The 72,089-nt window shown below is 34.4% G+C and overlaps 3 protein-coding genes and 2 non-coding genes across 6 annotated transcripts; 3 read left to right on the forward strand and 2 right to left on the reverse strand.

Moving 5' to 3' along the window:
- Window positions 1-22,091: 22,091 nt before the first annotated feature.
- LOC142977216 (protein FAM177A1) lies at window positions 22,092-24,115 on the reverse strand. The gene is made up of 2 exons (XM_076120977.1): window positions 23,899-24,115; window positions 22,092-23,324 (listed from the first exon to the last, which is right to left on the reverse strand). The coding sequence occupies exons 1-2, from the start codon at window positions 24,037-24,039 to the stop codon at window positions 23,049-23,051; spliced, it is 417 nt and encodes a 138-aa protein (XP_075977092.1). The 5' UTR covers window positions 24,040-24,115; the 3' UTR covers window positions 22,092-23,048.
- A 264-nt stretch (window positions 24,116-24,379) lies between these two features.
- LOC142977005 (uncharacterized) lies at window positions 24,380-31,028 on the forward strand. Its single transcript, XM_076120666.1, has 10 exons — window positions 24,380-24,602; window positions 24,890-25,083; window positions 25,257-25,315; window positions 25,611-25,797; window positions 26,098-27,227; window positions 28,009-28,505; window positions 28,857-28,985; window positions 29,281-29,426; window positions 30,457-30,551; window positions 30,769-31,028. Exons 1-10 carry the CDS (start codon window positions 24,495-24,497, stop codon window positions 30,993-30,995), a joined length of 2,772 nt encoding a protein of 923 aa, XP_075976781.1. The 5' UTR covers window positions 24,380-24,494; the 3' UTR covers window positions 30,996-31,028.
- On the forward strand, window positions 28,674-28,745 carry TRNAE-CUC (transfer RNA glutamic acid (anticodon CUC)). The gene has a single exon. It is a non-coding gene; the product is annotated as a tRNA-Glu (tRNA).
- TRNAE-CUC (transfer RNA glutamic acid (anticodon CUC)) lies at window positions 30,264-30,335 on the forward strand. Its single transcript has one exon. It is a non-coding gene; the product is annotated as a tRNA-Glu (tRNA).
- Window positions 31,029-35,919: 4,891 nt separating the features above from the next.
- LOC142977006 (upstream stimulatory factor 1-like) lies at window positions 35,920-41,435 on the reverse strand. Of its 2 annotated transcripts, none has more exons than XM_076120667.1 (7): window positions 41,299-41,435; window positions 41,086-41,129; window positions 40,813-40,899; window positions 40,107-40,184; window positions 39,696-39,817; window positions 38,862-39,046; window positions 35,920-37,800 (listed from the first exon to the last, which is right to left on the reverse strand). In XM_076120667.1, the coding sequence occupies exons 1-7, from the start codon at window positions 41,352-41,354 to the stop codon at window positions 37,641-37,643; spliced, it is 732 nt and encodes a 243-aa protein (XP_075976782.1). In that variant the 5' UTR covers window positions 41,355-41,435; the 3' UTR covers window positions 35,920-37,640. The 2 variants fall into 2 exon arrangements, with proteins under 2 accessions (XP_075976782.1, XP_075976784.1); XM_076120669.1 differs by having other exon boundaries at window positions 41,086-41,124; window positions 41,299-41,423.
- Between the last annotated feature and the right edge of the window lie 30,654 nt (window positions 41,436-72,089).

Genomic DNA, 72,089 nt, shown 5'->3' on the forward strand with positions numbered 1-72,089 from the left:
ATATTGAATTTCCCTTGGGACAAACCCGTTTCGCTTTGTCCCTTCGGTCGGGGTCGTGTGGGCCGTGAGATGCCCGGGCTACAGCCTACCTACGCACACGTACGCACACAGACGGCGGTGCGTGAGTGTAGCTTCGTGCGTAAGTGTTGGATAATAACATTGCGAGGCCACCAGGCATACGTGACTTTCAGGGCGTTTGACGGGCCCCCAGGCTATATGCTCTCACATACATACGTATAATAATATCTATGCGTGTGTTTGAGTGGGCGTTTTACCCTATATGTGATATAGAGGCCTCCCTACGCTTCAAAGCCTTTAAATTGGGTCTCTTTAAATAAAATGCTGTACGCACGCGTTTTTGTCAAAAGAGAACACTTTGTATAGAATACTAGGTTTTATTAAGTTTTTTAATATAAAATGTTTAAGATTTACTGTGAACATAAAATATGGTTGAGCATTTGAATTAAAGTAAATGCAAAGAGCGCTTTTATTTCACACATAACGTCTAACATTTTCACGACACTCGTAGACGTATGGATACGCGTTGAAGTTTTACCTTGCATCGGTTTCTACGAGAATTGCATTACCTTGCTAATGGTCCTGAAAGTCTTCAAACATTGTCCATCATTATTGTATTATCAAGGCAAATACATACCACCCTATATAAAAATAGCCTCCATACAAGATAGCTTATTTCCGCTCAATCTAAAACAAAATCAGTACCCGTATCAGCGATCAAATATTGACGACAACCGAACACATATTTACTCTACACATTCAGTTACTTCATTTAAACGTGTACCCCAATACAAACAAGACATTAATCTTGCAACTATACCCCCTTACCCATTACCCATGGCTATAAACCCCCCTTTTACCCATACATTTGGCTGTTTCGACCCCATAACTGTTTGGCCGCTTCATTTACTAGTCATACGTCGTGCCCTTTATTTTATGTTGCGTAAAATTAACTAAGCTTTTACTTGTTGGAGACAAATGTTGGAAGGTACTTGGCTATTTGGATCAAATATTAAAGTTTTATGAAACAATATTTATTAGAATGTAATGAAAAGTGGGTAACCCAAATAAAGCCTATGTCCTAATGTCCAATGTATGTGTGTGTAAATTAATAAACGCCCAAACTTCTTCATACATTGGCGGCCATTAGAAAACAAATAGGAAATTTAAGAAAAAGGCCTTATTGTGACATAGGCTTTATTTGGGTTACCCACCTTAGAATATTTTTCATATTTTCTTCAACGGTTAAGGCAAGTCTCACTTCTTATGGATCAGTGATTTTCTGAACTCTTCAATTATACTTAGAAACCAAAGTGTACGTAACAATGCATACCTAATATGTAAATCGCTAGCACAAGCATTAATCCGAAACAAAATATATGAATCAAGTAGCGTACCTAGCCGTCGGTAGAGCTTCAACGATCGTGATCGTTTCCACGACGTTATAACTCCACGTCACAGTAAGTGAGAGACCAATTCTTTAGCTCAATACATTTCGATACCTTTTCGATAGAAATATTGAGCTGCTAATGTATACTGATTTGTTCGGACATAATTGGTCATAATTCCTTTATTTCATAAAGAATAATCTCTAGGTACTCATACCTCAACAAGGAGTTCAGTATTTGGATAACACTGCTGTTTTTGCCACTTTTAAGTAAATGCATATGAAACCACATTTATCCTACACTGGTCCATGATAAAAAAATAAATGTAAAGTAGTAAAGTAAAGTAACAAATTAAAAGTCCTTTTCACGTAATCACCTAGATGAATGCACATAACTTTTGGACAACTAAACTAAATAAAATATTTTTTCTATATATTTGTACCTACAAATATATAGAAAAAATATTTAATTTAGTTTTTGTTTAATTTAGTTGTCTAGACCTTGTAGTTAATTCTTGTTCCTGGCAGGTGCCAGGACAAGGTTTGTATATATCAATGGGGATAGCCTTACAGAATACCCTTTATGTAATCAGATGACACGAAAAAAGATACTGTAACATTTTCTTAAAAGAAACGAACAAAATTAAACTTCTTGCTTTAATTCCAAGCAACAAACAAATCTTTGTTCTTACAAAGATTTCTCACACATCTAGAACATTAAGCCTAATACAGTAGCGCAGCAACGTTCGGATTTTCAATCAGTCCCCACCTTTGTCGTCGTGAACTATTGGCGAGGTGACGTCACAGACATATGGGCATATCCGTACCTCGCTTTAATCCCGCCAGAACTATCGAAACTATCGGGATTGCTTCCCGAGGCGCTAGACCTTGTATGGACGTGTACAGAATTGGGATGTTCTGTATTTATTGTTTTATTTTCCCGACCATCAAGATAAAAACGAGTGTAAAATATAATATGCCTATTCATGTCATTTATAATTATATCAATCAAATGTGAATATGCCTTTAATATTATTTTGTAACGGTTAAACTAACGTAATTTGCTGCATCAAAACTACTTTTATGAAGTAACAATGACTTACATAGGTAGAGAAACTGGTTAAAAGCGTTTTAATCCATCTGCTAGTGATAGTAATGCTAATGATTTTAAATACAATTGAGTAATTGTTTTGTTTTCAGTAATTATTTAGAACTTGCTGTTATAGTTGTTAAAACTTGCCCTTAGTATTGCTGTATACCAAACAACTTTTAGTTATTTAATTTTCTGAGAACATCTAATAATATGCATATGTTCATGTGTTTTATTATTACTAGTACGAATACGAGATACAATATTAATATTCTATTGCCACTAATGTTTCTGATTAGTATTTGTGGCTTGCATATATTCATAGTTGAATTATTCACGAGGGAGGACTCTCACACGATGACACGTGATGACGTCATAAGATGAGCACATAATATAATGTTGTAACCCATTTTAGTGCTTAAGGTTATGCGAGAATGTCATTATTAATTTACATCTCTTTATTTCTAAAAGCCCGATAAATTTTCGAACATAACAACCTCAATACACTTCATAAATCCCTACAATCGCATACTTAGTCATTTTCTTTCGTAGATCCCTTTATCTTACACGACAACACCACAAAGCACTGCAATTTATTCCAAAATCAGCTTCGTAAATGAAATGTGCTCACAGAAACATGAGAGAAAACTTTAAGCACGCGTTGCATAAAATACAGGGCCCACACAATCCTTCAAATAAAATTGTAATTCTTAAAAATATATTGTCGAGTTTCCCCCGAGTCACCCGGGGGCGGACTTGTTAGAGCATCGGTCGAGAATCACGTTCTCTTTGAAAAACGTCCTTTGATGCGCTCGCCTTGTTACGACCGTAACAACTAGCGTTCTCACAGTCACGTGTATTAAACCTTTAACTCTTTGTCGACATCGCCCCATACAACTCTCAACCTTACTACCCTAGCAACAAGAACTAACTACCTCTGCGCACAAATAAAATAATTTCGAGTAGGCTTACGTGCCTGGGAACTGAAAGTTTTTTCCCTTGATGAGAAAATGTGTTTTTCATGACATGTAATACACTTTCTTTTTCCATCAAAATATTCATTTTTTGCCAACAGATAAAAAATATTATAGTAGGTATTATCTTCAATCAAAGTTACCTATGTTCTTATTTTCTCGTAAAAATCTCATACAAGGTACGCCTGTGATATTTGAACCATAACGTATAATGCCTCCCTCTGATTACCATTTGACGAACTGAATATTCCGCTCTGATAGACTTTTTGAAGCCACGCCGAAGTCTGCAATTCAGCGGCAGAGAAAAAAAGAAAGAAAATTGCCGCCGTTTTTGAAATCATGTCTAGTTAGTATTTATTTTTTTATTCGTGTACAGCAGCTGTTTATTGGAATTTTGATTGATTGGAGTCGGTTACTTTGGTGGATGTATTTTTATTCACCTCTAAGAGTTATATCACAGTTTGATTTATTATGCGGGAGCTTTGAATGCTATTATATTATAAAGCTGCTGTTAGTCGTATATCTATTGCGTTTATATTTTCTTACATAACTACATTTTAAATAGGAGTTGTTATTTTCGAAAGTAATTATTTAGACCTAAATCTAGTAACAACTACTAACAACTTGTCAATTGCAAAATACTTCGGCAAACAAAATAAAACCAATCTCAATTCAAATACAATCACAGCTTTGTAAAATGCGTTCGAAAACCGAAAATAAAAAATAGAACACACAATGCATCGAATTAATTTTCTAGCATTGTTTTCGTTTCACAAACGTTAAAACAATAAGTTTTGAAGTCACATGCAGAGTTATAGACTAAACTCCATTTGGCCTTTGTCGTAACCCTTTGTTAGGGCGAGATCCTTCATTGTTTTCACAGGGCGCGAATTAATCTCAGTTTATTTCTTTGATCGCGATATTTGGAATAAAGGCTGTCAACTCACCGTGATGGATATGTAAATGGAACGTTTTTGTTGTGTGTTTGAATGTGGAATGCGTATTCAATGTGGAGGTCAAACTGTTGAATGACGTTGACATTTTTTTAAATCGTTATTGTTTAATGGTGACTAAAATAATATTAACAGGCAGTATTGTTTTAAGATGTTAAAAGCAAAGTTTTTCTATTCATTAAAAAGTCTGTTCTCAAATCAAATTCATAGTTTAGATACGCCATACCAGTCTCTTTCTATAGCTTTTATGGCGAGCGTATTTCGATCATCCTTCATAAACACACCTAAAGATGTACAACATGAACGTATGTGAGCGTATGTATATTATATTAAGAAAATCCATGTCGGCTACATAAGTTATTATGGAGGCTGTGTAGGCCGAGGCAATATCCGGCCGGTATCGTAGCGTGTCTGTCAGTTTATTTATGTGGAAACATGTTGAGATTGTGGAGGGAACGTCAAACGGTACAGATAAAATATCACTACGTTATTTTGTATCGTGAGTTTCACTGGAATAGGTTTAGAACTTACATTACATGGTTTTAGTAACTGTAGGCCAACTATAACTTTCATTGTATTATAATTTGGTGATTGCAAGATTTTTTTTCCTAAAAATGGCATCACAAAAAAGGTATAAATTACTAGAGCATAATTATTATCCATTTTATACATAGTTTTAATTCAGGCCTTGGTTATGTTGAACCAATGAATATGGTTCGCAAAACTGTGGTTTTGGACCCACACTCCTTTTTATCCCCACAGGAACACAATTACCAGATTGAATTAAGTACTGATTTATCAATTTTTAAACAACTAATAAACATTAACTCTACCAAGAAATATTTGCTACTCATGTCCACCAAAAGCACAACACCAAAACAGAATACCATTACATAATCGAGGTACATAAAACAGCAATCTACAAACTAATTTGTTACTTCTAATTCGAACCTTAACAAGACTGTATCCGAACTACAGTACATACTCACACACACACATAAACACCATATATATTCAGTTAAGCCTTCCGAAAGTAGCTTCAACACTGAGACGTGCACGCACACATACATAGTAAAGCCGCAAGGCACGTAACATAAGGAGCTTTGAAATTAATTTAGCTCGGAACTAGCTGGCAAATGGATAGACGTGTGAGCTCGGGAAAAGGGGGGGCACCTAAACCGCTCCCCCTTAGGGGGTGGGAGGGGGAGTGTGTCGGGAAAATTCGGCGTTTAGGCGAGCCTTTGTGGTGAGACCGGTTGTGCTTAGCAGTAATTGTGTTCCGTTGTATATGGCGTTCCCTGTTTGATTATAATTGATATTGTTATGTGAACTTGCCAATTATAGTACCTGAGGGGTTTGCTTACCCTTTGTTTGCCGTGCGTGCTAGTTTTTGTGAAACAAATTATGGAGTAGAAGGATTAATTAAAATTCGTTATCGAAGATTTACTCCACATAAAGTAGAACCTAAAAACAAATATAAAATTGAAACCGTTTGTCCTTAAAAACAGTTACTATACTTCGAATGGTTTTGCAAAAAGTTGGTTAACCTTTTTCAAATTAAAAAATGTCTGGTTCTTTATATATAGGAACAGGATTTCAAAAGTTTCGGATAAACGAAAACATATCAAATAATTACCGTTTTTTTAAACAAGTCAACGTTATCTCAAACTTCAATCTAAGAGATCTATACCTCTACTTCCATACCTACTAAAGTAAATAACATAGTCAACCGTTCTATATAATACACCCACTCACACATGCATAAATGTAATGAAACACACGTCAATATCAAAGGCCCGACAATATCCGCGCGCGTCACGTATATGACGTCAGCAAGGTACCCGGGCATACCCCGGGCGATTGCCGGATAACCAGCTTATTAATATCCGGTTATGTCTCCGCCCGTGTGTGCCGAACATTTGATTTATATGTATTGATTTTAGTTGAGACTTAGGTAGACGTGTTTGTATGAAAATTCAAGAACATGTGTGATTTTCAAAGGAATTTAGTAATTGATATTTGTTCCTGACTTTACTTCTAAGAAGTCTAAATAAGAATAGCTTACGATTCAGAACCAAATTGCTTAGTGAGGTATAATTCAGATTTTTTTAAATTCAATTGATAGAGCAGCAAAGGTTTTATTTTGTTGTCGGACATCGGACCGCTTCTTTTAAAGAAATCCTGTATTTCCAAATCAAATAATGTTTCGCCCCTTTCGTACGCTGAGTACGTGTTTCTAACACCAGCATTTAGGCGACTTCTAAACAATTTCCGAAAATAATTTCTAGTCACCCAAAAGTACTCGAGAAAGAAGAATAAAAAAACCAACTTTAAAGAGACTCTTTTCAAAGTTTTAGTACACTATACGTGCATTCTCTGTGCACATTTCATGACCTTAGCTCGCAAGACTTTATGAGCAGGCTATTCACAATAAAAGATTGATGGCAGCACAGACACTGAAAGTACACTGAGAGAGTTATGCCACTTAAGAAAAAAACTTTGACTTGAATTATACATTATCCCTAAGTTTAGAATATTATTGTTATTATGATTGTAGTTCAAACCCTTTGGACTAGATATGGCCAGTACTTTTTGAATCAATGCACGTAATCTTCCAAGACAATTGAAAAGTATAGTAAATTGTGAAGCTACGTTTCAACCAGAGAAAATAATGGTTATCTTGTAAAAAACTGCTGTTATACCTTTTGATTCGAATTAACACGACAGTTAGCAGGATTTTGTCCAGTAGTATGATTTTAGCACTGTAGTTGGATTAAGCTAACTAACCATTTTGATAGTTTGTTAATTAATTTAACTGATGGTAAGTAACCAAGTATTTTTTTCACAGGTATCTATCTGGTCCTTGATTGAGATTCCTTCACCATTTTTCTAACGAAGACTTTTAAACTATCCATAAAAGAATCGTTATAATTTCAATCCATTGTGTAAGCTTTCATTTTAAATTATAATAACATAGGTATTTCATTTAAACAAGTAAAAACGTTAAACTGAAATTTCAACTAACGAAAAGTAATAACACTATTACTATCTTTAACATCGAAAAACAATCAATTTTAAACACACACCTACACGACAGATACATTCTATCTCCACTTCGCAGAAAGTAAGTGTTCTTGAGAGTTTATTCATCATTTTTCCTCCGTCCACGGCACCTTCGCGTCCCACACGGTGATAAAACACTTTATGTTGTATACATTGTATGATTTACAAGCACATCAAGAAACCATGCAAATTTTATCACTGTACTTCTACACTGAATACTCTCTCATATGTATGTTTATTGATAATAAATGTATTTTGCAAGTTCGAGCGTTTTATTTTTATTTACCTGTTTGTGAATCATGTGTGTCAAAGTCAAAGAGAAGCAAAGATGTTTTAACTTTTATTTTATTAGTGAATTGAATTTACAATGTACTCGTAGCAACTATGTTAATCTAAGGTAAAGGTAGAGTTAATAAAAAAATGAGTTTTATTTCAAATTATTTAGGAGCTCTGAAATACGCCTGTACGTAATTTCCGTCCACTTGTTTACTTTACAAATTCTTATTATGCAAATCCAATTGACAATACCTAAGTACTTTTTGTAAAACGTATGACTTAAAAAATCCAAAACCAGGCACTACGAACCTTTTAAAATCTATCTATATCTCTTAAAAATATGTTAGGAACAAAATTCTCTAAGAAAAAACATGTCTACGTAGTTTTGCTACGAGTATATCAGTAAAATCAGTTCATTCGGATGACCCACCGTCGTCCCCGAGGTGTTTAAGTTGATGAGCATTAGATAGAAGAGCGCTCGCTACACTTATCTAAGGAACTCTTATTAAATCCTCCTTAACTAATCCTTCAGGCGAGGTACTGCGCGCAGGCAAATGGATTTCTTGAAAAGAAAACTGAGAATTTCGTTACACATAGTTAAGATTGTAATATATTGAAAATATTGTATTGCTTCCATGTGTCTGATGTAAAAACATCACAAAATTAGTGAAAATACTGTTATTATCAATTTATTACAATCTTAACTTTGTCTAAAGAAATTCTCAGTATTCGTTTCAAGAATACTTCGTATTTTTAAATAAAGCTCTGAGGTAAAATAACATGGGTTGCAATCATAGCTTAAATGGATCCAATTTCAAATAACATGATTTGTCAACAACCAACGAGCACTTATTTCGTAGCTAATATCAAATCAATTTACACTGCAATATGAAAATACAAATCTGCTACAGAGTATTTCGAACCAGTATCATTTAATTTACTTATTAAGTGTTAGACTTTTCTGTGATATTAATTGCAGTGTTCAGAAAATCATAGCTAATCATTGTGTTTACTCAAATATGGTACAAAAATTAAATAATAAAACCTCATTCTTTTGTTTATCAATTCAGTGGTTTTAGAGAGTTTTCTTAGCTTACAGTCTTTTATGGCTTTCAGTTGAGATTTTCTTAAAACATACGTCAATTATATTTAGCTGTAAAGGGTATCCAAAAAGGAATCTGCAAACGGTACCAGTAATTAGTGGGACCGTGGTATATAGCCGGGGGTACATAATGTAATTATGCACGTTCGTACATATACGCCGCTCTAAAATACTCTTGGAACAATTTGGAACTAGAGGCGAAGTTTGAGACCGCAGTAGACGGCGGCCATATTGCCGTAGCCATGGCAACCGGCCGCGAATTGTCTGCTACACACCTGAATTGTAAATACCTGTCTTGTTTATGAGTATTGCATGTGTTTTACAGGGTAATGAGTACTTGGGGTTTTGGGTATTGTGACATTCTATACGCTTGTTAATTGTCTGTCGTTAAGGTTGATATTTTCAAGTAGATTAAGACGACTGAAGTATATCTTATTACTCTTACTGTTAAAGCAAATATGTTACCTAAATGTAGCCTACTCTACTAATCCGTATATTTCGAATAATATCTCTCGGATCAATCAGGTATCAGGTACAACTTCTTTGATAGTTATTTCACTACTACTAATAGTTTTACAGCCACCATCACAGCAAACAACTTTTATAATTATTCATCAGCTTTAGACTACTATTGAATAATTTCAAGTCATACAAGATTATTATCTTTCTTTAGTGCTTTCATTTCTTATTTCTTCTACATACGGTACCCAACATTAGTTTGATTCATCTTTCCCCATTCTCTCACAAGCAAGCCATAAACAAAAGGCCCTAGTATTACCAAAAGGGGGGTGCATCGTCCTCATCATAGGATTCCAGTAGTGGTATAACAATTCGATGGAGTATTTCAATATAAACGTTGGTCGCCATTAACAGGCGGGAGTCGTGGCCTCAGATATGAGTGTGCTACCCTTGTATGTACCGATAGTATGGAAATGGACTACTCTTGAAGATGGTTGGCTACGATTTCATATTGATACCAGAGATATGTTCATTGTTTTTTTCTTCGTGGACAACTGTCTACTAGTCATTCTTGATATTTACCATCATCTAATACAAACTATAGGTGACTAGCTGACCCGCGCAACTTCCCTTGCGTCACATAAGAGAATGGGTCAAACTTTTCTCCGTTTTTGTAACATTTTTTACTGGGATTCTGCTATCGGTCGTAGCGTGATGATATATAGCATAGCCTTCCTCGATAAATGAGCTATCTAACATTTACAGAATTTTTCAAATCGGACCAGTAGTTCCTGAGATTAATTAGCGCGTTCAAAAAACAAACTCTTCAGCTTTATAATATTAGTATAGATGCCCTTCAGAATTTCTTTAAGAAACTCTCTTTGTAGCGGAGCGGTACAGTAACCGAATCTCCATAAGAATGCACATTAGGACAACTAATTGTCATTGCACCATCACAGTCAGATTAATGTTGAATGTAGATTGCAGTAACTGTAGCACTACTAACGGTGATGGTGAACAATAGATCATTACAAAACAACAATACATATTATTTGTAAGTATAATAATAAAGACACCAACAATATCTTCTACTTATTTCCAGACAATCTATTTATAACTTTTCAGTCTAATATCTACTTCTTTGTGTACACATATCTAACACGACACCTACTCAGAAAATACTACGTAAATATAGACAAAGGAACAAAGATAGCATCATTTCTAAGAATCCACAGGATCTCGAAGTGTTTTCCACACAATAAGACAACGGAGGGCAGACGAGGTAGTTGTGGAGCACTCTTCATTTCGAATGCCTGTCCACGCGCCGCCCCCCGCGCCCCGACGTGTGTACACGCCCTATCGGGACCGAACACACTGATGTACCAACTATAACGATTGTTGGGTAAGCTTTTTGTGCATAGGTTTGTGTGTATTTAAGAACATTTCTGCTGTTTGCATATTGAAGCTGCTAATAAAATTATAAGTTGGATACAGAATAACCAAATACGGTTATTTTTAGAAACAAAACCATTTTAAATAACCGAAATGTTACTACTACTGTTAATGATAGCAAAACTGTTCGTTTCGTGACGTTTTTTATTACTTTCCAAAAATGGTTACAGAATTAAATATATACTTTATGGTGTCGGACTTATCTTGATAGATAGAATGAGGCGAGATATAATATACGACACAATTTAGTTTAAAGTCTTTCGAGTTAGACACAATAAATTGTTGGAGCAGGCTGAATCAATTACAATCCTAATATTGAACACTTTTTTTAAAGGCAACTAACGCACTAAGAATTGCTTTTGTGACGCGGGGACACAAAGCACGACCAGACCCGATACAATTATTTGTGGATCACACAAATATAATTGTTCTGTGTGGGAATCGAACCCACTCCCTCCCGACACAATGTAGTAGTAGTAGCCGTAGCGGCGTGGTGACCTAAACCAGTGCGCCATGAAGGCCTTCAAAAAGTGCTAAATATTGTATCAACAGAATCATACCGAAAAATCATCGAACATTTTTTTTCTAATCATGTCTTAAACAGACATCATGCCACATCCACACCCTCGTACCTCAACACACGCATGCCCTTCGCTCCTTGGCAAGTGATGAAAGGACGTGTGATGCGTGCCTCCATTGTGGTTCGTCTCCCAGCAACCAACCTTCGAGGGAGAGACTCCATGGGAACCCTCACCTGTGCCTTTGTTTTTAATTTAAAAAGTAGGTGCGGATTGATCAATGTGTACCTATTGTACGTAATGTATGGTGAGAACAAAAGAAATGCATTATTCTTGGATGTATTAAACAAGAAAATTGTACTGTAAAAAGGTGATGTTGTGTTGTTTCTCTACTTACTGTAGACGCTAGTGTTTCAGATTTCTTTACGTGTTACTGTTGTTCCAATGAGCTCAAAGAAGCCTTCCTGTCTATTTTATTGTATGAAGATTTAAGTCACGCGTATTCACTTGTAAATTGAATCATTGACAATATCTTGGCTATGTGAAGGACTTTTTGAGAGGCATTGACCAAGGAAATCATTTAATTTGATATTCTTTTGTTACCGTAGCCAGTTTAGTTAACTTTCTATTCTTTCAGCAAACGGTATATTATTTGTTGTCGAGTGCAATATTTGACTCGAGCAAAACTTTCAGCAGAGCACCATGATAATAGGCTGATTTAATTTATCATTCCCAAAAAAAAATACTTACCTACTGTAAGAAAAGTTCTTTGTCATATCTATTTTTACACATAACGACAAGATTCTAACCTCACGTAAAAAAGTTTTCTTGTTCCCAAGTTATCAACTACTTGAGCAAATAATGCTTCTACCAAAGAAGCCTTTGACAAATCCAATCATTCAATCTCCACAAACTTTAATCAAATACATTTCTCATACACAAAAGCTGCACTTCATTTTCGTGACGAAAGCACCTACGTAATTACGAGCTGTTTCAAAAAGCAATCACATCTAAGCGCAAAGGCATCGACTATCCGAGATTGAATTGCGAATCCACGTAATATATCAAAGGTAATCCGTTTAAGTTTAAGGGGCACTATATATCATGCGACGGTACATAGACCGCCCCACTGTTTGGTCGCCTAAGCAGGGTGGCTCTGTAACGCATGTTTAGTTCTGTGGGACAAGGTAGCGGCTTTTTGTGGGATCATTAGCGACTAATGTGGTCATTAGACGTTATTAAGACTTTGGCAAAGTTTACTTTGAACCTACACTGTTACTGACTTCGCATACATGTTATTACGTAATATGATACACTTTAGTAAAAATGATCTGACCACGGTAAAACCGTGCTGACCACGGTGAACAAAAGAAAAGAACAATTGTTTTAGATTATGGCGTGTCTTGCTGTTAGTATTAGAATATATCTAGGTATTTTTACAGATTCACGTCAGAAATCATAGTGAAAATTAAGTTGGTAGGTTGATAATAATTGTTTGAGGAGAAATGAAAAGTTTCAGTCCCTGTACACTAGGTAGGAACACACATTTCCTAAACACGAGTGGAAGGGATATTTTTATATAAAGGTTTACAAAATCTACATCAATACCCAATGCCCGCTCTCCGTTCATCACTTAACCCGCACTTTATTCGTCAACTAAGCAGGGTGGGGGGTGTTTCAACGGGTGTATGGGGGGTAACGTTTTCCTGTTTGAAGGCACACGTCGCAAAGGGAAATCCTGTACAGGACAGAGCTCTAAAATTGCCCACCCCGCGACGCTACGCAGGTATCTACCGGATTATGAGGTAGATTATTCGAGAAAATATTTCACTGCATAGTTTATTTATAAAGGCTCTTTGATCTTACGTTTAGGCTATGAATAAAGAGTTTCTATATATTATGTCTACATGATGAGTATGTTTGAAGTATTTGTTCTTTGACTCGTACTCATTCGTACACAATGAGCTATATTTGTGTGATGAACTTATTATATTTAATGGTAATAAGTGATATTAGATGAAGTTCAAAACCATCAGAGCTACGAAAGTTTGGAATCAGAAAGCCTAAAATAGTTAATAGTAGCATGTTTCTGTACTATCGAGTCGATATTTAGACGGCCATTATCGACGTCAAAATATCAAATTTTGGTAAGTAATTGGACGAGACCAGCTCAAGACTACTGGTGCTAAGTGACAAATTCTTGTGATTACATTAATAACGCCAGCAATTTGTCACAAAATTTATCAAATGAGATAAAAAGAGTGAAGACATATTTCGATACCCAGTGTTCATAAGTGAGAGGATCAAATAACTTCAATTACAAGATGCCTTCAATACGTTTGAAGCCGATTCTAAGAACATAACTTTCTTGGAATACCTTTTCCGATCGTATACGAAGAATCGTATCAATACTATAATTATCAGACTTTCAACTAGAAGTTATTGCTTCATGATACACACACTTGAGATTTTCGTGAACGAAATGTATCCTAATTTATAGAAACGCTGAAGTGAAGAAGAAGAAGAAATTGCTGATGTGTTATTAGATATTGCAAATATATTTGGACTGCCTCTGTGGCGCAGTGGTTTAGGTCACCACGCCAATACCACTGCATCGGGAGGTCGTGGGTTCGATTCCCACACGGAGCAATTATTTGTGCGATCCACAAATAATTGTTTCGGGTCTGGTTGTGCTTTGTGTCCGTTGTTTGTATGTTTGTAAAAAAAAAAAAAAACTTCTAATTCAGTTGGGTGGGTAAACCGTCGTGGAAATCGATCATACTATTTGTTGAAAAAGCACATTGCATCGTCAGACCCTGGACTAAGAAGATTTTTATAAGTTTTTTCAACACGTAAATTTTTCAAACTAATTAGAATTGAATTTAGGCATTAGTCATACACCAATCTTTTAGCAACACCTGACGTTTGGACCAAATAAGTGGCCAAAATTTATGCGGTGCTACAATTAATACACGAAGCGATTCCACTATACACGTCGAATTAATACACGAACGTACACCACATACACTTAGCAGTCTACATTGAAATCCTTATTGATTGATCACCAGTAATGGCAGTGTTAATAATATAAGACCCCATGAATAGGTAATCCCGCGAGACCGAGCACTGTACATAGATAATTAGGTAAATGGGATCTTAATGTAGCCACCTTACACGTGCCTGTTTGCTACGGTATCGGTTTAGAACCGAATTTCAGTGAGAATTGCAATCAATAGAAACTGAATAGCCTGAGAAATAAATAGAAACCGCCAACCTCAATAGGTTGGCGGTTTCTATTTATTTCTCAGGCTATTTTTGTAAAAAAGATGTGGCTTGAGACCTCAAAAAGTAATTAATAAGAAATGATCCATGAATATGTTTGTAAATTCAAATAAAACTTTACGATAGTACCCAAAAATGCGTGCTACTTTTGCAGGTCAAATGAAAAAATATAATTTATCTGCACTTGGCCAGTGATGCCGTGATGGACTTAAGGCCTAACTCCTCCCTCATTCGGGCAGAAGTAGACATGAATATGTTAAATTTATTTTAATTTCTTGATCTTACGTCCAATACCGCGTTGTTAAGTAAGGAGACTTGAATATAGACTTATAATTGCAATTATTATTTGAGATGCGCCATGACGTCAGACGAAAGGTACTGTCTTAGTTTCCCATCCGATATCCATTCAATGAGCGAACAAAGCTAAACCGTTTCTAAACAGATCATGAGAAAGTATAGGTCAACATTAACTCGATCGACATCAACGTCAAACACCATAACATCTTTTGTCATATCTATGGGAAAAAATAACCGGGAACCATAACCCATACACTTTTTTTCTATAGAACTCATTTAAATCTCTCGATGCACCCTACTTTGCCTATGCACCTTGTTGCAAATTAAGGATTCAACCCTATAAAAAACGCGACCCCAAAGATCCGTGGGTAAAAGAGTTTTATCATATTTTTTATAACATTTTATTGAAATGAGACACCGGGTACGCATATAAAATTGGTCTTTTTGTGAGCAGTGAAAGGGTTAGACACGTTGGTAGTGCATTGAATTTTTTTTTTTAATGTGACGTACAATGAGTTAACCCTGTGGATGCGGTTCGTGACGGTTCGTTATATCGGTGTTAAAGTTGAATTTGCGTTTGCCATCACGGATTTTTTTTTTTCGTCGATATTTTTTTGTGTGACGGTTTAGATGTAAATACTCTTAAGCTTCTATTCATACTGTTTAATAACAAAGCTAATTATAGTATTTTAGGTTATTTCTAATACAGAATTAAGGACTTGATTGATCTTTAAATTTAATTTACAGAATTCGCGACACAAAAAATATATTTTCGCTTTTTAACATATTAAAAGCGCATACCGTAAAAGGTAAATGTAACGAACCAATGAAAAATGTCCGTTAGTTTCTAATGAAACAAAACTATATTTCGGAGTTTGAAACATAGAGAATATACAACTGATTTATCCGTCTCATAATTTTCTAAAAAGTATTATCAAAAACTTCTATCCCATCATCTAATAAAATTATCTCATAAACTGTACCACTAACCCTTTTATTCCACAGGTCTATTGTACCCCATCAAATCTATGACAAAAGTTCTATAAGATACCATCAACAATTTCACACTTGGCACTATTGACGTTACAGCTTTTTTTTTCAATTTGACATAAGAGTGCTTTATTTAGAGCAATGGAATATCTCTATGATTCCATCTGATGATATTATAGTGAAGTAACTCGTTGACTCTCGCGATTTTATAATTAAGATAAGTAACACATTTTATTTAGTAGTACATTTTGATTTGTAACTTCTTTTTGCAGTTACTATAATTATTGTGTGTCTATATTCTGGTTACTTAAATTGTACTTATTTTCTTGCTATTTAGTATATTGTTCAGTGAAAACATCATGGTTGTTTATAAAAAAAAAATGTTTTATTAGCTTTTCATGTAAAATAACTTGGATGTATGTTCATATTTACTTGAAAAGTGAAATTATTTATGTATTGTGTTTATAACTGTACATTTTTAAATAGATCGTATGTGAGCCGAATTATTGTTGGTATATGTTGCCAATCCTTACATTTTAAATGTATGAATTATTTCTAAGTACTTAAATATAAAATAAAATAGAAAGAAAAATTAATGTGTTATAAAAATATATTTGTTTTATTAGACACACACCTTCCTTTTAAATAGCAATAGACTACAAAAGATGTAAAACTCAATCAAAACGCTGTACATTTCCACCAAAAACGTGAAGTACAAACCAAACACGAGAACACATAAATTTCCAACCCTTCGGCGGCGACATGTTGCATAACTTGGCCGCCGCGTCACTCCCTCGGCATTCGGCATACGCTCCTATTTACCAATAACCCTTACTGACCCTTAACCCTTCTACCTAAATATGACCTCTGGGCCTAGCCCCTGGTCATTGTGTACCGAATTAATCGGCTAGTATGCCCATTGTATGGACACTGCCCACCCGTTATTCGTCCGTCGGTCATTGTGTTTATATTAAAAGTTTTTAAGTGTCCCCTTTGCAGTTTAGGGTTTGCGAAACTGGTTTGCGAATTTTTTTTGTCGGACAGCGGTCAAAACTGGTTTCAATTCAATTTTAGTTATCAGTTTATCTATTTTGGATGCGCTAAATATTATTATGTTGCGCTTGCATTTTGTAACGCAGTTTGTTGTACGTTGCTTTATTATTTTTATTTTCTTTTCCAATGAGAAAAAAATTGTTCTTAATTTTAAAATAACATACGTAAATGTTTGGACTCTGTAGCTTAGTTTGAGGATATTGTAAAAACCGTTTCATCCTACAAATCTAATCAAAAGATTTTTAGAGACAGATAAAGAGAACATATTGCGGCCCGATTTGAAGTAGATATGCAGAGTACGTTCTAGTAGGTAGTACATATTGTTAATTGTTCGATTGAAATATTAGGCATTGTCTTCGGGTATTTCTTTGTGTTACCTTTTAACGAACTCAACAAAATACAAGTATATTGATCTAACCAAAAAATTCCAATCCACCTTTCCGATAACCCTATAATAAAACGCACCCTGTTTCACTACAACACACATTGCAAAAACTCTAAACTCAACTATTTTGCATACACACACCCCTCTAATGGTTAACAATTTATTGTTATCATTTATGTACAGGAAATGTTCCCCTAGTGCGTCACTAGCGTTACTACAGATGTGCATCTTGCATGAACTGTGGGCCAAAGTTACCCGACTCAAGGACCCACTCATTATTTAGGAAGACTGAACGCTGGTTTAATTTGTGGCTGGCTGGCTAGAAGTTGGAAGTTTGGTTTAAAATGGTAAAGCGTAGACCTGCAATTGTTTATGCCCAATAATGAGCAACGCATCTGTTTTATAGCTAGTACCTAATGCGTTAATTGGTAGGTATATGCCAAAAGATATGAAGTGTGTAAAAGTATAGCACTCAACGCTTGAATGCGACGATTGTAGTCCATACTCAAAGATAGACATACTTAGTTAATTAAATTTCAATATTTGCTTTAAATACAACCTTCTTTCTCAAAGTAGGTATACTTTTCGGATAGGGTAGGTAGGGTATTTAAGTTTTCTATGTACCGGTCCACCGTTAGCAACTGCAATGGGTGCCAGCTTAATGCATTTAATCGGAAGTACATAACACTACTATGTAAAATTCTAATAATATCGCTATTCAATGAAAACTGTCAGTCAAAATGCATAAAAAGGATCAACGGGAAAGGTGTGCGTCGTTTATGCAAATTTCTTTCCTAATCACTGACATGCAATTCAATTTCAACCTTCTCCAGTTGTCATAGGGTTTATAATATTGGATCAGACAAGTTCGATAAAAGTATTACGGTGTGCAAATCAAATTGAAAGCTTTTTCGCATTAATACAGTCGAAAGTTGCAAATCAATTCATTTGTTATTCGTCCTTACGCGTCATGTTACTTTCTAATTTGCATGAGGTATTGTATTCCAAGCTTTATTTTTTAAATGGCCACAAAAGATTTTTTTTAATAAACAACACTGCGAATGCATGCAAAGTTAAAAGTAGAACATCTGCTCGGGGGTTGAAGACCGCGTGCAAAAATTTGAATATCGAAAGAATTAGAGTTGCATTATATTGTACCTGCATCGATTCAATAAAATATTATTCGATTTTTTAGGGCTCTGAGGACAATCATATTTTATTAACATTGTATCGATCATTATTGTCGTCCTCGTGGAGAATAATGCATTTCTAGTTTTTCACGTATTTGTACGCCCAATTGTTTTTTGCATAGTTTGCACGAAAATAGTCTACTTAACAATTTACAATATTATGGCTCTACATTTTATTTTTCTTTGTGTCGTTAGTGGCCTCTTGCCCACTATGAAGATGTTAAGGTATTAATTCGATAGAACAATTTTCCTAATTTTAAAACTAAAAGAATAAACCCAACCTTATGAACTTTTTACAGTTTTACATAATTTTCGAGTAGGATCAAGTGACAAACTATTTATTACACAAATCTATAACATTGCTTTACTAATACATATTGAGTTTTTGCGTAAAAACGCGAAACTATTCCTATAATAGTCCCTAAATATTGAACTTCCAAAATACCCGGCTGTTATCACACAACAGCTCATCGTTACTTTAAAGTTGTGTCGTAAAAATAATGCCGCCATAACTTGGAACGTCGCTCGCTTATCGATGTCTCTATATGATACTTTTATGTACCACTCGATAGCGTTATATCGACAATACATGAATACATACTTCAACTATCTTTCTTACTATAAAAATGCGAAAGTTTTGGTTCTGGGTAGATATTTGTTACTCAATTATGGTAAACTATTGAACGGATTTTGATGAATCTTTCCAGTGTTTAATAACGCACCAGAATGACGAGTTACGACTGTCAGTCATTATGAGTAGTCAGAAGCTTGAAAGTTTAACAACCAATCTTACAGAGGGGTATCGTGTACCTATAATAACCCAGGTAACTGGGTTGTGGAGGTCCGATAGTCAGTCGCTCCAAATAAAATACTGGTAATCAACAACATCCGATGAGACTGGAAACCGACTCCAACACAGTTGGAAGAAAGGCTAGGCTGATGATGAAAAAAAAAGAACGACAATTATTAATAATGAGGATCATTTTAATAATTGTCTTTCTATTTTTTTAAAAGTAAAGTACCTACCATATATACCTACTACTATTACCATAGTAATAGTAATAATATAATATTCTTGTAAGTTATAGGTAAAAATATATCAGATCTAGACCAGACCTTTATACACGCAGTTTGACCCCTTCTTGCATTTTCGTCACCTTTTTTAGGTAGGTACTGTGTATAGGTAAGAATCTTGAAGGAAACAACATTTGTGATGCTCGTGACAAATTGACTAGGTTTGTTCTCTTCTCTTACTTACCTACTAGATGTAATAACAGAAATAATAACAGTAAAGGATAGAATGACCGCATTGGTGCATTATTTCGCAACATACGCGTGCTAAACCAGCTGGCATTAATTTTCAATACCATCCCCGATCGTTACGGATTAATAAAAAAAAATACACAAATAGCGAAAACTAGTTCAAATCAAAGTCCATTGCATACAAAATCATTATGTTTGGCAAATTCACGCAAAAATTTCACACAATAGACGCACGGGCTTTTAAAACCAGAAATTCTAGTTTCCACCCGTTCAACGGGTTTGACCACGCGCCTTTTTTAATTTGCAATATTTTTTTGCTCTGACAACCTTGGTGCGTGTCTTTTGTGCCAGCCATATTGTCCGGAATGACCTGCGCTGTTAACGAATTATTGAATTAGTTAATAATTATACGCGTTTGTCGTAAATTTAACTTCTAATTGTATGACATGATCATATTTCATGTTAGGCATTGTCGATGGCCACAGCATTGATGTTATGTTTTTGTGATGTTATATACCTATGTATTGAACATCTAGTTTAGATCTATAGGTAGGTACCTACCTACGTAGGTACCTAAAGTCCCTTTTACCATAGACACTTAAGCTTAAGTTAGATGATACCTACTCAAAAATAACGTCTTTGTTTAACTTCACCTTGGTGAAAACGACAAAAATAATAAGTACTATTATTTTGTATTTATATAAGTAGGTAGGTATACCGACTTACTTACTAATGACAATCAACCAAAATAGCTATAGCCTCTAAGCTCAACAGTTACCTTCTTACAACAAATTGTGGAACCATAACGGCATACCTACCTATTTTCATAAATAAATAAATGTAACACAGCTATAAAACCCAAATAAAAATCATTAAAGGCTTGTCTCTGATAAAACAAAGTTCTTAATAGCTCCCTGAGCACTCATTTTGAGTCGGATCATAGACCATAAAATTCAAAAAGTATTGCCCTAGTCTACGACCTTAGCTTATCTTAGTGGCCTGTATAGGCCGTATTCGCGAAACTCGAAAATGGAATGCCTATTGCCCAATTTGGCGCCAAAACGGCGCGTAGCGTGCGAGAACGCGCGCCGCCTCACACACGGTCGCCCCGCCCCACACATGCTGGCCAATCGCATGGGGCGAACACCCTCACGGCCCGCGCAACACGCATATTGATCTGCGGACACCGCTCGAACCGTTTACATTTCGACATATCACATGCTAAACACCGACAAACAATAACATATGGTTGAATGACAATGTAAATTCATCCTTATCCAGAGTGTAATATGGTTGAATTTGGCCTGTGTTTTTTGATAAGACATAGTACCTTTTAGAACTTAAAAAGGGTGTAATTTATAATGTGAGAGCTTGACAAACCAAAATGATCCATAATGCTCTTGTAATAAGATATATTTTGGTCTGATTTTAAAAGCTTTTATAATTATTATAGATAATTAAAATCATGTTCTTTTTTATAAAGAAAAGCCAAAAATTATTGAGCGCAATAAAAATGGTCTTCCTAACTTTTCTTTTCGTAAAGTTATCAACCAAATTATAGGACTTAATCCAGTTTTAATATAAAAAAATAAAATAATAAAAATAAATAACCAATTTGCGATGCAATTTGTGCAAATCTACGAGATAATATTTAAAGTAAAAATTCTATAAAACAATATTTTATGTTGCAGCGACCTCTAGTGCACAAAACAGTAAGCCCTGCTAGTGTGCATTCTGAAATTAGTATTAGCTATTACATAATAGATGTCGCTACTAAAAACATTTCTTATAGGGTTTTTCATAAGGCCCAGCGCAGACAGACCGGAATAATCCTCGCGCGGTCTCGAGCATTTTCTTTACGGCTCGCGGATGCTCGAGCATGCTCGCGACTGCTCGAGCCTGCGCGAGGAAAACTTTCTAGGTTACCATTCTTCATTAAACAGGCCAGTTTTCGTGAAAATTCGTCAACGATGGTAGACTGGGCCATGATTATAATTGCTCTTTTGACTGAAGAAGAATAAAAATTACGTTCTCTCTCTTTAAACTCAGTAACAACATTGAAATTTTTCGTACAATGCTCGCGCGTCCTCGAGTATGCGCGGGGATACCCGCGCATCCTCGAGGACGCGCGAGCATTTTTTGTCAGGTTCAAGCAATTATGCACTTTATTTTAATTAATTTAAAGTTGATTTTCAAGTGCGTTAAAAAAATCCTCTCCGCTGCGCTCCTCTTGGTCTGCGCTGACCCTAAGAATGATAATAATATGATGTCTATTTTTAATAGGTATCCATGAATGAAATCCATTACTGATTACCAATTTCAAATAAAAAATTTAATGAAAGTCAATATTTATTACGAAATATTAAAGTTACAAACAAAAGTTGAACACATTTGTAATAAAATCATGCTTTTAACATAAATAAATACATTTTCAAAGCAACAATGTTTAGCTTTTAGCTATTATAATGTTTAACTTTCCAAATAATTTAAACAATGAAGAATACAACCTAATTTAAAACAAATAAAGCTCATTTCAGTTCTCTAATAGTTAGCACAGTCGATATTTCATTAGAAATGCTTATTAAATGTTAGTACAAGATTATAAAAATACCCTTTCACCTTCCATGATTAATGACGAAAGTATAAACAGATGATTGAAGTAATGTGTGAATAACTATAGCCTAGAGTATACATGATTTAGAGCTGTATTCATGAGCTACTTGTTGCTAACAATATCAATAGGAAAGATGTATTAATATTTTAATATAATATAGTGTTTTACCTGTTTTATTTTACTGCTTATCAGATTAGTTACCTGTTGTCAAATGGACTAAACAGTTCAGAACACTCTTAAATTTAGATTACAGTTTATAGGGTCATAAAATCTATTATTATATACGGCACTATACAGTCATGCCAATACTGAAATATTTAAAAGTGTAGTATTGTATGTACTATGCTAAATCAAGTGTACAGACAATGAAGGACAACACTCCAATACTATTGTAATGTACATTTAAGTACAGATTTGTGCAATCAGACAAAGTAGACTATTCATAATTCTACTGCAAATTTACTTATTACTGGTTATTCACAATTAGTATTTTAAAGTTTACTTTTCTTAATTGGTTTCCATAAGTTTTGGGACAAATAAAGCTGGTACTGTATACCTTAATATACTAATTGAGTGTATATGACCCATTCTCATTACAATAATGTGTACAAGTTGTGATAGTATAAAATTATTAGAGGACTAGTATTATAATGAGATTGTTATAGAAACCAATCTGCAAGCTCTACACATCATCTTTGCCGATAACTTTAACAGGCTCATTTAGAACTAACGGTATATCTCCACCACCATTCTTAGGAGTCCATCCAGCTGATTCTTCATCCATTTTCCTCTTCTCTTCCTGAACCCTTTCATATTCACTGATTTCTATCTGGTATTTGGGTGTTGTGATGCCAAAGAAACCAGCAAGAGATTCTCCAGCGACATCAACTGCGTTTAAAACCTTCGTTCCCGATTTCCAGGCGTAATGGGAGAACCAGGGACCCCATGTTAATGTTTTCTGAAAATTGAAAGCATATTATTACATTTTATGAACGACTAGCTGACCCGCGCAACTTCGCTTGCGTCACCTAAGAGAATGGGTCAAAATATTCCCCGTTTTTGTAACATTTTCGTTGCTACTCCGCTCCTAGTGACCGTAGCGTGATGTTATATAGCCTATAGCCTTCATCGATAAATGTGCTATCTAACACTGAAAGAATTTTTCAAATCGGACCAGTAGTTCCTGAGATTAGCGCGTTCAAACAAACAAACAAACAAACAAACAAACAAACAAACTCTTCAGCTTTATAATATTAGTATAGATAACGGCAAATAGATTCAAAGGGAAACTCATAGAAACTATTACAAGGCCGTAACTATAGTCGCTGTCACGGCGCAAATTCTTTGTTACGGAATGTGAATGTGAAACAAAACAATGGACTTCAGAAGTAAGATATCATAAATAGTAAAGCCGAAACTTAATACAAATACAGGAAGATTATCGTCATCGTTATTAATAGCACTGACTTAACCAAGCAAGGCTTTAACTACAGGTCATAAAAGAGAAACAAACTAAATGCTGCTTTACTCACCGGATCTACATCGGGTTCCGGGGGCTTGCTCTGCAGTTCACTGACATTTTCTTCTTCTATTTCTTCGTCTACTCCATCGCTAAAGTGCAAAACTCGTGCCGGTTTGTTGATTGTCACATGAGTGTCCGCGCTGTTCTCCATTTTTATTTGTATGTAAATATTGACGACGATTTCGCAGTGTTTATATCTCCCGTAAATGACGTAATGTCAAATTGTAAATCTATGACTCACGTCAGAAAAGCGTTCCGGAATAAGTGACTGTGCGTTAAGAAGCGTTATCATACACTCGGCTTACATTCCGATCAACGTTTTTTACATAGTAATTTCCTTTACATTTTAACAATTACATCAAAGTCATTCTAAATAAACAAAATATTATATCCATAAGCTTTTTTAATATAACTGTTGGACAATATGGAAAAAACACACACTTTTTTCCGCGGGCTACAATGGGGTGAAACGTCAAATATGTCATCAATCATCAAAATCAAACCAAACTGAAACATCAAAATATAAACACAAGATATTATCAGTCGATTCGAGTTTTATTTGTATTCATATCATTTCATTTCAATAATTAGACTAATAGCGATAAAATGGAAGGATTCTGTAGAGGTTGTCTAATACGATATGATGAGCCTATGGAATTAATTCATTACACAGAGAAAAATCGGAGACTATTTGTGTATTCTACAGGATTACAGGTAAGTAAACAATTTTAAACTTTATTTTTTATTCATGCTTCATAATTATATCCTGATAATAATAATATATACAAGAAAATGCACTTATTAAAAGCAGAAAGCGACTTTAAACCGTAACATTTTTTTTAATACCTACCACCTGTTGTTAAACTTTTTAGTTCTCAGCCTCTCATCTATTTGGTCGTAAAATGTATTATTCATAAAATATTCTCATCTATTATATCAGTTTCGTATTTACTATTATTTATTATAATAACTTCATAATATCTCTAATGTAAATGTTCCAGGTGAAAAGAACTGACACAATCACATTCCAACTATGTAAAGACTGCTTCCTGAATATGAAAATATCATGTAAGTTTAAGAAACAATGTCGGGCGTCAGACAAAAAGCTCAAGAGTTACCAAACTCTGAAGGATTTTGGAGAAGGTGTGGACTTTGGTACATTTCTCAAAAATAGTGAAGACCCTATGACATTCCGGTGAGAGAAAAATATTTTAAAAGAGAGTTCTAGTCTCAGTATGATATTTGTGTTATGCTTAGTTAGGTTTTTATAATATATAGGGAACATTACTGACACATATAATGGTTTATGCAATATTATAAATAAATGTCAATTCAGTTTTTTCAACACACCTTTGTGCATTATTTCAGGTTGCCTATGCAAGGAAGCAGTACACCAGCTCACCAAAAGACTAGAGATGATGATAATGGTAATTAATAATTTAGATTTTTTTTTCTTTTTTCATTATTATAACTACAGTTTAAAAAAATTATTGTATATAATGTATGTTTCATTTCCTTCCTTATATCATTGGTCAACTAAATACAGAAGACATGAATCACTAATTATCAATTAAGAATAGCTAAGAAAATCTTGAAGATGGAAGGCATTTCCAGCGTTCTTTCAAACTTAGAAGCATAGCTTAGGCTCAAGACCTTCTAACTAATAACTAAGTAACTAAGTTTAATATAACAAAAATCATCATAAATAATTAAAATTTCCAGATTCAACATGCACAAGTATCCGCAACTTCATGACGGATATCCTACAGGGTGAAGAGATGCCAGACACAGAGGCACGGATCATTCGCGAGGTCATTGAAGAGGAAGCTGATGTGTTGGACGACTCACTGGACTCCCACTGGCTTCAAGATGATGCTTCTATTGATAGCAACTTTAGATTAGAATTTAGGTAAGGAGTGGCTTGAAATTTGTTGGAATTTAAAGTAATAGGTACAGCTAATAATAAACATTTTAATGGCTGGTACATTTGATGGCATTGCTAAATCAATGGTTTAGCGATGCCATCAAATGTGAGCAATTGATGATCAACTGTTCAATTCTTGTTGAGAAAGTAAACAATGGGTGTAATGACACCTTGAATTGTTAACAAGACACTTACTTATCTCCCTTAACTGTATTATTTTATATTGATTGTAGTCCAGTGTATCTATAAATATTATACTTTATGTTAATGAGTTTTTTATAACAGTTTCAGCCCCTTCGCAACACCACGCTCTGTACAAAATGACCACTGCTACACACCAAAAAGATTATCAGATCAGAGAGAAGAACAAAATTTGCAAAAATATTTTACCTCAATCAGTCCAGCCAGGACTTATCATAGTGTGAATGACTTTACAGATATTATTAAAAACAATCTTGGTGAAAAGGAACTATGTATATTTGGCACTGATGAAATAGACAATCCAAAGACTGAGACAAGAGACAATGTTGAAATAACGGGTGCTTTAGATATGCCAGCTATAGAAAATGAAAAAACTATGGATAATTTTGATATACCAATTGATAAAGGACTTATAAATACTCTTGATATGCCTGTTTTAGGAAATGAAAAAGTGATAGACAACTTTAATTTAATACAAGAAAAACCTATAAAAACATCAGATATGCCATTAATTGAGGATGATAAAGCCATGAGTAACTTCGATTTACCGATAATGGAGACTGCAAAAACTATAACAGATTTACATTTACCAGTAATAAACGAGAAGTCTTTAGACTTACCAAGCTTAGGAAGTCAACAATCAATCAATCAATTGGATTTATCAAACATTGATAGTGAACAATTGATAAACAACTTCAATATACCCAGTATTGAGAGTGGACCATCAGTCAATGATGTGGGATTCCCTGTAATTGAAGAAAAAGAAAAGAAATCAATGCTCAATTTTGATGTTCCGAATATTGACAATCAAACAGTCAACAATGAATCATTGATAGAACATCTAGATCTGCCTAGTCAAAAAGAACATTTGTTAAGTGAATTTAATATACCAAGTGTTGATGACAAGAAATCAATAGATTTAGATTTACGCAGCATTGAAAATGTGCCATCACTAGGTAGTTTCGATACATCAATGTTTAGTAATGACAAATCGACAAACAATTTTGATGTATCTATGGATGGTCCGATTAATAATGTAAGTGAGGCCAAGGAAGGTACTAATTACAATACAACTAGTAATGAAATTGAGAGTTTAATTGATAAAAAAGTGATTAGAGAAAAACCGTGCACTATAGATACGAATTTGGAAATGGCATTGAAAGATGAAAATAAAACGGAATATTTCTTGGAAGAATTACTTGTTTCGCCTAGAGGTAGGTTACTGTTTTTGATATGGAACAGTATTGGCTTAAGTGATTTGTGAATAAGTCTGGTCCAAAACTAGCTTACATATTAATTAAAGAATGATGTGCTTTAGATTTTAGTAGCCCTGTGCCAAAGACTGCCATGTTGCTTACACATCTTAAGCCCTTCTCCCATTACGATACGCCCGCGCGACTCTAGTCTCGGAGACCAGTCGCCACGAAGTATCTCACATACATTTGTATGGAGACTCTCACATTACGATACTGGTATTCTACGCGTTCGCGACTAGTCTCGCGATACCCGCCGTGTTGGTCGCTTGTGCGTCGCGTCTCGCGTAGACATGCGCTTAACATGTTCGGGAGCGGATTGAACATGGAATCATTCCTTTCCTAATTGGAACTATGTTCAGGAAACATGTTCGCGGAACTATATAGTTCCACCACGTTTCAAGTTTGACAGAATCTAACATTTGATAATATAGGTAGTTCCTCAGTTCCTCACAGCTCCTAGGTGCTATAGAAACTGTGAGAAATTGAGAACAAAAAAACTGCAAGAGCTTCATCGTCACTGGAGTCGCTCGACATAACGTCAGTCTACAAAAAACGAGTTTGCACAAATGATGAATTTAGTAACTTTTAAGTTGCATAATATGCGAGCATCGGGTAGCGAACATGTATCCAACTAGTATTATACTCGAGTATCGTACCCTACAAGTATCGTAATGGGAGAAGGGCCTAAAATTGTGTTTCTCCTGTAAGTATAAACATTTTGTGTTTAATTTATTTACAGTTGGGCAGGCAACATCAGCTGCATCCACGCCGACAATAACAAACATATTATTCGGTGGACTAAATGAAAGTAGCCCTAAAATCTACAAACACAAATATGTTAAAAAAATGGAGGATATGAAGATTGAAATTGATAATATTGAAGAATTCTCTGAAAGTGAATCTGAAAAGTCTTATTCAGGGGGTAAAAAACTTATTGATAACGATGGCTTTAAAGTGCCCATGGATGTAAATGTTCCGAAAGCAAAGAGAAACCTAATAACCATAAAACCTGATCAAAGTAAAGGGAAATTTGATATGGAAAGCTTTTTCTGTTATTTATGTGACAAGAAGTTTAAGAATTCGAGAGCGTTATCTTTACATTCCGTAAAACTGCATAATATCCAAATAATAAAACAGAAAAGCAAGGGTTATGTGAATAAACTAAGAGTATGTAGTACTTGTGGACTTGAATTTAATAATGCTGCAAACTTTTATAGACATTTGAAGATACACAAGGTACATTCCGATGTTTCTTTAAAGTAATTTCATAATGCTATAGACAAGAAATGTTTTTTATGTACTTATTATCAACAAATAAATAGCCATATACTTATGTTGTTTGAAATACGTCATGGTTTCTACAGATGTTGAAAATAAACGCGTATTTTGACAGAATGAATAACATCCGATATGGTCTAGTGGCTAGGATACCTGGCTCTCACCCAGGAGGCTCGGGTTCGATTCCCGGTATCGGAATATCTTTTTGTTGTTTAAAACGAGGAGTTATATTATTATGATGTATATTACTGTATGGATATTTAATATTTTGCCATTTTAGGCCTTTATAAAATATTTTTATCTACTTAGTTGCAGAAAGAACGTCAATCGGAGACATACGAGTGCAAAATCTGTTTTCAAGAATTTTCTACGCAATCTAAATTAAATACGCATGCAGCTAGTCACTATCGAAGTAACATTAAGAAACAACCCGGAAAGGTCAGTAAACATAATAATCTACAGAAGTTTTTTATTTTTATATAAATGCACAATGCAGCTTTCTCGACATTCATTGAAGAACATATAATTATTTTTGAATTTATTGATATGTAGACTGTAAAAAAATGTAGAAGTCCCAGTTTCACGGTTTATAGATAACTGTCGGATAGTCTATCCTACAGATAAAATTTCATATGATAAGTACGCTATCCGATGACTTCAAATTGCAGGTTTGCAATTCAAAAGTTTATTCATAAAAAATACCTACTGTAATTTTTATTTTCTTCCTTTTCAGTTCGTTTGTACAGACTGCGGTGCTACCAGTACGACAATTGGTAATTTACGACTGCATCAAAGAAGGCATACGAAAAATTATAAGGAAAAATGCGAAGAGTGTGGAAAAGAGTTCTATAGGAAATCAGATTTGGTTGTACACATGAGGTAATATCTTATTTTGATAGTCTGTAATTATTATGAGAGGTTTAATAACATACTAGCTTGTTTCCGCTACTTCCCCCGCGTGACATTTTCCGGGGTCAAAACTGGCTTGTGTTGATCCAGGTAATAAACTGTTCCGTGGACTAAATGTAATAAATCCGTTCAGTAGTTGCGCGATTAAGTATCAAAATAATAATAACTAAATTTGCGCATTAATGGTATTGGTGAAATGACATCAAATGTTTACACAGTTATACTCACCATACTTATAAAGCCCTTCTCCCATTACGATACGCCCGCGCGACTCTAGTTTCGGAGACTAGTCGCCACGAAGTATCTCACATACATTTGTATGGAGACCAGTATCGTATCGCGACGCAGAAGCGACCAACACGGCGGGTATCGCGAGACTAGTCGCGAACGCGTAGAATACCAGTATCGTAATGTGAGAGTCTCCATACAAATATATGTGAGATACTTCGTGGCGACTAGTCTCCGAGACTAGAGTCGCGCGGGCGTATCGTAATGGGAGAAGGGCTTTAACTGTAATCATTGTTAACCGCCTTATTATAATATCTTGCAAAATAAAGTAGTTAAAATTATACTTTTTAGAGAGACTAGTAGAAGAGGGTAAGACTTTTGATGCTCTAAATCAGGGTTTTCCAACCTTTTCTTAGTCCGGGACCACTTTTACATTATTCTTGTTAGCAGGGACCACTACGTAAGTATATTAAAAATAAAGTGTAACAATCACCTTAAAATCTTAAATTTTTAAACCTTTCGCGGACCAATGGTTGGGAACCACTGCTCTAAATAAGTATTTTCACGTACCATTCACTATCCGATATGGTCTAGTGGCTAGGATACCTGGCTCTCACCCAGGAGGCTCGGGTTCGATTCCCGGTATCGGAATATTTGTTATTATTTGAATTTGTTAATGAAAGTGGATAGATAATTATATGACTTGTACTTGTACATTGTTTTTAATAAAATGAATATTACATAAACACTATAAATATCCAATCTTATACAGGCGTCACACTGGCGAAAGGCCGTTCGGGTGCGATTTCTGCAGGCTCACTTTTGCACGTCGAGATGCGTTAACACAACACGTTAAACGACACATAGGTAAGGTTTGATGAAAGTACCTTACTTGTACTTGCATGAGCATTGATTTGGCCTCCGACTTTACGCGAAAAGAAATCAGGTTTATAATCTTTCTGTGTACCAAATGTCAATCCGGTTAATTGGTGAGATAAGTAAAAATTTACATCAAATTTTTGCATCTAGAATACATATCATGCAATTTTTTCAAGATGTTTCACAAGTATTTTATATATTTCAGACGACAGGCCTTATCCATGTGAATACTGCGATACAAAGTTTAGAAAGCCATCGGAACTGCGTAATCACTTGGCGAAGTCTATAAGATGTAAGCAGAAACGCGAAATCACTATGAAATTAGAACCTAAAGAAGAACCGGTAGATACAGCAGTTGTCGAAATAGTTGAAGAAGATATTGGTATAAGCGATAATCCGTTGCCGTACATAGAAACTGAGATGAGTAATTAATTCTGTGATAATAATTATATTTAATTATATTGAAATGAACCTAAACTCCACCTAAACTCCTTCTACTCTATGGTAGATGCCATATATTAATCATATAACGATTTGGCATTCTCTGTCAATATATATATCAAACACGTAATGCTTGTATTTTATTAATACATAATATTGGCGACGAGGAAAAAAAAAAAACTGAACCTAAATGGAAAAATTACGTAAAAAACGGAGCACCCTACGTGGGATGCTCACCAGACTCGATACCTACATCGAGCAGAGGGCGACGATGTCTGACGAGGACATCACCGCTCGCTCCGCAGCCTTGAAGGACACCATAACAGCACTGCGAGAGTTACAAGAGAAGATAGAAAACAAAACCATAGATGATAACGATGAAACAGCGTATTTACACGAACAAAATTACGGCTACGAATTCGAAGAACTTCACACTATTTTAGTATCAAAACTTTTAACAAAAAAAAACATTATTCAAGGTCAGCGACAGGAAGACCAACATAGAATATACCAATACCATAAGATTATACCAAAAATACAATTTAATCCTTTACATGAATCAGAAACGTTCAATAACTTTAAAAAACGTCTGGAAGTGTACTTTAGACTTAATGAAATTACTGAGCCCCACATGAAGACAAATATTCTTCTGTCTACATTATCACCAGAACTCCATGAAAAGTTATGTGATTTAATAGCACCAGACGAACCATTGAATAAGACATTTAACGAAATTACTGAAACACTTGACGACTACTTAGACCCAAAACCTAGCAAATGGGTTCTACAACATAAATTTATATCGAGAACTCAAAAATCGGATGAAACAGTAGCGCAATACGCCGCAGATTTAAAAAAGCTCACTACCAACTGCGAATTTAAATGTCAACACTGCCAGAAAAACATTTCAGAAAGCTTTTTATCTCTTCAACTCATAAGAGGATTGAAAGATAGCGACGCACGTACAAAAATTTTACAAGACCGAACAGTATGTACATTTAAACACCTGACACAGATTGCAACATCTATTGAAATGAGTAAAGCAGAAAATACATCAATGCTTCCGAATGAACAACCAAGTAGTGACAATATCAATAAAATTTCCACTGATTCCTACAATAATCCAAAAAAATCTCCTTTTAGAGGAATCACACCAAGAGATTTAAAAGGGAAATGTTTCCGCTGTGGTTTAAATCACGAAACCAAGAAATGTAGCGCTATAAACATAACATGCTATAAATGCAAGAAGGTCGGACACTTAGCTAGTGTGTGTCTACAACGGCGCTCAGATGCGAAGCCCAGTAAGACTACACCGGATATAAATCAATTAAACGACTCAGCGATAAGCGATGATGATGAATGGAATGATATTAATGTTATATCTGGTGAAACATCCGAAAAATACATGATAACGGTACACATTGAACATGCTAAGATGAAAATGGAATTTGACACTGGAGCCACACTTACTTCTATGTCATTACGAGACTACAGAAAATTGAAAATCGGCAAAAGAATCTGTAAAACTAATATAAAACTCAAAACATACACCGGCGAAGTAATCGAACCTGCAGGTGTTGCATACGTTCAATGCAGATGCCAAGGAAAAGAATTCCACGGTAAATTATACCTCATCAACAACAACGTTGACCCCGTTTTTGGCCGGAGTTGGATGAAAGAACTCGAAACTCTAAATTTAGCAGACATAAAAACCTTACAGCAATCCGAAAATCTAGAATTAGACCAGCTTTTGGAACTTTACAAGACATCAGTATTTCGATCCGACTTAGGCGAAATACCCAATTACAGAGGACACTTAAATCTACAAGAAAACACAAGACCAATTTTTATCAAACCACGTAGAATACCGTACGCTTTAAAAACCAAAGTGGATGAAGAGATCGAGCGACTATGCAAACAGGGTGTCATCACGAAAGTCGACCACTCTGATTGGGGTACTCCAGTGGTACCAGTTGTCAAACCGAATGGGAGTATCCGATTGTGCGCTGATTATAAAGTTACACTAAATAAAGTCATACAAGATGAACAATATCCAATACCTATGATAGAAGATATATTTGCAGAGATGAACGGAGGTAAACTATTCTGTACACTCGACATCACCCAGGCATATCTCAACATGACAATGGATGAAGAAAGCGCAATGCTACAAACACTAAGTACGCATCGAGGCACTTTTAAGGTGAACCGCCTAATGTTCGGCGTTAAGGTCGCGCCGAGCCTTTGGCAGAAATTTATGGATAAACTCCTTCAAGATCTCGAAGGTGTAAAATGTTTCTTTGATGACATCATCATTCAAGGCATCAACAAAGAACAATTACTACAGAGACTTAAGCTCGTGTTAGACAAACTAAAAGAAAGTAACCTACGAGTAAACAAAAATAAGTGCCACTTTTTCAAAACAAGCATCGACTATTTGGGACACACTATCGACAAAGAAGGTCTACACAAAAACAGAGAAAAGATTAACGCAATAATTAAAACAGAACGCCCAGTCAACACCGCAGAATTGAGGACATTTCTTGGAATGGCAAATTTTTACAACAAATTTATACCCAACCTATCATCGATCACGAATCCACTGAACAACTTACTCAAGAAAGAATCTAGTTTTCGATGGTCTACAGAATGCGAACAGAGCTTTATACACATTAAAAAAGAAATTCTAAGCGAAAGAGTACTTATACATTTTGATCCCAAGAGGCCCTTGGTTCTTGCAACAGACGCATCTCCACTGGGAATCGGAGCAGTACTGTCACATAGACTCCCAGATGGATCAGAAAGACCGATAGCATTCGCTTCCAGAACACTATCGGATAGCGAGAAGAAGTACAGCCAAATTGACAAAGAAGCTACTGCCATATACTGGGGATTGAAGAAGTTCTTTTATTATTGTTACGGTAGAAAATTTATCCTAGTGACAGACCATAAACCACTGACAATAATTTTCCACCCACATCAAACGTTACCAGCAATGAGTACAATGCGATTATTCCACTACGCTCATTTCTTATCTGGATTTGACTACAACATTGAATACAGAACTTCGCCTAACAACTCAAATGCAGATTACCTATCCAGGTTCCCAGTAGAAAACACAAAGGCAAACAAAATGGACCAGAATTACAGCTTTCAACTTCAACAAATACATACCATTGATGTCAACCCAAATATCATAGCGAAAGAGACAAGTATTGATTCCGATTATACACCATTAGTACTCGCATTACAAACTGGCCGATCACTTAAAACGCTCGGTTACAATGATAATGAATTTACTTTACAAGATGGATGTATACTAAGAGGAACGCGAGTCTTAATCCCAAAAACATTACGCGAACGAGTGCTGGACGAACTACACCTCGGTCACCCGGGCATTGTGAAAATGAAGCTACTGGCCCGCAGTTTTGTATACTGGAAAGGAATTGACAATGATATCGAAACAAAAGTTAAGTCCTGTAGAACATGTAGATTACAACAAAATGAACCAGAGAAAGCACCACTACACCACTGGGAACACCCAAAGGGCCCCTGGCAAAGGCTTCATATTGATTTTGCCGGACCTGTTTACGGATACTATCTTTTAATAGTTGTAGACGCATTTTCGAAATGGACAGAGATTATACCTACTAAATCAACGACAAGCTCTTGGTGCATCCAAAAATTGAAAGAACTATTTTGCACCTATGGAACACCTCTACTCCTTGTCTCAGACAATGGCCGACAATTCGTATCGGGAGAGTTCGAAAATTTTCTAAAAGACTGTATGATTTCGCACAAAACCTCTGCTCCATACCACCCTGCAACCAATGGACAAGCTGAACGATACGTACAAACAGTCAAGAGAATCTTACGAAGCTTAGAGGGAGAAAGGGGTAATCTTCAAGAGAAACTTGTCATGGTAAAAACTCGCCTCAGACGGACACCAAACTTGAATGGTCAGACACCTTATCAGTTAATGTTTGGAAGAGAAGTTCGAACAGCATTACACTGCATGTTTAGAAACACCCATAAAAAAACTACATCGAAACATCAAGAGATCAAGGTCAGACAGTTGGAAGTCGGCGAACGAGTACAGGCCCGTGACTACACGAGTGCTAAGCACCATTGGCAGTTTGGTACTATCACAAGACGTCTAGGCCGACTTCATTATGAGATCCGCACCGACAACGGGGATGTCTGGCGCCGACACCTCAACCAGGTGTTGGCTGCATCTTATATTCAGCAGAACAGCTAAGAGGTTAGGAGGGGAGAAATGTGGTGAACCTAAACTCCACCTAAACTCCTTCTACTCTATGGTAGATGCCATATATTAATCATATAACGATTTGGCATTCTCTGTCAATATATATATCAAACACGTAATGCTTGTATTTTATTAATACATAATACAAAGTTTAGAAAGCCATCGGAACTGCGTAATCACTTGGCGAAGTCTATAAGATGTAAGCAGAAACGCGAAATCACTATGAAATTAGAACCTAAAGAAGAACCGGTAGATACAGCAGTTGTCGAAATAGTTGAAGAAGATATTGGTATAAGCGATAATCCGTTGCCGTACATAGAAACTGAGATGAGTAATTAATTCTGTGATAATAATTATATTTAATTATATTGACGAAAGTTGTTTTATTTTGCAATACGATACGATTTTATTTCATGAAGCTGTCTTTACTAATATCACAATTTGGCAAAATATAAAATACCATACCTTCTCAAGATCATAAGGAGTGAATTTGTCGGAAATCGTTCCAAATGAACTCAAACATACGTCGAGATAGCGGCAGCTATTACTGTGCTTCCTGAGCATAGCGAAATTCTCTTTTCAATAAGGAATTAAGTAATAAATCCGTCTACTTGCTATGTATACAAGAATGTATAATAAAACACAAACTCTCAACAACACCTGATTATATTGAAATAGGTCTGTGCTACATAAAAAAAAAGAAAAATAAAAAATATTGTAACCAATCTGTTCTGTATCACCAGCATTTGGTTTGTATGTGATAGGATTTAAATGCACTCAATTGTAAGCCAATTGTTTTTTTTAAATAATGAACAAAACAACTCTTAAAGCTAACATACCCTACTTTTACAACTAGACTTTACACTCCGGAACAGTGGCGCAGGGGGTCAACGAACCCTGATCAACAAATCACATTTATTTTTTATAGTTTAGGCGTAAAAGACCCTTGATTATTTTTGTACCAGGGCCCCAGAATACCTAGCTACACTACTGCTCTGGAACTGTAAGTTTTATAACTAGTATCATATAAAAATGTATAATTGGAACAACATAGCTATTAGCCGCATACTGACTGACCGAGCGGCCTCGCGAGGCAATATCTCGGTCCCGCTCATTTCGATCTGAAAGAAAAGAGACCTAGATACTGCCTCGCGAGGCTGCTCGGTCAGTCAGTACGCGGCTATTTAGAACATTCATACATATGGATATATTGGACCCATTGGCACGTGTAAAACATTTTAATTTATCTGTAACAATTTTTAATAACGACAAATAGATATTGATGAATCTTTACTTTTTATATAAAACAATATTTGCTAAGATTTTACGTAAATCTGTGAATTCTTGCGAGTATTGCAACAATCAGTGTAACATTCCAATAAAGTTGCACTCTAACAGTAGTTTGTTTGTCTTATTGTATTTTTCATTGCATGTGTTCATTTCGAAGCACTCAGTGCAAATGGGTTCCATAGTTAATAGTTTTGTTCAATATTTTAACCAGTGCTCCATTAACTACTTGCTTAAATTTATGATGCATTTCACAACAAATGCCATTCAAAACACCATTATTTGTTCATTTATTTCATCTTATTAACACATTTACTTATATTATGAATTTACATTATTGTATACATTTTCAAATCATTATTTTTTGGATTGAACTCTTATTAGCTACATCCTTAGTTTCCTACTGAACTTTAGTGCCTTAAGATCACAGACACTTCCATAGAACATTTCTTTTTACTTGTAGTGACTACATTTTAATAATATAACACAAAAATAATCGGTGAAATTTCAAGTGCTCCATCTATACAAAAAAAAGTTTTGATGTGATACAATTTGGCAACATTGGCATGAAACAACGTCAAGCATTACAAATAAAAACATTAACTAATTATATTCATAAAACGAAAATAATAACAACAATATTCATTGAAAGTTCACAATGCACAATTAAAATAGTAGGATTAAAATAAACACTGATTCACATTGAGATAAATACTGTCTCAGCTGCCTTGATTAATATTTACAGTTTTTGGTATATGTAGAACTAAACTAGTTGATTATACTCACAAATTGTAACAACAACCTTTATCAACAAAATACTTGTTTCGTCAACTCAGAAAAACAAAGTGTAAAACATGAACTACAGCCAGTGTAAGAAAAATTGTAGTCACACCAAAGAGGTTAATGGACCTTATTGTATTGAGAACTACACACACACTGTCGGCTTGCTTTTCTAGACAGTATTAAATCCAATGTTGTACTACAATGTTCCGTTATAAGGTACATCTGTCTCGTGACATCACTCACAGTTTACAGCACCTCAGTTTAAACTCAGTCAAGTCCAACACTGCACTAGTATAAAGCTAAGATTTCTGCCCCTTTGGCCTGTGTTGTAAAACTATGCAGTTGTCCGCTAACTGGTTACGCATTGAACTGTTTTCTTTGCGTACTTCAGACAGTTCTTGGTTAAGTCTTATTATTTCTAACATGAGTTTCTCGTTTTCAACTTCCAATTTTTCTAATCTGAAAAGGAAATGTAAATCTATAAATATTGGCACAAAAGAATTATATACTAAAAGAAGTCTGCAATTTTAATGAAGTACATAAAGAATCATAGCAATTTGAAACACTCTTGGCCCATTGTAGAATTAGCAATGTATAGGAGAGTTCCTGTGGTCAGATTACTACTAAATTAGTCTTATAAAAGTGACTAAAGCAGCGGGTCATTTGAATCTGCAACTATGTCATCAGGCCTATTATGTTCGTATTAATCTTCAATTGGGCCGTAAAAATGTCCTCCTAGCTGATATTTGGCTACGGCGACCAGTTTGAATGAAACCGACCAAAGATGCAGGACTTTTGCATAGGTTTATAGTATCCAAGTATGTGCACAATACACAGATACATCCTTTATTCCTATATTTTCATAGCCCGGTTGTACGTATAACCGACACGACCAGTCAGAGGTCAAGTGCGGGACCGAGGGCCGTGCTCTCTGAGTCACAAAGGTCTCTTATTTCTTCCTAGATACATAACAATTTTGTATTCAATATCAATATTATTGATACTTGTTTTCTTTAAACTTTGTTGATATTATATGATAACATAGTTGACCATGAAACTTCAGTGCTAATCCACAAATACCGCGGTACTATCATTCATATTTACGAAAGATACATAGATAACAGCAAATCAACTAGCGAAAACATTATGCCGACATTACGTTTGCAATTTGCTGTTATTTTCTGTTGTTAAAAATAGTTTGAGAAATTAGGTTTTTTACATTGATTTATTTATACTCTATTATTACGGTAAACGATCTGTGAATTAAGCAAACCTTGGCGCGGTCATTCGATAGATGGGTGACCACATAGTGGTATTTGAACTGGGCGTCTCCGTGCTTCGGAGGGCACGTAAAACGTCGGTCCCGGTTGTTGTCAATTAAGATCACAGTCGTTAAGCCACGTCAAAGGCCTTCGGGCGGCTTGAAAAACTTTGTCATTTGGTTGACCGCTAAACCATACGATAAGAAGAAGAACCTATTCAACTTTTGTAGAAAACATATTAGAATAAATAATACACACCTCTTTTGTTTTTCTGTGAGGTCAGTGATATGGTCACACGCTTTGGCGAGTATTCCTCCTTTGCTAGCAGAGTCTGGCAACCCAGAATTTGGAACAAGATTAGCTAGTTTAGAGATCCAACTGTTGATTTTGTCTCGGCGACGTCTTTCTACTTCATTGTGTGTCGCTCGTCTTTTGTCATCACGCTGGAAAAAACATACATAGAACGTGTAGGCAGAGGTATATGGAATATCCCATGTTAGGGGGTGAGCCTATTGCCATAAACCGGGTATGTTAAAAAGACTCTGGACCACACTAACTATTGAGAACAATCGAATATAAATGAGAAAAATACAAGTAGCACTTTGTAGGACCTGGAGATCGACCCCTACCTCGTGGTCAGTCACTAAGGATTGCGCGACGAAAAATTATAATAAAAACAGTTCTTTTCTAAAAACCATGGGAATGTTTCACAAGAATTTCACAATAGTATATTTGAAATCTTATAATGATAGTACTGTTAGCTTTGATAATATTTGATTGTACTGAAATTACATTGACCATAATGATCTTATAATGACAATATTTTTTTATTTTGGTAAGCTTAAAATTTAAAGATTAAGCAATATGGACCAACATTCTATAATTCCGTAATACCTATATGGTAGTGCGATGAGGAATCATCATAATCAGAATAGATTTGAATTTTATCTTTACGTAACTTTACTACTGAATAAAGCTGCATATGCATGAGTGCCATTGCATGATTTAAACGTTATACTGGGAACAAAATGCTATACAGTGTATTAATCACTATTTACTTCTAATTTTTTTTATTAATTAAATACAACTTACCTTCTTTGCAGTGACTGCTTTAGTTTGCAAAGGATCTCTACGGACAGCTTTCTTTGGTGTTGTCGTTGTTCCAAATACCTCTCCTGGATTGCTTATTACAAAATATTCTGCTTCTTGGAGGCCTACAAATTGAATTGTTCATTAGTCTGGTTATAACAAGTCCTTGATGAAAACATTTATAACACTATCACCAAAGATATTATTTAAAGAAGAACTGGTGTATTAAAACACTGTTTGGCATAACCAGAAAATAGAATACATTTTAATTTCTTAGTAACAGTTATCAAACCTAAGAATCAAATTCAATTTTTATGATTGACAAATAAAGAACTGGATAATTGCTCCAATTATTTTGTTTCTTAAATATCTTTCGCCACCAAAAGAACTAGAATAAAGTTATGTGGGCCTCACCGTGTGATGGAGAATGTGCCATATTTGTACCTGTTTCCTCCCCTGTCATTGTTATCAATTTGTATGTGACTGCACCAGCTGAAACAACAATAGATCTTGTTATATTACAATACCACACATTACAAACTGTCCTTTAAATTGCTAAAACATGAATTAGAAGTTTTTTCACAGCCCTGGAGGCCTTGAAGTATGCAATGATTCTTGAAATAATCAACATCTACCAGAACTAACTTTTATCATGTAATTTAAAGCATAGACTTTAAATACAAATAATTATACATGTTTTGTTACACTTATCTGACAGTTTTGAATTACTCTTATTCTACAGATCTATCACATTAGCAAACAGAAACTGCTAAAATTAAATTAGGACAACAGAAAAAGATTTCATAAACAAGTTTGTTTTGATATGAAAGTACCAAGTTGTTTTTAATTTTAATAAGACAACAGAAAAGTTTTCAGTTCCTATATATTATGTGTTGTATATTTGTGTTTACATAAACACCTATTCCTGGTTACTATAATCCTATTATAATCAAAACCTATCACTGAAATCATTAGACCTCTCAAGGTACTAAAGTATTTACCTTCCTAATTTCAATAACATGATTGCTGCAAGGAGTTTATACTGTACAAAGCTTTGTATTTATTTCAAAACAAACTGCTGTACTGATACTAGCTGTCAATAAAACATGAAAATACTTACATATGTCTTTGAAATTATAAGTAGTACTGTTTTCGTTTGTATCCAAGTATGGTTGTGACACTAATTGGGATCTCTCTTCGTTGCTACCTGAAATTTAATCATAATTTAATTTAACCTTAATTAAATAACAATACTGACAGCACCTAATGCACACAGATAATTGAATAGAATGCTGTTACAGCGAATTAGGGTTAATTCAATGGTAAACAAATTAGGAGGTATTGTATATCAATAATTCAATTTGTTGTTGTAAAACATGAGATATAAACGTACCGAAAGATCCTTCATCGACCATGCCCAAATATTCACTATCTGCACTGCAAACAACGTGATATATTAGTACACAACACTTGAAAATCAAATCTAAATTGAGAGACACTGCATTGCCTGCCAAGTTGCAAAACTATAAAGCAATGACCTTCGGTGTTTAAAATCTTAATTATATAATTCACTAAACAAATACTAAGGCTTTCAATGGTGCAATACCTGTTATCGAGTGAATTCTCATGCATGTCATCTACGTCAATTTCCACTTTGGCCATTGCGCGTAATTATTTTTGAATTTCTACAATTTGATCACGGGAACAAAATAAAAGGGTCATGTGATGACACCATAGACTATGTAAATTTCAATGTTACCATAATCTTGATAAAAGTATGAAAAATATGTTGTCTATTATGCGCATCATCGTTTATTTTAGCTCATTATTTAAACAAAACTATTTTACATGTTTTTTTTTGTATTTAAATGTTAAATAAAAATTATTATCATCACATATTTTTAAATTATTTTTTGTTATCTTCTGCCTTCACTGCCATCTATTACAATTTAGTAGAACTGTTTAAACTTTACTACCTGTCTTAATATTTCATTTACGCCACTAGATGGCACTATTGGTAAAAATACGATTTTTTATTTGAACTTACTGCTATTTTTTACATTTATTTTATAATGCAAATTATTGAAAAATGTGGTCATTGTTTGTTTTAAACAGCAACGTTAATCATTACCGTACGTGAGATTAGTAGGTACATACATAGCTTTATTCGCCAATATTCTGAAAATCGAACCGCGTAACTTTATTCGCCGTGGAGTTGTGAAGTGCTGCCGCGCCATAACACCACAATGGCATAAAATTGTTGTGGATTTGAGATAAGGATTAGGTAATAATTTACTTATTACTTTTTCACTTGTAGGTAAAAAATACATAATTCAAATAATAAAAAGTCCGATAGCTGGAACATTGGCCACGATGTCAAAGTGGCTTTTGTATAGCCTCGAGGTCTACCGTACACGCCGCTCGCCGTTCACCGGCAGAGTTCTATCTTTGTCTTTGACAAGCTTTGCACTGTCCCTTGGGGTTACAGTCCTGAAATGCGGAAAGTTGCCAGTTTCTAACTAGATTCTACTCTTTGATTTATGAATATAAAGTTGTAAGCGATTATTTAACTTTTACCTACTTATTTAAATGTTCAGTAGCACTGGCTGTTTATTTTTCGTGAGGTTAATGTTCAGTCTTTTGTCCTATCTACCGCAGTCTACCTATTTTATTTGGTTTATAACATGGAAGTAATAATAGTTTATAATAATAAGTGTTCAGTAAAAATAAATTTACCGATTTATACTTTTATTCTTAATCCATTTGTTATCTTTAATAAATGTACTAAAAACTCGTAAAATATAGGTACTACTTTATCAAGTATATTATGTATGTTACCTACAAGGTTTTCTTCGAGTAAAAACTTTTACGAGTAATTCGGGCTGATAACCATCAAATGACTTCCATGTTTTTCCTCTCCATTCCGCCATGGATACGACGTTAATTAAAAAGAAAATTCTCTTTTCTGTGTTTTAGAGTTACTGGTAGTATTGCTTAGTTAATATTTTTTCAGTAATATATTACTCGTTATAGAATATAGAAAATTAGAAACATTTACTTACCTATTTTCTGTATCTAAAATGATTAAATGACTTAACTTCTCATTTGACTACTGAATTTTATTAATAAAAGTTATTTTAATGTTACCGAAATTGTAAATTAGATACTTCCTACGTCCAGCTGTATTTGTGGATCCAATTAACAAGTCAATTGCAAAAAGGTTGGTACAAAATTCCACGGCTACTATTTTGTACTATGTTACAGCTTGCAATAAACATTTTCACAGTCTATTTCGTGTTTATTGTTCAATGTTAATTAAGTTTGGAGCTTTCCCGCTCGTAGGGAGGTGCATCCTCTAAATTTATGCTATTTTAGCTTACATTAATTCTATTGCAACGGCAGTCATGGTAAGCTATTTGTATTGGATATAGTGTAAGTGCATTTCTACTAAACTGTGAACAGTTCTACTGCCGGAAAATTAAACATATTAATATTTATTTATTTTAGAGTTCATGAACCTAAAATGCTGTTTTTTTTTTGTCCGTGTAAAGTATTTCAATTTGTCTCTATTTATCTCATTTATAAATACAATTGTCTTATTTGATGAAGAGTTGGATGATGCCGAGCCTTTTAGAATATTATGAGGAAGCAGTGGATATTTGGCTCACCATAATAATTAAAGTAAACCTGCTATGATCACAATCACAGAAATCTAATTAAACATTTTACTGTTCTCATTAACATGCCATTAGACTCATTAGAGAGACATTGCGCGTATCTACATACAGTAACAATACACACGTCTACCAAAACCCAAACAAGACACCACAATGTAAAATTTCAACAACTACAATGTAAATTGAACAGTATAAACGACGATGTAAAGCCGTCAACGGTGATAAAACCGTGGCAAGTTCGGTTAGAATCCGTTAGATTTATCGCTGGGGACAGAGTCAATACGCCTCAATACGTTGATCGGTGGCAGACAGATAACGTTAGCTGAACGAGAGATGAGCCTTATCGACACCCTGCACCAACAATGCTGCATACTTTTTATGTTCAGTGGAGGTCGTGAATTTCTTGTTTGTGATTGTATTAAAGGGTTTTTGTGATTTTATTCTCTTGCAGTTATTATCTTAAGTCCGCAAGTCCATTTGAGTCTTGGTTAGGTACTTGAGTTAAGATATATGTATTATTATTTTTTGTTTGAGGTTTCTTAGCTGGTAGGGCCCACTGGTCGGTAATGGAACAGCGGGTTAAGCAACCTCAGCGCGGACATTTTAAAGATTGGTGACCGCAAACGGTGGTCCTGTTTGTTTATGAATGGAATAAATAAACTTTGTAGGGATCATAGCAAGTGACATTCTTTAGTCTCTGCTTACCTAAATGTTGAAAAATGCGTGACTTTATGTAATTTATTTATGGAAAGGAATTATTGCAGTTTCTCATATGAGACTAGTAGGTACAGCTGAGTTTTAAGTTAAATAAATAATGAGGACATAAATTAATGTCAAGAATAATGAAAATGATAGCCAATTTTACAATGGAACTTGTACATTGTGAATTATCATATTGCACCCAGAGCCCCGTACCACTCGCAAACTATGCAAAATTAGTTGCACACCAGCTGAAGTTGGTGTCACGCAGAATGTGATAAATAGCTTCTCTGCAGCGTATTATAAACATAAGTGTTGCTGTAATATAATATGAAATTATATCCGTTGCTATAGGGTCATAATTTATATTATAATTTCATAAAGTAGATACCATTGCACACCAAATTGATGCTTGGGAACCAACATCTAGAGAACTCAGATCATAATTTAGAATTTTATTCCGATATCCTATAAAAACCAACTATATTGCGTGGAATTGGAATTGATTAATAAAAATATATGTATTCTCATCATTTAGAACGATGGATATAGAACTACAGAAGTCTAGCAATTGGTGAACAAATAACTACCTTTTTAACTTAAATATGCTATAAAATAGAAGCAGGATATAGGCAGGTTATGCAGATAAACATAATGGAATATAGACTAAGTATGTGTACGTGAATAGCCATTTCATACAAGTTTCAAATAGATACAAGTAGGTACATTAACCCTGTACGAATAACAAAGCACCCACTACTTCGTCGGTGTATTAAAGTATAATATTCTCGAGTTCTTTACTTAAAGAGAATGAACAGGTGATTCTTGTAGCCTGTAAGCCGATTATAGCCTCTTCAATACATTTCAAATGAGGGTTGCGAACATAACCTTCCAAGTAGAAACCGTCTTAACATTGAGAAGGTTTATTGTTCACGCGTTGGCTTAGTTTTTCCAAGGATATTCTTTGGTTTCTTCAAAAGAAAAATAGCTTTAGGAATATAAAATATATTTCTCTTTAGATTTGATTTGTTGTAGCACTAAGAAATCTAACCAAATCCAATCGTGTACGTCATATAGAATTGAGACTTTTATGCATTTATGTGTACCCTCGACTTATTTTCAAAATCAGTATTTGCTTGTAGATACTGTGAAAGGGTTATCAAAGCCTAAATAAAAGTGAAGCAAATAAATAATGCCTGGCCTGTGATTTCTTCTTTCTTTCTGAAAACAAGGCTTGTAAAATATCACACTTGTAACAATGGGACCACCATATACTACGTAAAAAAACATTACTTTAAACTGCCAGTATACAAAATTTCTTGTTAGATTTCCATAAAATATCTGCACCTTTCATCAAGGGGAGCATAGGGACACGACGAACATTATGAGTTAAAGTAGTCGGCGGGGTTCATAAGGTGTTAGGGGGTATTTTCCCACCACGTTTAATATCCCCGACCCTTGTAGGCACGGTGTTTCGAAACACATAATATTATGTCACTTGTTCTTCGTGTTTTTCTCATGTTGAGTTTATGGGGATAAAGTTTGGTGTATGTTGTTGGTCTAATTTTAGTTTCTTTTGTCAGTAAAATTATAATTATAATTAATATAAGGTATTATATATTTAAAGTACTCTTTAGCAACCATTAATACAATGCCTTTCTTGTAAAATCTTAATTTTACAGCTTATTAAACTTTTGACATTTTTCTTTACGCTTCAACTGACAATATCAACACAGACGATCAACAGACTTTTTAGTTTTATTTTAAAATACTTAATGTTTAAAATTCACTCCACTTCGAAGTCAAACCAAACAAACCGAAAGTAAACTTTAGAAAATTGATAAAAGGGTTCATAGATTCAATATTTTCTTTATATTAACTGTAAAGGCACGTCGAGAAAGAGACTAAGGTCTATAGCTACGAGTGAATATGAATTTCAAAACGTTAACCTTAAACAAAGCGGGTAAAACAAAGCTTTGTAATCTGGCCGATCTGACCGGCCGTAGACCGACTCCTTGGCAAGTACCTAATTACGGTACACAGAATAAAGAGCGGTACAAATGCCTTTTATATTCTGCATCAGTTATTATAATGTCTGAAATAAATGCCTCTTTCAAAAGGTATTTGTAATTGTATCCTTTGTTTCGATTCAACGTGGAATCATGCTTAGATAAATCGAAATGAGTCTTGAGTTACGTTTTCAATTGAAAATCATTTTATGTTTTCTGAGGTCCAATTCCCTTGGGGTGTTTTGTATCATTGAAGATTGAAAAATGTGAAATTTGAACCTGAAAGTCACCGAATTCTAATATTAGGTACTTATTTATTTGTTAATAAAATATTTATTTATAAAATTAGTACGAAATATTAGAACCAGTAATATGGATTCTAATTAACGTCCAAATATAGATCTAAGAAAAATAAAACAATGAACAAAGACACTTCAGATAGAAAGAAAAATATTTGGAAAGACATCACATTGTGATAAATACCTGCATAATCTACTTATCTTTATATTTCTCCCTGTATCTTTACCAGGAATATTCAAGTCACCGTCATATACTCCCATCGTTTAGTAACTATTAACACAACCTCTAAATCCACTTGAAAACATTACAGTGATGATTATTCTTAGCGCAGACATAAGACACGTCTATTTCGTATTCCGATTGATTGATCGTCTCCCCAAATAAATGTAACACATTTATCTTTCACTACAGATTTAATTAAAACTTTCAAACACTTGGATATCTAACAAATTTTCCAATTTATTGGAAACTTAATTATACCAGTGGCTTAGTCCACTTTACTCTTATTGTTGAAAATAGCAGTTCATGGTCTCCAGCATATGATGTACCTTTTACCAGGTTAAATCTTATTTTGAACTGTCATACAGTTAAAATGAAAACAAACGAGGTGGTCATAGCTAGTTGCGCTCACTGGTTAAGCAACGTTAGTTCGGACATTCTATAAATGGATGAGCACATAGTAATACGAGCTGAGCTTCTCCGCGCTCTAAACGGCACGTATAAAGTTGACCCCGGATGGTGTCTTTCAGAAAACGGTAGTTAAGCCATGTCAAAGACCTACGGCTGACTAAAAATATCTTTTACACTATACCCAATAAACATACGATGAAATCATAAATGTAAGGGAAGGATAAATAAATACAAACTACATTTTCATTGGTACAGATAGTATTCGTGTTTTCTCAAAAGATAAAGCAATTCGGTCAAGCGATTAGTGTAAGTTTACGAACATTTTGCAATTTAAATACATAGCTACCAGATCTCGCCTTAAGGCTTTCGCACTAAAAGTAGTTATAAAAGAGATTGTTGTATTTGTATTTTAAAGAAGCGGTAAGTTCCACAGTGTAAACTAATTGGAACAAAGCAAGTTTGTTTCTTTTTCAATTTATAGAAGGATGGACGAAAACCAAAACTTCCTTGAGTAGATTAGTAGTATTCATATGGGCTAACATTTTAGTATGTGTAACCTAAAGCACGTGTACATTACAAGTGTTTTCCGTTACACAACTATATTTTGCTTATTCCTTTATTAAAAAAAAATAGAAAGTACGGAAAATCCTACTCAGTTTCATTTTTTTTCACCCACAGCTAGATAAAGACTCAGTTGAACAACAAAACATGGGTATCTTACCAAATCTCACTCCACGTTATTGGGGCAGATACAGATAAGAAAAAAATAATTAAAATAAATATTATTATGTGTAAGTTAATGTGTAGATCTTTACCAATAATTGAGTGTCTCGAATAGTCTGGTCCAGGACAACAAAGCTGCAGAGAATGCAATCAACGGCGCCACTTACTGTACAAATGTTATTTCATTACCAATTGTACCGTTCAATAGAAGACGAGGTGAATGCATTTGTTTGAAACTTTCTCCCTCTCTTTCTTCTAATAGAATACTTAGAACACGTACCTGCCAAGACAACTGTAGACTCTAATTGCATGCGAAGAAATATTTAGAGTGATTAGTATGTTTATGTGCTTTTACCTGTTTTCGTTGTAGACTTGCTGTAGCTAAACATTTGATTCTTTGAACTGAAAGTTAACAATTAAAAGAAAAGTCTACGAATTTAGGTGCATGTTAATAGACTGGTATGAACTGGGTTTAAAAACCGATTTCAAGTCTATTAATACGTCAATTAAAATCAAAATTATGAAGCTTTTTATTGCTTCCTGTGTCCAAATAATACGGAGTAATTTTTGATATATCCTGTTATATTTTACACCACAAGCAAAAAATGTATATCACGACCAAAATATTTGCCAAATTATTCAGTAACATTTAGTCCCCGCATGCAATCAATCACTGCTAATAGCACGCTTTCGATAGAATTCCATTCACGTAGATACTTGCTAACTGCCAGCAACTCGTACCATATTGATTGATAGACCAGCCGTTAATCCACTTGCCTACCAATCTCCTTGAAACTTCTGAACATCGCTTGTAAAGTAATTATTAAATGAGTGGAAGGTAGTTCATATTTAAAGTCAGTTTCTCCGTTCGAGAGTTTTCTTCGATGTAAAGTCTTGAAGTTTTTCTTCTGTTCTACTAAGTTAGATTGTAGTTTAGATTGGATTTTACATTTCGTGGAAAAGTATTTACATTATACGAAGCTAGGCTTTCTATTAAATAGTCTATTAGCTTTTTTAAATTGACAACGGCGAAGAAAAATTATTAGTTACAAACTTTAAAATGCTGCAGCTGTATTACTTAAAAAAGCTTTCAAGCATACGATATTCGACATTTTATATTATAGAATAGAATACTTAAACATGCCTTAAATCCCCTTTTCTTCTTCTTTTAACATTTATCTCATCGTATTCTATTTTATAATAAACTGCGTGAAAAGTTTATAAGTTATGATATTGGAGACCCTTAAAGTAAACCCAGTAGCGCGATTCTGGACAGCTATCGAGTATCGACAACCGGCTAGCTATCGAGAAATGTTGTGTAAAAATCAGCGCCTCTAACGGTCGTCGTAGGAACTATTTTAGCAGTTCATTTTAGATGTCAAACTTTCGATACTCGACAGTACAAATTGTAGAGAATCGCGTTACGGATCTTAACACGTAACTGTATGAAAAAAATACATTTTTAGTTACGATCTCAACCACTGCGTCATACGTGTTGTCCATCTAAGGGCATTTGACTTTAAGACGTCATATAAATATTTATTAGTCTATTACATATTCCGTAACAGTCTTTAATAACAAATATGTATGAAGTATATTACGGACATCATCTATACAATCTAATATCGGAACCGGGCGGGTGAATCTGTATTGTGTATACTGCATAAATAACGAAAGGTTGTAAGGGTCATCGTGTGTGTACCGTCCGAATCCCACTGGGTAAAAGGTTCACAACTTTATCGATTTTATTTTATCTTCAGGGATATGTGGAATAATTACGTATTACATTCTATATATCTATAGCTGTATAAAGATTCTTAGATTCAAAAATAATTCTTAGTTTTGTTTACAGTCCCGTGTCACAATTTAAAATAATAAATAAATATTTTCAATTCTGAAAAAAAATATAATTATATGAACGAGAATTAAGAGGTTATCACATGTTGGACTGCCAAGGTGTGATACCTTCTTGTCGAAACCATGACAAATAAAACTATTCTGACTAGTATATATTTATAAAGCTACCTGTCTACCCATCCATTATCTCATAAACGTGACGTCAGGTAACATTACACTTAAGTACCAAGTACGTATCTCAGTAAATAGCCAACTAAAATCTTTCGTAGATATGACAGCAAAGCATTTTAGCAAACGACCCTTCAAAAAGGCTTGGTAATGGCGGGTCCGAATAAATGGACGCCTAGATAAACACACAACTGAATAGCCAGAATTACTTAGGTGTTTGATCTTGTGGAATATAAAACTATTTTGGAGAAAAAGGCCCGCCATTTTCAATGCAAATTGAAACCTTAACAATTTAAGAAGATGAAACAGAATTGTTTTCGCATTGAAATGACACGCCAATAGCAAAATGTCAAAGTGTCCAAACTTGGCAGGCCTGAAATTGGGAAAGAGTAAAGGAAATTGACTTGTTTTCGTACATTCGACATATTGTTTCTGTGGTTTGGAACTGGGTATAAAGTCATTAACCCAGATTGTTCGGTCACAAACTCACAATGCTAGTGCCAGGAAGATCGAACTTTGACTTCACTCCATTTGTAGTTTAGCTTAAGTTTGAGAGGTGTTCCATATATTCTTAGTTTTAATTCAATAGGTGTAAGGTAAGTAGAGATCATGGCATTTAGTTTTAAAATATAAATAATGATAATTAAAAGTCTCACCAGCAAGGACGGTTTCATAAATAACTTATACTTATTAAGCCTAGAATTAAAGTAATTACAAGGATTAGCAGTTTTTTTTAATTAACGCAGAAAAAGAAAGAATTCCAAACATTAATGTCTGTGCAATTTCGTAAAGCTACACTTAATCTAATCTATACAAGCAATTGCTCCGGTAAGACAAAAAAATATTTTGTTATTCCACATTGTTTACGCGACAAACTTTATGATGACTTATTTACTTTCGACCTAAAAACAACTAAGTCGTGAGAAAGGCATAAAAACCCGTCTCTGAAAGTTAATTCCAAAGTTGTCTTGTCAAAACAAGTTACGTAAACCTAGAAGTCGGCCCAGGCGGCCCATCAATTATGCCCTCGGCCGACATCAATTAGGTCGATATTCGCCAGCCATCGCCAGTGATTCGCCATTTCATCGTCCATCGACAAAGACCTCGTAAATCTCGCTCCGTTTACCAAACACCCTGAGTACGTTCCTCATTAGGACGACCTAAAGGTATTAATGGTATGTCAACTTCGACAATAAATATTGCCAGACAGCCTTTCTGCTAATTACGCAGAGTAGTGACAAGCTTCGCTGAAAATTCCAATTCATCACGTCAATTTATGCAGATTGTTTCGGGGCGGGCATATTTCTTTTTAATACGTTTGCGGACGATGTTTTGTTGTATAAGCAAAATTGATTTGACAGGACGGACGTGTGCTATCACCGTCCTTCACCGTTCTATAACGGTTATAATTTATTTGCCCTGCCCTTCTAGAAAGGGTCGAATGAAAGTCCCTTTTAGAGGGAAACTTTAGTGCACACAATATTTTTGTTGTGATTGCTGCGAAGGGAAAACAAAAGATAAGTTAGACTCCATTACAGTTTCGAGCGAGGAAGGTCTTCTCGAATAACACTGTTTTTGTTATGAGATATTCTTTATACCGCACTGTTTTATTTGCATACCGTTTTTTCTTTAGACAAATATTACGGTTACATATTTACGCGTAATAAAAAAGTAATCATAACAGCAGGCTACTTAAAAAAAATGTGTAACAAAAACTGCAGTATACGTACCATCATAATGCATAAAAACTGCAAACATACGGTTGATTTATCTACCAATAGATTAGTCGAAGCGCTGCTGTGGGTTAGATGACTAGCGGATTCATTTCAAATGAATTTAGGCACGTTGCGTAGTGACACGGCCGTTTTGTAAATGAGTCGGGATAGAACTCAAATGGAGTGGATTTTCACTGGCTTGCGTACAGCTTAATCAAGTTACGTCGTTAAAGGTTTTTATACAGATAAATCTCTTTTTATTTTTTCCACCATGTTATAAATCGTCGTTTTCATGTCCTCGTTTGATGGACGAAGTTAATTCAGCAAAAAGTTTTGGACGATAAGCTATTTTAGCAATGTGTCGACGCACGTAAACTTGTAATTACCAAATAGCTTTTTGTATAAAACCGAACATAAAAACAAACTACAATTGTTACATTAATTTTGTAGTCGTAAGCAAAGTTGGGGTTTTACAAGGAGTGAACAAGCTTGGAAAATTATTTTGTTTCACTAAACATGGCGAACAAAAGGCTGATTCACTGGAACAACTTACGGTTTTGGCGTAATGACCTTATTTTAATTTGCACTGTGTTAATGGCCTTTCCTAGTGTAATTTTGCAAATAAATTTTGTAATAACGGGTTCAATTTTGTATTACAGTCAAACGTTATACTAAATTATACTTGTCTTTAACATAACACTACATTTGAGTACATTTTTTGTGCTATCTGGCTAATTAATGTATGTCGATATAACGCAAGCAATTAAATTTTATATGCGTTCTATATTTGGCAACTAATTTTGGTTTTGGACTTTTTATTTATTTAATTAATAAGATTTATCAGTGCTAGGATAAAAAAGGCCTCAATCAAGTCTGGCAATTTGTGGCCTCATGGTCAGCAAACAAATTCGCTACCGAGCGCGCCACAGAATCATACACATATAATAGTTAATTAAACACGAATAAAACAAAATAAATTTTCAAATAAGCACTAGCTTACATAGAATTCTACTCATGCGTTTCCAGTTGGTTCGCAGCGCTCATACAAACTATGATTTATTTGATCTGACAGACAGTTAGCGTATGAATAATAGTTCAAAGCAAAGCCTGTAAACCTGACCGAACTGACGTAAGCTTCAGCAAGCTTATGTTAGATTAAAGATAAAGTCTAGATTTAATAATACGCAATACGCCGCTCCTATTGCTACTGGTGTACTTGTAACTATAGATCAAAATAAGTATAATGCTACTTTACCTTGTAAACTGAAGCTAATTAAAAGAAATGTGATTGATATTTGAACTGATAATTTTGTCATGGAATTAGATTTTTTGCAATACTTCATATTATTGTCTGATGTATGTAGTGTATTTTCACGAATCATTTCACTCAAAGATCACACCCGTGCATAGTTTTCGCCGTTTACAAATTTTCAAGCAACTGATCCAAAGTACGACCAGAGCCGACGCGACGTAGTGGTCACCTTATCCAATATGTCGATTATTGTTTCTTACATACCTCTTGACACGTACGGTTTAAAGTCAATATGTGATTCAGGAAGAAGTCCAAATAAAATGGCTGCAGGAAACAATGGTGAGGTTATTCCAAGAACGGTGGGTAGTGACGTGTCTGTAATATTATGTCACCGATAGAATCATGACGAGGGTCAGAACATGTGTTATTCTACCGAATTTGTACTGTAACAGAATGTCACTGTTTTTTCCCTTTTATACTCAATATATAAAGATGTTTTGGCTTTTTGTGCGTAATGAATACCGTGTATTGTGTTGTTGTTCTGCTTGGGTTGTTTTGAGATATATGCGAGATCGTATCCTATCGGCGCATGGAAATGAACAGAATAAATTAACAGCTAAGTCAAGGACCCCATGAGACAGACTCCTCATAAAAGAAAAGTTATCGGGCTGTTTTATAAAAATAACCGAAATCTCTAGCCCCCGGTTTTTGAGGTACATTTAGTGGTAGTTTATCTATTGAATAGCGTTTTTTTTATATATGTTAAAAGCTATTGGATAGATAAACTACCGCTAAATGTACCTAAAAAACCGGGGGCTAGAGATTTATTTTCAAAAATGCAATGAAAACAAATCATAATTGCGTCGACATCAAAAGTGTATTAAAAGAACATTCTTGGACGCTTGAAAGGTGTTGTTTTCCTCCTTAATTTATAAATAAAACAAGTTCTAATCACCTTTTATCACGCTACGATTAAGTCACCTTCATTTCTCTTTTACTTTATTGTAAGATGAAAAGCACTTTGACAAAGAAATTTTATACGTGCGAGTAAAATGCTGTAAAAATCAAACAGAATTTTGTAATGGATTCCACGAATTTGTTGACAACTTGTTTGCTAAAGATTTTGTCTAAAGTGACATCTAGAGCTTAAGTGCTTGAATTCTATTAAAATTATTACATTTAGGACCGGCTTTTCCATCGTTAAGTAACTTATTCGGGGAATTATTTTGATGTTTTTGATAGATTCTCGTTAAAATATACAAATTATTCCTTGAATTAAGTTATTCAAAGGCAAAGACATTAATACCAAAGAAAATAAAGTAGACTTGACTGAAATCGCAACTGGCACACAACTAAAGATTTATTCCGAAGACTACTTTCAATAATCTACTTTTTGGCTAAACCTTTTTCATAGCAATACGAAAGTTAACAACTTGATAAAATACATTGACGTGACACCCTATTACTAAAGACTTGTATTAATAGAATCTCGGAAAGAAAACAGCCAAAAATACAACATCTTCAAGATTAATCGACTGGCAGCTTATAAATAGACACATGTTACCAAATCACTATCAAGAATGATTGTATAGCTCACCGGTCCATTGAACATTTTCCACCGTCCATTGTAACCAAGTTATAAATGAAACGTCGGATGGTAATATAATAAAAGTGCTTCACATTTATTGGTTGAACCGCTGTAAAATAAAATCTCTTTTCCTGCCGCCAAACGAGGAATTAATGTTCAGAGATGATTAATACAGTCCCTTGATAAAACTAATATTATAAATTTTGCTGTGGGGACATAATTTATGATGGTCTCTGACCTGACTGGTGTGGTGTACTTTTAAGTGTTAACACAGAAGGCAAATAGCTTTTGAGTATTTATTACTTCTTATCAAAGTTTGCTGGTATATAGGTACTTAGCTCTCTTTAACACGTCTGAGTTAGAATTGATGATGTTGAAGACTTAGAGATCTGAATAATCGTAAGCCACCTTACTGACAAAACACTCAGCACGGCACGCCTGTTTCCAGCTTTCAAGAGACCCTACAGAATTTTGTTAGACTCCACTCCGCCTACAAAAGTTAAGCAGATTCTGAATAATACGGTTATAGTTAGTAACAACATGCATGACTTTTGTAAAAGTATGTATGTGTAAATTATTCTTCTTAACTGTAAGGAGTTCAAGAGACTAAGCAGAGTGTTCAATCCGTCCGCACTTCCATTTATTATTAGGCCATACTTACCTCTTTGCAAATTATTATAATATCTTATAGCCTTATAAAATACATTTTTATGCTCGCCTTGGTCACGAGCCAATCTTAGATCAAATGTCAAAGATGGTAACAAATTGATAGATAGGATTAGGCTTCAGGATTAGGTTATTGGTTCCTTTCCATCCGACGACCGTGACCTCTCGGCGCGAAGTATAAAGCTTTGGTGCTACTGCGGGCGTGCAAACGATTGGCATTGAATTGCGATACACAAACAAATAAATATTTAAATATTGTGTGGATATTTGTGGTTTTATATTGAAGACAAAATTAAGATACGTAAAAGAGTAAATATGAATAAATCCATTAGAGAGTAATTCCATATGTAAGCCATATTGTATAGCGATTATTAGCAATGAGTAAATCCTCAAACTATCAAAATCTTACTATTTGATAATACTGAAATAACACTGACTCCTTTTATAGACAAATCTAACCGTATCTAAATCTTTGCAAGAATAGGTATACAATATACAATATCACTTTTGCCAAGTTGCCCACCCCACGCACAGACTGTATTGTGTAGATAGTTTCGATTGAAGCCCACGAGGTAGAAGTCTGCAGTCCAAATTGTTAATCCGCTCACAGAACTCGCTACCCGCTATCAGTACGACAGCATCCTGAGGAGAAAATAGAAAATTCTTGTACAACAAAATTGTTATATGTGTTGTTATAAAAATATATGTCATAGAAAGATAAGGTGCTTCATTTTGTTCGTGGGTTGTGGGTTATTTTCGGGTCCTTTCATCACGGACAGATGGCTTAGTAATGTTTTTTGCTGTTACAACAAAGTGGATTGTGTGGCAACAATATGGCCTTGTCTTTTCCATTCGCTTTTCCTTTTACTATTCGAAATCTATTTTTGGGTCTTGAGATTTTGTATTTATCTATTACCTTAGTAACAGAAGATTAAGTTGGCTTTCATGAGATATTACCGATTGTTGAACGGTTTATTACCAGTGTACAAATTCAGAGCTGTTTTTGTAGTTATAAGCATTGTACAGTATATTAGCAGTAAATAGTAGTAATGCAATTTTACGAGAATAGTCTCGTGCCTACAAATATATTTATTTATCCCCAGCTGTTTCGTATTCCACGCACGGCAACAAACGATGTGTAAAGTATAAGATATCGTTTCCCACATATCGGTCTATTTACTATAATATGAGTATAGAGCCATGAGACGGAACATGAGGCAATAGCCCGCAAAACTCGGACGGATGACGTCACAATCTCTACAGAGCCTCCTTATGAATAATTCAGAGTATCGTCTTACTTCTCTCTGTGGTAAATGTTTTAATGTTACTCGACCAAATGGATTTCAAAGGATCATGAAATGTGAGATCTTTTTATTGTCAGCATGATTTCATGGCATAACATTAGTACAGCATTACTTTTGTCTTGTCGGAAACTGATGTCAATTAGGTGTTTTCTATTGAACTTATGATATTTAATTTTTATTTAATTGACAAGTACAAACAATCAAAGTCCCTTAGCATGATATCGAGTACTAGTAATATTTTTTGCATAAAACAACAGAAAATATTACATTGTAGTCGAACGAATATTTCTTAATAATCGAATATGCAATTGTCGAATAAAATTGTAAAGGTACTATCGTTCTGAGCTCAGATATTCAGGTAAAACGAACACTGTGGTGTTAAAAAGTACACCAGGGGTTGTGAAAAATGGTTATCATCTATCAAGGATACGAGTTTTCCCCGATATATTCCCGCCTCACCTTACCTATAAGATATTTATCATTCAGTTTCCAACAAAAGGCGGGAATCGCGCGCCATTTTGTAAAAGAAATTCCCCGCGCTTCCAAACCGAATTACAATGTGATGCACAGATAAAATAAAATTAAATTTATTCTGTTTCAATTGTGACGAACGCTGACCGAACAGTATTCAGTTTCGGAAGCTTTTTAATACATCAAGTTTAAAATGTTAACATGAGGTAGTTTCCAGGAAATTTCCCTCGGGGTTAATGAATAGCAATTGCTTATTTAGGCTTCCCATCATGAGCGACATTTTTTTCGGAATAATTGACACTTTGCAGTTTCAAGGTGAGACTGGTTATTTATTATTAAACATTACATGGAGATTAACGCGATAATATTTTATTAATCGAAGTTGAAGCAAAGCTGTTGGCTGACTGGCCGTGGTTGCAAGTAAACAATAAGAATATTCACAAATACATACGTTATTCTCGCATAAACTAATAAATTGAATCATGGCTAAAAACATAAAAAGATATTTTCTATAATTGAAAAACAACACAAAAATAACAATATCAACACAAGAAAAACAAACAACTCAATGTTTCCAAGTTTTTATGCTCGTGTATTTTCCAAGGCACGTTTACGGGCCATTTTATGAGAACTTGTAAGGACCGGCTTGAGGAAAATTCAAGAGTGCAAACGCGTTAGTTAGTACAAAAGTGTTACACACGCGGTGTGTTTCACTCAAACGTTACCGCATCAACAACAAATGTTTTTCCTTCAAAAAAAAAACATCGAAGCTCTACGTTTTCAACAATATTTTCCTGCAAAATGTTTTGCATTTTGTGCCTGGTTTCCATTTATTCCAAAGTATTGTATCGATTGTACTGTGAAAATGAAGCTTCGCTGTTGTGTAGACTATTTTATTCTGACATTTTGTTTACGAAACTAACAGCTGACTGTGTGTTGAATTGTATTTTTTGCTATTCAAAAGGGTCAAAGATTTTGACGTCTTCATAAATCATAATATTATAAAGGCGATTATTATTATAATGTTTAATATATAAATGTGTGGTTGACACATACAGTGGTTGTCTTTTTACTTTTTCATGCAAAAACTACTAATGAATTTGGACAAAGCACGCAGATAGTTCCTAACCAGGATTAACATAAGGAATTCAACCCTGGGAAATCATTCCAAGCTATCGGCTACGTCGCGGACAGAAGTAGAACAAGTATCCAATACATTTAGAAAAAAATCGAATAATTCAAAATTATTATTGTACTAATTGGCATACACCGAGAAAGACTTACCACTATACCCTGAAGTGGGTTTATAAAAGACTGCTTACTACATAATGATCATAGTGAAAGGTCCTATTAGATAGGTAGGTACTATGTAGGTACCCGTACTGAAGGAAAAGACCTTAACATTATTTTGCGTAGTTTAAAAATAAACTAGATGTGTTTTTGTAAGCCAATGTTTTTAGAAAACATATTCAAGACATGACTTGTTCATGCTCTCACATGTTTTCTTTTCATTTACTTCACGAACTTGAGTTACGTTGCCACTTGTAAATAAAATTTATCTTACAGGTGCTGTAGAACTTCCTATCTCTGTTTATGTTTGTTACAGACGTTAGCAATAACAAAAATAGATGTAATTTGTAAACTCAAATGATTGGGAGAGTAGTAATCGTAACCGGCAGTCCTGTATACCTAATATTTTGATGTACGGATGAAAACGAAGCAAAAAAAAATTGTAGGAATCGAAGCCAGTTGTGTTCCTTGCTTACTCATATGGAAAAAAATCCTAATTGCTACTACTATTATGTATGTAATACAACCAGACCCGGTATAACTATCAGTCAATCACATAACTATTTCTTCCATGTGGGAATCGAATCCAAAACCGGCACATGCCCCGCGGTTACGGAGTTGCTACGCCACGTTATATCGGCACTGGATAGTAACATAGCAACCCCCTAGTTTCACGGAACGCGTAAATTTATCAGGCATTGATAATATCAATATCAATTCTAATCTAGCCAAATTAAACTCCAAACTACTATAATTCACTACAAATAATAAATTGTTTTATAATTTAAAATTATTACTCAGTTTAGACATAATCAAGATTGATAACAGTCGTCAAAACAATCATTTTGTACCAAATTAAAAACAAACATTATTAGTTGAATATTTTTGTAACCGATTAGCTATAAGTAATGTCTCTTGTTATATAAGATTTATTCATAATATTCTTACAAACATTATATAAAGCCTGTTATTCATATATTCAAGCATAGGCAGAAGTGCATTAAATATCTTCATATTTATATAAATCCCATGTAATAAGGGGCCAGCCTATTGCAATATTATTATACCAAACACGTTATCAAACTCCGGACTACTATTAAGAAAAAAAATAATATACATTTGGCTCGAACCGGAATCGAACCTGAGACCTCATGATCAGTGGCCACTACTACCGACCGCGCCACAAAGACCATAGACGTAATTCATTCATAAGTAATCGCAAAATTACGTTTTCCTTATTTAAAAAGATGTTATCTATACTATCTATACTAATATTATAAAGCTGAAGAGTTTGTTTGTTTGTTTGAACGCGCTAATCTCAGGATGGTCCGATTTGAAAAAGATAGTTCATTTATCGAAGAAGGCTATAGGCTATATATCATTACGCTACGACCAATAGAAGCAGAGTAGCAATAAAAAATGTTACAAAAACGGGGAAAATTTTGGCCCATTCTCTCTTATGTGTCGCAAGCGAAGTTGCGCGGGTCAGCTAGTGTTTACATAAGCCGTTGATAACCTGAGACCTTAAGCAACAAAACTACATATTATTTTAATGCACGCGTATTAAAATTAAATCTTTAAGTACTTAAGCATGATGATTAGTAATAAAATCAGCTGAGTCATTATTACATTATAATTGAGAGATAAGAAAATAAATATTTTTGTATTGTTTACATATTATCATTATGACCGGTCACTTTCAAAGATTCCGTTGTTTAGATATTGTCATGGTGATACATGTCGAAGTTGCCTTGGGAACATACATTAAGGATTGTTTTTGTTTACTGCTACCTAATTTTTTACTACGGATTCCAAGTTTTACTCTTGTAAATATTTGCGATGTCTTTTGTTTTTTAGGACAGTGTGTATTTATTTTTCTGACATTGTTGTTTTGTTGTTATTGTTTAATTATAATATTATCTTCATTGTTTTGTCCTTTGCTGCAATAATGAACCCTTAAACGATACTAACTTCAGAGATAAAGAAGAGTACAGATCTCCCTCTTCTGGTGTCTATCACGTTTCGCAAATATTTTGTTGCTCTTTTTAAAAGCTTCAATGTTTTGTACACTAGTTAGCTATTTAATTTAAAAATCGATCCCTCAAAATTTGATTTGTTTCGTCTTACTTTATTTTCTTGCAAATTGTGAGCTACATGTATGTTCATATTACATTAATGTACAAAAATACAACTAATATCAATACCACCTTTTTCGTTTCACCTTTATCGCATTGCACTTTAATCCAAATACCAGGTACGTTGTTCACTATCAGTCGCGCATAACATCGTGTCTCTACTAAATCGGGAAGAGCCGGGAGTAACCTGCTATCAGTGACGTAACGACCACGTTACGACCTCGAAACGACCTCGAAACGACCTCGTAATATATTGTGATGGGGTATCTTTTACACCTTGTACGAAGCGAAAGGATTACACGGCATTATGTTCATGGGAGTAATGGAACGTGTTGGGGTAAATACAAACCGGTTTATCTGATATGCCAATTTTCCAATTTGCCATTTTTTTATCGAATAGTTAAATGTTAATTTCATCCATTATCCAAATCTGTCAAATATATTTTGAGATTATTCTAAAGTACAATGTGAATTTCATCCGTTCTTGGCGTCTCGAGGAAATTTTTAGTGCAATATATTTTCAAAGCACTATTAATATTCTTTGCATAGAAATGTGACAAAACAATATGACATCATATCTTTTGTGTAATGTTGTCTGTGAGCAATAAACTCAAGGGCATTTTCTGCGACATTTGGCAACCCATCTTAGTGGCATAACAAGATGCATGTTTTGCATTATCACATTAATATTTTTTTTCTTTTAACAATAGCATCTGGTTTTAGGCTTTCTTCTTCGACTATGGTCGTAATCACGCATATTGCGGGCTGCTTGCCAATGAACATATCCCACACATTTTTACATATCTAAGTATATGAAGGATGCAAAAATCTGTCTGTCAGTCTGCCCTCTGTTTGATACTATTTCACAGTCAAACGGCCGAATAAATTGTGATGGGATATAAAGATACAAAATCATACACCGGTTTATTATTTTTTCGAAAAACTCCTCTTAAAAAACTGACTTAGCTAATATATTATAGTTATGAGATATATTATAGTATTTGAATAAATACTAGCAGCGTAACTGGCAGTAAGTGTATTAAAAGCTGTTGCGTGAAACTCGGCTGATTGATTAAATTTACGGCAGTCCGTTTTTGGCGTTGCTAAACTTGTTAAAGCCCGCCGAATGTAAGTCAATTTTGATGCAGTACGCAGTGGATTTACTGAACAAAAGACCATTAATAAACAATTATAACGACATAATCTAGTACCTTTACAAAACCGCACGAGTATTTGTAGTCAATACTTTAATGGTTCATTTATTTAATTTTTAATTGTTATTTCTTTAACATCTACCTGTCTAAAGTCTATTTGACATTCATTTGTAAAAGGTGTTCAAAAATTCAAAATTTTCTAACATGAGCCATTTGGAAATGTGAGATGTACCAAACCTTCATTTTCGGAGAACATAACTGGTAAATTCTTCGTATCCCTAAATCTCTACTTATGTTGTTTTAAATTGTTCAAATTTGCAAATAAATCTGTGTATCTAATTAGAATGTTATGAATTTCGTATTATGAATACTAATCAAGTAATACGGGACCGATAAATTACAGCGAACGGTGACTAATTAAACCTCGCTCTCATGCGCTGGATTGGTCTCAATTGGACAAGATTAGCGAGGTCCTGATAAATTGCTACGTGCACAGATAAATAGGGAATGGAATTGAGTTAAATACGTAGTTCGGTTTCAGGTCAAACGTAATTCTAGAATTGATTAGATGTTTGGTTAGAATCTTATGATAGAGATGCTTAATTTGGACTAAAGTTACTTATTAATTAATAATTTACTTTATAAAAAGTCACTATTTCGATGATTTTTTATCCGAATTTTGTTGTCAGATCATTCTTCTTCTTTGGCTTTTTGAAGACGAGCATGTAACAATCAGGAATCACCGAGCAAGCTCTTATTACCTCCTAGAATTTATAAATAATAAAATAACTGCGTTTATATCCATATGTTTGTTAGTATTTATTAACTTTGAATTTAAACCTATTTTAAGTAATATCTGGCGAGATGGTAGCTTTATTTTATAAAAAATACATTCCCCAGAGCACAGCAGCGGGCAGAAGCTAAGACATTCAAATAACTTCCTGGCTTGCGTAGTTTATCGAGTTATCTTTAAGATATAGATAGAAAGTCACGACTTCTAGGAATTGATATAAAATAAAATGTAAGGCGAAGGAAATTGAAGTTTACCTATTTTCATGCTTGCTGCAAATCGTCCGTTGATTCGATTTGTTTGAATATTTTCATGGCGGCTGTGGAGAAATATATTTCTGTGTCGATATAAAACATTAATGAGAATGGTATCGTGCTTGTAATTGTTCTGAACTTTATTAATAAACCAGCGTAGAGGTTTATTAATAAAACATTATTACAATTCATACTTGTATAAACACAGAAAGTCGAGAAATAACACTTGGTATCGTAATTGATTTCTATTAACATAAGGTACACACCCTGTTTTCTGTAACTTATACATGCCATTTTAATTGCCTTTGTGGCAACAATAATTCGTTGTTTAGTATCCTTTTATAAGTGTTTAAAAGCAGCAGGCAGTAACTATCTATTAATTGCTTGCTATCAGACCTTTTAGAGAGCAGATTTCACAATTCAAGAAAACAAATTCAGTAGTTTTCTAGCCCCCAGAACAAAGGAAAAGGCAAGAATGAGTACATAGTTTTGTTATAGCCCCCAAAACAAAGAAAAAAACAACTTTTAAAATTCGCATACCGCATCGTTCATCATCGCATCGCGTTTTCCTTCAAACTCATAGAGCTTTTAAACCATCAGACAGTCTATAAACTCAATAGTCTCGCCAACTTAATCCAATATGATTGTTATCCCGTGAGCATCTCATGGTGCAGACTTCTCGTCGCCAGCTCGTCCTTGAGCGTCGTCTCTCTGGCGTCTGTCTGGCGCCGCCCCCGTCCCCGGGACGCTATACACGCCACATAGACTGACTCTTAATCACTTACTTATATAAATAATTGATAGTCATTTTGAGAGAGCTGTGTTCGGCATACTTGTATGAAGTAAATTGATAAAAAGATTATGATTAGTAGCTTAGAAGTTATGAGCTACACCAGTCTTTTACGTAGCTGTTTTTTTACATTTTAGTTTGTATTTTTTTCTGGTTTCTGAGCAACGTACTTGTGAAATGATTGGGTAAGTAAGTAATTGTATAAAATATCCATAGATTAGGATAATTAATATTTTTCTAGTGCCAGTGAACATAGCAGGCACGACAAAAAAAGGAATAAAGCCAGTCTTGATGACTATTAGTTTAATTTTAGCGTTGTACTTAAATATTAATTATTATTTATCATTTACTAAACAAATATTATTGCTAGTTATCGCATAGCCGAGAGCATTGTTATCTAACACAAAATATTGATATGTAGACCATACAATTAAATCATAGTGAGAATCATCATGATAGTTCATTGATTGATTTGCATCAGTGCATGATTTGTTTATTGTTGGTTTCAAAACGGGGATAGATAGCCGATACGGTTAATTTATAATCCAGAAATGTTATGAGATACCAATATTTGATAATAAACATATATAATTTAAAATTGTTCTTACAATTCATTATTACGTAGTATTATTGCTTACTTTCCACTCCATTAACAAAGAAAGAGCGCTAGTTCTTTCGTATTCTCAAAGTTAGCTAATGAATTAGTCATTGTTGTAAATTGCGCTTCATAAAGTCTCTCTAAGCCAAAGAGAACTCGATAAGAATAAAATAGCAGCTAGAATAATACTCAGTTAAGTTCAATACTCCGATACTTTTGTTTTTTTAATTATTTTCTGGCTTTGCGAGCTCCATTGAGTAGAATAAAGGAATAAATGAGTGCTTGTTTCAGTGTATTAGCGCAATGTTTTTGTTCGTGTGAGCTGCCGGTACTTCCCCGAGGATTACTTTAGCAAGATTACGTATTAGTATTCTAAAGCGACCTCCTTACCTGTCCTCTTTCCTTAGATTTGGATTATATCTATTCCAGTATGTGCCAGGAATTTTGAATCTCGTGAACGGAAAATGCTGTGCCTTCAATTTCTCGGGAAATTCGTTGTTTTATTTTGGTAAGCTGGATTCTTGGACAGGAATTATCAGTGGGAATTTTTGTTTTGTAAATGTAATAAAATTTTTCGACATACATAGAACACCAAACTAAAACCGTTTGATAGAAATCTACAATAAAATAATCTACCCAAAATCGTGCAATAAACATTGTTAGTCACATTCCTCCGTAAAGCAAGGGAGTTTAAGCATTTCTAAAAATTTAAGTTAAACATGACATCCAACGTTTATATATTTTTAGATTATAGCGACAAATAAAGCAACATGATTTATGTTATTTCATACAAAATTAGAAACAGAGATTGTGATCGACGTCATTTTAACACGGCTACGTGCCGCACGCGACTTGTAATATATAATTACTGTCCTACATACATAAAAATAAATCTGAATGACCATTAATTTACTTAATATTTATATTTTCATAAAAATAATTCAGCTTTTTATTATTAGTCAGTATAATCAGTCCCACAATCTCTTTCTATTAGAACTGCGTAAAAAAGGAAACTTTGTCTTTTGCTGTTGTTATAGATCATCAAAGGTCTCCGATTCGATTCGTGGGTAGGATCTATTCGTCTTTTGTAGTTTTTGATATATTTTATTTCTTTGGTATTGTCGTTTGACATAAGCTCGCTCCCTTTTACATATTATTTATTATTACATACACAAGACGTGATATTTCGTTCACCTCTGCCTAAATAGGCGTATTGTAATTTATGTTTACGTAAAATGTAAAAGGTACCATGCAATCAGAGCATTTGACAAACAGAATTCCTAAATCAAACGTACTTACACCCAGACCTTAAATAACCTAGTTCTCTATAAAATAACAAATACAAATAAAATATTAATCCCGTCTGAAATCACGACAAAACACCAGTTAGATAACAATTTATAAATCAATGAACGCCCATAAAAATATTGAATACAGGTATTTTTATGAAATCAAACAACAATCTGTAACAGCAAACATCTGGGGGCACGGAAGTGCCCCCGCAAGTCGAGCTAAAAAAAGCGGCACGGCCGTACCATCTTTTCTCGAAGCAATTCGGGCTATTTTCGACCCCCCTATAATTTCGTTGTGGATGAAACAAGAAGCCTGAATTTTCAGCAACTAATCAGTCATTGTATAAACACGGTATATTTAAAATTTCAGTCAATTTGAACCAGTAGTTTAAGAATGACAACTTGTTAAAATTTTGAATTTTGTCACTCACTGATTCACTGACTCACTGACTCACCGATCATCAAAAGTCTAAGGTACTTCTAGCAGACTTAGAAGCTTACAATTTAGAATACAAATAGGGTTTAGTGTCTTAATCATGGGAAAAATTGAATATTTTCTAATTTCGGTCCAGTTCTTTAAATACACTAACTGCAACAATAACTTTGTAATCCCATATAAATGTATAAGATTACAAAGTTACATTTGCAGTTAATAATTCATTATTACTGTAGAAAATAATCAAATAATAGGTGTAGATAGGTACCTACTATATGAGGCATGAAGGGAGGGGATATAGGGTGGGTAAGGGTGTTTAGCCCATGAAACAAAACAACATTCCCATAGGAAAATATGTTGAATTATAGGAAAAAACGTCTTTCCGTACAAATTGGACTTTTGTTCGTTCTACAAAAAGAAGTGAGATGCCACCAAAAACATTCTGTAAAAAGCACAAGTCTCGCAGCTCAGTCTTTCTGGCGTAAAAAGTGGTGAGATCTATATAATACCAAGTCGATTAATCTATTTCGTCTCTACTTAAAGGACCTTCTGTCTTAAGTTATTACATAAGTTAATATCATGCCAATATTAAAAATATTTTACGTTTAAAACAAATAGATCGACTTGGTCATCGCATAAAAACACAAATTCGCCATTAAAATTTCAGAAGCAATAACTTCTCGTCGTGTTGTGTAGTGTAATTACATACAAATCATACGATGGCCAGGTCGGTTTATTTGTTTTAAACGTAAAATATTTTTAATATTGGCATGATATTAACTTATGTAATAACTTAAGACAGAAGGTCCTTCAAGTAGAGACGAAATAGATTAATCGACTTGGTATTATATAGATCTCACCACTTTTTACGCCAGAAAGACTGAGCTGCGAGACTTGTGCTTTTTACAGAATGTTTTTGGTGGCATATCAATATACATCCATTCGTTTGTTCCAGTGTTTGTCATTGATATTTTATTCGTATACAATTTGTTAACGTATTTTGTGTTCAGAACAAAAATATTAAAAAAGACGAAATTATAACGAGAATTTGAACGTTTTGGTATTAGTTTTATACAAATATACGACTATATTATGTATACTTTTTATTGATATTTGACTCTTGACTCAATATTACATACAGTTACATGGGTCAGTGACCTTTTTATCTCTTTAATTCTTGAGTTTATTGGTTGACTACTATATTAATTAGTTCGTTGATTAGATAAGTTATTAATTAGTTTTAAAGATATCTTAACTGATTTACTTACAGATAGTCAATAAAACGTAAGATACCCAGTGTCTTCTTTAATTAACTAATATCAAAATATTCTTTTAGATTTTCAATATTTTAGGACTTGGGAGATTGTTTTCTTTAATTTAGCTCACTCAGAAATCAAATATCACATCTTCATTTAGGTCAAATACAGCCGTTATAATTCATCTATAACACCTTTTTACCACACCTTAATTAGTTACATCTTTTTCTAGACCAACCTTATTACAACCTAATAAGTAGAATATATTGTCATACATTTATTCACCCACGTGCCTACCCGGCTTTCCTTAATATAATGTAGAACTTATACAAATATTATACAACAACATATTGTACGTTGTTTGTATCTTTAGTTTATTTACCATAATAACTAATAATAGCAGTCATATATGTGACATTAATTTAGGTAATTTAATACGGTGTGACAACCGCAATGTGGTGTATGACAACTAATGGGGATTGTCTTTGTGTTGTCTAATTCAATGTATTATATTTAGCTATATATTATTATAAAGCTATGTATAAATTATGCTTCCGGCTCTTGCCCGAGTTGTTGTCAATTTGTATACATATGCATGTACGAAGGTATGATGATAACAGGTGCTTTACCGCGGAATGATTTGAATAAAATAAAACTGGCGGAAGATATAAAATATATTAGTGCTCGTTAATAAAGGACATTAAGTAAATAAAATTATTATGTTCACTAATAATGTTCAGGTGCAATTAATTAGTAAGTTTAAAGTGAGACACAATTCAAAAAATGTTTATCGCAGAATTAAATTAAATAAACTGCGTTTTTAAAATAAATGTACTGCGATTCTGTTCTAAATGAGGGATCATGCTGCTGTGACCCAGAATAAAATGGATCAGGGCAAACGGACTACGAACCCTATTCTTGCCGCGGGCGGAAGCAAACATTACTTACACCTGAACAAGCCTTAATAGACTTTATACTTTCACAGCGTCACAAAAAATGAGTCGTCTCATTAAACAACTGGTAATTACACCTTTTTTGGACTTTAGACCTTCAAGAAATCCTTGTGTATTAAAAGAATTTAAATTAAAATGTTCAAGTAAATTCCAGACCGGTCCCTCTGTTTACACAGGGTTGTTAAGAAAAAGTAATTTCCCTCGATAGCTGTGAGCCTCTAAATTGCGCGCGCAGAACATAAAACAGCGCCATATGCACAACGTGGTGAATTTATATGTGAATTAATTTGGCAATACAGCATTTGTATGTGAATTTTTCATTTGGTAGGCAAACCACGTCGCCGACCGCCAGAACAACACAATAGCTACGGCACATGTAGAAAACTTTACAAAGCGAACATCAGATGAATATCATTCGTGAAAGCTTTCTGTTACGTACCATTTGGACCAGGATATAGAGTATATTCTCATTATGAATAAGTGAAAATAAATAAACAAATTCATTATTATATGGCAGAAATAAAGGCTTCATCGTCATGCTGAAACTGAAAAAAGAACTGTTATTCATCAATGATTTCAGAAATTGAACGTGATTCTAAAATGTACACATGTTTAGATGGCACAGAATCGGCGAATGACTACAGCAAAAGAGAAGAAATAAGCGCTTCAATTTTTATAATTAGCTGTATCTCGTTACTGCGTAGCTAAATGATTATTAGGTACAATATTTTAATTAAAACGTAACGTCGTCAATGTCTGTATAAAATTCGTTCATACGGGATGTAGGCTATCTTTTGTATACGGTGGCGTAAAACAAGGGAGCTCATCACGCATATTGTTCGGCCTCAAACTGAAGAGGCGTATGTGGAATACGACGCTGCGCTTTTTATTACACGCCACCCCCTTTTGTCTAGAGATGCTGTCTGTAAACATCGAGATCCGAGCCGATTTTATGTAACTGGATAAAAGTTTTATGAATATTATATTTTTGATGGACTTGTCATATGTAGGCGTAAGACATATGTGGATATTATGTTATAGATCTATCAAAAAACAATGATGCAATATTTTCAAGTTTATTAGCTTACCTATGAATTTTAATTGAAAATAGCCAGGGTTTCATAAGACCTTTAACTTATTGACAGTTTACCTGCCAGTGCGGCTAAGGATTCGATCATGTTAAAAGTTTCTAAGCCCCACTCGCTAATCTAAAGCGGTAAAAAGTTTTAAAGAAGTACCTACTAAAATCTTGAGCTTGGACCCGCAGGTTAAAAAGTGGTAGAGATTTCAAATTGAGTAACTTACAAACTAGCACTTCTCCGTAAAAAGGAGTTTGGAATGTCTTTAATAAACGTTTTTCTTGAAGAATGTAGTCGTCAGGTATTTTCTTTGCAACGTCCGAGAACATTTTTCAGCGTTTTGTTAATCAAAGTAGAGTTTATTGGAAAACTTTATTTATTAAATTAAATTAAACAGTTCTGAGAAAATCTCAATTATGCAAAATATGTGGAAACTGCAAAAGAAAATGATTGCTGTAATTGAATATTTACTGTAATTGCCAAGTAAATAATGCCGCTTTATTTGACTACGAACTAGCCTAGCTGAGTAAATAAGTAGTAAAATGGGTGAGTACTATTCAAACCTATAGAAATCTAGGTTATCCTACTGTGTGCCAACAGGCAGAAAGTATTCCCCTGAATACAGCACAGTGGCTCAAGGTCACCTTACTGAAACCACGAGCTGATCTCGTTTCCTTCAACCTCTAAATGACATTATTGTTCCATACAACTGGAACACAACCTTGGGTCCATTTTCTGAAAAGAGGCTTAACTATTTTATAGGACCTACTATTTTTAACGATACAGTATCAATGGTAGGCCATTTTATAATGGTTGGTTATGACCTGGCAAGGCATGGCATGACGCAATCCTGCGCTCCCCTAATAGGGGAAATTTTATCTGAGATTTACGTAAGGAAACCTCAGCCTTATGGCAAAGAATATAAAGGCGTATTTGGTGTATATCGCATATCATTATTTATTGTTCCCATGTCCAGACTCGAAGGCGCCTACATAGCGCCTGAATGTCGCATTTGAGGGTGACTCAATCGGGAGAGAAGGATAGCAATACGAATTTAGAACGGCATAGAAAGCGATATGAATTGGAAGATTTATACTGTATGCCAAAGAGACATACGTAAACAAAATAAAATATAACTTTGTTGATCGAAGCTGGTAAACAAATCTGTCTTGATAATTTGAAATAAGTTGGTGGACGTGACTTACGACTTATGAGTTTCGAGACAGATTCAAATCTCGACTTTTGGCAAGTTTGCGTATTTGATATTTTATGTGAGCTCGGTGAACGATGCGTAATATATTTGAGAGTAAAATAATGTATAGAAACAGATATAAGAAGTATCAAAATATTCGAAACAATTCTAGAAAAGTTTTAGATCGCCTAGCTTCAACGCATAGTTTTTCGTGAATAAATAAGGTTCATAAGCTGACCTAAAATAATATTCCCCAAAGAGAGCTCGAATTAAACTGTTTGTCAGTTACGTATAGTTTGTCGGAATCTTGATTAGGCGTACAAACATTTACAGTATTCAGTAAACATCATTTACTCGTGTTTATATGCAAAGCTTGTTCCAATTTTCTAACTAGTGTGAAGCAAATTTTCTCGTTATATGTCCGAGGCAGTCCCGGGAGGGTTTTCTTAACAGTGATATGGAGTCCTGAAGGCAAAGAGGGTTTCGTTATTGGTGACGGTTTTCCAACCTCTAGGGTAACGTGGCCGGCGGCAGTCTGCTCCTAGATATGACTTTGTTTCATATTTCTAGGCCATTTTCAAGGATATTGTACATTGAACAGTCTCGTTGTCTTGAATTTGATATAATTTTTTGTATTACTGTGTTATGATAGGAAGAAATTTTGACTATCCATACTAATATTATAAATGCTAAAGTAACTCTGTCTGTCTGTCTGTCTGTCTGTCTGCTACTCAATCACGTCTAAACTACTGAACCAATTTGCATGAAATTTGGTATGGAGGTATTTTGATACCCGAGAAAGGACATAGGCTACTTTTTACCCCGGGAAAATTACGCATTTCCCGGGAAAATTCAGAAAATTCAACGAAGTCGCGAAAATTCAATATTATAATGACATTGAATTAACAAAATTCCGTTGCCATGGCAACTGTTTTAATGGCGGATATGTCTTAGCGCGACTTCGTTATACTAAGAGATATAAATAATTTTGAGAATATTTTTCGTGAAAAAAAAAGCATATTTTATATCATCACACTACGACCAATAGGAGCAGAGTAGGTAACAGTAAAAAGTGTTACAAAAACATGGAAAATTCTGACCCATTCTCTCTTATGTGACGCAAGCGAAGTTGCGCGGGTCAGCTAGTGATTCATAAAGAAGAGATATAATTTGATTTAAAAAAAAATTCGTCTTTACAACCTCTAGCAAATGTTTTTTAACGTACATGTTTATGTTCTAATCAAACATTATTTTACAAAACCAATCGCTGTAATGAAACTGTATACTGTTATCTCTCCAAACATGAGTAGATGTTATCTTTGTATTCAGAAGGTTACATAAATACATAATAACTTAATCTTTCTCCGTCACATTTCCGCGTCCAGTTTCGGTCCGTTCATCGTCATAGCTACACAAACATAGGCAAGTCGTAGAAGGGCGCGGTCGCGTACATTAATGAAATATTCATGGGTGTGACATGGTGTTTGCGAGCCCTTTGATAGCGCGTAATCTCACCTAACTAGATGAATTAAACATTTACATTATGAACGCCACGATATTCGCGGTTCTGTGCCACGTCAAAGGAATTTGATGAATGCGCGTCTAATATGTTGAATGTTTACATTGATATTATTTATGTAAATTGATAATTTACTGTCTGAGAAAGTTGTAAGAAGTATTCTTCATTAAACACTGTTTTGTTTTGTTCAGCAGTAAAACTATTCCATATTATCCTATAGCAAATTATTTAGCCGATAAAAATGGTCCTGCAAGTGAAATACTTTCGTTCTAATTTTCAATTTACTAAAGACAGCAAAGATAGATTATATTTTCATTGTTAGCAACACACAATTTCTAATTTTAATTTCTCGCTAGGCTTCACAGCTTTCCTAAATTTAGACTCATTAACCAAAGTAAAAAGGTACTACAGCTTTACTTATTATCATTGTAATCACAAAAGTAATATAATTTCAGTACAAAGATCAAAGAAACCGCAAAAATAACCGACCCCATTTCGTTTCATAATTCAAAGCAAGACTACATTACGTCAAGATTAAAATATCATTCTCGGTACAAAAGAAGTGTTCGCATTGTTCGCGAACAAAATGTTTAATTCTTA

Source organism: Anticarsia gemmatalis, chromosome 12 (assembly GCF_050436995.1).
Source record: "Anticarsia gemmatalis isolate Benzon Research Colony breed Stoneville strain chromosome 12, ilAntGemm2 primary, whole genome shotgun sequence".
In the NCBI taxonomy this organism is placed as follows: Eukaryota; Metazoa; Arthropoda; class Insecta; order Lepidoptera; family Erebidae; genus Anticarsia; species Anticarsia gemmatalis.

What these genes read in the sequence shown, in the direction of transcription:
- LOC142977216 (XM_076120977.1), bottom strand. Translation starts at nt 24,039, where the DNA reads ATGGAGAACAGCGCGGACACTCATGTGACAATCAACAAACCGGCACGA. An exon ending in CGGAACCCGATGTAGATCCG is followed by an intron (nt 23,325 to 23,898) that starts GTGAGTAAAGCA and finishes TTCAATTTTCAG; the next exon opens with AAAACATTAACATGGGGTCC.
- LOC142977005 (XM_076120666.1), top strand. Translation starts at nt 24,495, where the DNA reads ATGGAAGGATTCTGTAGAGGTTGTCTAATACGATATGATGAGCCTATG. An exon ending in GACATTTGAAGATACACAAG is followed by an intron (nt 28,506 to 28,856) that starts GTACATTCCGAT and finishes TTATCTACTTAG; the next exon opens with TTGCAGAAAGAACGTCAATC. An exon ending in GATTTGGTTGTACACATGAG is followed by an intron (nt 29,427 to 30,456) that starts GTAATATCTTAT and finishes AATCTTATACAG; the next exon opens with GCGTCACACTGGCGAAAGGC.
- LOC142977006 (XM_076120667.1), bottom strand. Translation starts at nt 41,354, where the DNA reads ATGGCCAAAGTGGAAATTGACGTAGATGACATGCATGAGAATTCACTC. An exon ending in GGTCGATGAAGGATCTTTCG is followed by an intron (nt 40,900 to 41,085) that starts GTACGTTTATAT and finishes ATTAAATTTCAG; the next exon opens with GTAGCAACGAAGAGAGATCC. An exon ending in GGCACATTCTCCATCACACG is followed by an intron (nt 39,818 to 40,106) that starts GTGAGGCCCACA and finishes TTCAATTTGTAG; the next exon opens with GCCTCCAAGAAGCAGAATAT.